The following is a 72,089-nucleotide window of genomic DNA, read 5'->3' as shown; positions in this document are numbered from 1 at the left end:
TTTTACACCGATTTTTCTAAAAACTGGTGTCTATGAGCGCAGATTTTCGCTCATAGACATCGGTTTTTTAGCAGGTGTCTATGAGCGCCTTTTTTTTGTTAATAGATACCGGTTTTAACAACGGTTTTTAAAACCCGGTGTTAATGAACCAAAAAATAATAATTTAATTTTTTCACCGGCCAAAATTTACAAGACTTCACAAAATTCCCTCCAAACCTAAACCAATATCGTGCCCCTTCTCTCAGCATAAACCTAAACCTAAACCTAAACCTAAACCTCAGCCTCATCTCCCTCTTCCCCTTCCGCCGCCTCGCCCTCGGAGATCTCGCCGTCGCCGTCCCCTTCGTCTGCAAGTCCTGGTACCGCGCCTCCCTCGACCCTAGCTGCCATCGCCATCCCCTTTGAACAGTGGGTTCATTTCCTCGTCACATCTCCCTGCCCGATTCCGCCGACCCTTCTCTTCTTTCCATTTTTCCCGAGTCGACAGAGCCACTCGTCGCGCCATTTCGCTGCCTAGCTGAGCTTCGCAGGCGGCGCCACAGCTGACGGGGCACAACACGAGGACGAGTGGAGGCGAGACGAAGAAGAAAGAGGCAAGTGCATCTACCTGTGATAACTCGAAATCCATGAGGTATAGTGGGGTGGAAACCAATAGAAAGTGAGGATTTGGTATAGATTTCGACTGGTTTTCTTCGGGTAAAGGCTTTGATTGTTCTTTCTGGAGATGTTTTGATTTACTTCTTTTGTAGACGCTGTCGATATGTTTTTCTCTTCTGTGGATGTGTTTGATTGGTTTCTCTTTGTATACGATTCGGGTTGGATTCTTCGCGGTGGGATGTGTTCTTGTTGGAGGTTTCGGTTGAAGGTTACTGCTTGGTTTGCGTATGTTACCCAAAATTGTTTGACAGTGATTTCTGATGTGATCACAGTTGGTTTTCTTAGAGATTTTGGCTGGTGTTCGATGATTTGAGGTTGAGGTGTTGTGTTTTCCATGATGAACAAGTTGTAGAGAGTTACACGTTACCTGTTTGTTAGAATGGGTCACAGAGAGGTCAGAAGTGATTCGAGCTTTCCTTGAGGTTTTGGTTCCTAATTGGAGGGTTTCGGAATGATTTAGAGTCGAATTTGTGTCTTCGTGAGAAGTTGATTTGAAATCTTTGGGTAATTTCAACTCAATGAATTTTTCCCCTGCAACATCGTTTACGGATTTCTTTTGATTTGGTTTCTGGTTTAGCTCACTTAGAATGTGATATCAGATCAGGAAAATTAATGATGCATTGTCAGGACTGGTGGGTGGAAGACCTTTCTATGCTAAAAATTGATCTTTATCGACGAGTTATCGCTGCAATGAGGAGAGCTGGTGACTACGTATATTCTTGATGTTTATTTGTTCCCATTCTATAACCTCTGCTGGTTCTTAGGCAGTATTTTGTTACTTTCTCCTATAAACATGATGTCTTGAGTTTGTGAGTCAGTGATTATATGCAGCCTTAGCATTTCTTTATCTATGATCATATTTTTTCTCGGGTTTGTTGATAAGTCTGTGCATATGTTTGATCAACGTAACCTAACTTCTGGTGGTGTTGGTGCACCAGTACACAAACTTGATGGTCACAAGGTTGCTGTTCTCTATGTTCAGGCATGCTATATTACTATATTATTAGCATTGGAATACTTCTGTTAACTGCTGCTATAACTTACTGTCCTTTTAACTTTATTCCAGTGGTTTCTTGACAAAGCATCAATTTTTAGAAGAGCTGCTGAGGATGACTTCCTCAATATATGGGATTATGAAGGTATTTGTTTATCTATAATGAAGGTTTTGGAAAGTCATTTTCCCATATATATTTTTGAAGCGAGTCTTTAAAGACAATAGAGAACCACACTCGTCTTCTGTCCATGTGATGATGCCATTCATGCCCAACACTAAAGGCATTTTTTTTTGGTGAAATAAGCATCACTGCAATCTTCCATCACCTCTATTGTCGGGGTTGTTAATTTTAATATAATTAACCTTTATCATGTTAATCGTGATGTGTTTGTCTTAATTATTTGGGCTTAACTATATGGATCTTATCTTAATGAGTGTAGATCTAATGCTTGATCATTAGATCTAATGAGGTATCTGCAGATCTAATGCTTGATCATTTGTCTGTGAGTTCAAGATGACTTTTTTTTTACGCCGATCAGCAATCTGTAGCAATAGCACATAGTTGTATGCAGATCTAATGCTTAGATCATTCCTCTATGAGTTCAAGATTACTTTTTTTTAACACCGATCAGAAATAAATCTACATATTTCCCAGAAAATAGAGAGGTTTCATCTTTCTAAGTGATATGAACTTGTTATCTCTGATAGTTTTTGTGATCATAACATAGACCAAGGAAGAAATCTTCAAGAAATGAGTTTTTTTTTTATTTAATGGATCAGGCAAATAATTGTTTTGATATCTGAAATTGTTTTCTTCTTGTCCAATTGATTTACATAGATTTTTTCTTCTTTTAATAATTGATAGAAGATTGATTTTTCAAACCTTTGATAATGTGATATTCCATAATGAAACTCATAAAAGAGGAGCACAGAGATTATAGTCTTCATTTCCATGTGTTATTTATGTTTCCTAGTATTGTTATGTTCTTTGGAAATCTCCTTGTAAGAGTTTGCAAAAGTGTTCTGTTTGTCCATCCCTGAAGCCTTGTCCCTTTGAAGCCTAATGTCTAGCAATGGGTTCATCAAGGCCTCATATAATGTCATTGTGCATAAGAGAGATGCAAGTTCTTCTACAGTGTATTTCGATACCTTGCTCAGATACACTAGTTTTGAATAGCATATATAAATTTATGAAGAAATAGTGAAGCAAAATTTGTATAAGCTAAATAGCCTTACCGCGACATCTACATGTGTCAGGATGGGGAACTAATGAGAAGACACTGATCAACATTTTAGCGCATAGAAATGCCACCCAAAGAAAGCAGATTCAGTTGGCTTACGAGGAATTGTACAACGAGAGTCTCACCAAAAAGCTCGAATCAGAACTGAAAGGAAACTTTGAGGTGGTTATTTTTCTCAACCTTTATTGTCCAATGAATGTTTTTATCTGTAGGGGCAACATCATTTGCAGAAGCTAATATTAATTATTTGAAAAATTTATAAATGTGAAGAGATCGACATGAACTTAGATATGACTTGAACCAATACTATGAATGTAAGTACATAATTAATGGTAGATTGATAGGACTTGTGGCTTGTTATGCGTGATATGCTTATGTACACTATCACATTGTAGCGGTGTATCTGATTATGTTTGATTCTTCAGAAAGCTGTATACCGCTGGAAACATCCACACTTCCAATCAAAACTTGACACTCTTAATTTGATAGCAGATAAACGTTTACAAAAAGCATTAGATGTTTTGTTTCACAAGAGTGAAAACTAGTTGCTTCTACTTAATATGTACATGGTTTATGCATATGGCTTAGGTGAAAAGGAGAAAAGAACCCACACAAATTGGGACGAATTTAGCTCTGACATAGCATGTACAGTAGCTTAGGGATGACCTTAAGCAATTCACACAACATAAAACACATGAATTAAACAACCCATATTAATTGACCTACATCCCATTAAAGAAAATTTATATGTTGACTTAAGCAATCCTTATGCAACCATTAATGAGTGTAGCATTCTCTCATTTCATAAGCTTATATGGTTGCTTTATTTGCCTAAAATAAGTTACAAACCGGATGCTATGCTTTTGTTACAAACCGGATGCTATGCTTTTGTTACAAACCAGATACTAGTTGGAGACTAAATGATTGCCTAAGAAGAAAGAAATTAGAGATTAGGAGCTGCAGTGAGTAGAGTGGCTGGATAAGCTATCTTAAATGGTAACCTTAGGATTAAAGTATTGATTACATTTTTTTTAACCTGCTCAACTTCCTCTAAATATCTAACACATTGATACTTGAATTTAACCTAACCTATTAAGATAAATGGGTAATCAAACCTAAAGGGTACCCATTACCATATTTAGCTATACCAATGAATTTCAAGTTCAACTAGAAGTAAGAGTGAGTGTCAATATGCCTGTGGGTACCTCAAGAATAGGGAACTCTTTGTTTTTATGATTTAACCCCTCTTCATTATTTTACTCACCTCTTTTGTTTTTACCTATATTCATGTTTTTCATTAATCAGATAGAGACCCCTAACTACATTATTTAGGCTACAAGCTCGACCTCTACCACATGGCTATAGGGAGGAAATGATCATGTTGATCCCTAATCTTATCCCTAGCCGATCATTAAACATTAAATGTGTGAGAATTTACTAGAATCTACTCCTACATGAAGCAAATGAATAAATACTACAAGTAAAGTTTACCTACCCTGTTATGACTTCAGAAGAACATGCTGAATTTTCCATGTATGCTGGCCTTTAATATAGAGGGCTACAAGAGGATTATATCTTAGGTCAAGACACTCCAAATCCATCATAAACCAAAGGGAAAATAGTTTCTACTTACTAGAGGATTGAATGGACCCAAAAGGAAGCTCTAACTTGCTGTTTTGGGTGCTGAACTAAGGAGGCAGCTGCCTTCTTGTCGCATTCCTTGCTGCTGTGGTTGGTAGCAGAAATCACAGAAAATAGGGGGCTTAGTGCAGGATATTCAGGATATCAAGATGACATCAGAGGTAGTACAATAAATAGTATATCTCTTCATCAGAGGTAGCTTTGTTCTTCTATGCTTCACTAGATTTGTTGTGTAGTCATATTTCTTTGTTCAACCATTATCATGCCTAGTAAGTTGTTGTATGATGCTGTCGGTTCTTATCAATCTGTACACTTGAATTAGAAGGAGCAAATTATCTATGTTATATTCTAAGCAGCATATACTAAGTGTCATATATGAAAATTTTAGATTCTATGTTATATTCGTTATCTTGCACAGCAGCCTTTAAAAACTCAGTATTCTATTTTATTTGATACATGTACACATTTGTTTTAGTTATTTGATATATGGTGGATTTATGTGTTTTTACAGTTTACAAATCTCAAGTACTCCAGAGTTGAAATTGATGAAGTGCGGTTCGAGTGGGCTGAATGCATGCTAGATTACATTTGAAGTGCTGTTCTATCTTGATGTGTTAAAAGAATGTTCTACCTTGATTTTGATATCTATTAGCTAGCTTTTGATGTAAAAAGAATGTTTGGGTATTTTATGGATACTGTTGTAAGAAGATTATTTATATAATTTGTGAATATTTGTGTATTTTATGGATATTATTGAATGAAGAATATTTGTACAATTTGTGAATATTTGTGTATTTTTTTTGTTATTGTCGGTTTTTCATTGTTTCGGAAATCAAATATGTGCTGTTAAAAAATATACATATTACATCGGTTTTCCACCGCTGTAAAACCGGTGTTATTAACTAATATTACATCGGTCATTTGCTGCTGCCAAAACTGGTGTTATTAACATACAATATTACATCGGTTTTACACCGTTGATGAAACGGTGTCGTTAAGTGATATTACACCGGTTAATAACCGATTCGAAGACCGGTGTTGTTAAGTGATACTACACCGGTTTTAAACCGATGTCTAAAATGACAGACTTTTAACATCGGCTTCATAGACATCGGTCGAAAATGAAATAGACACCGGTGGAAAACCGATGTCTATGAAGGTTTTTGTTGTAGTGAGGTTGAGCACCTAGCAAAGATAAGTGAGCAAATGGTCATCAAGTTCATCTGGCAGAACATCCTCTGTCGGTTCGACATCCCTCGCTGGCTCGTCTCAGATAACGGAAGGTAGTTTGCAGGTCGGAAGCTCAGGAAGTGGTGCGAAGACTATGACATCCAGCAAACCTTCACATCAATCGCCTACCCCAAGAGCAATGGCCAGGCGGAGGTCACAAACCGAGAGATCCTTAAAGGCCTACAAACTTAGCTCGACCACGCAGGAGGTAGTTGGGTCGACGAGCTCTCAAGTGTCTTGTGGGCACTTCACATGACTCCAAAGGAGGCGACCGGTGGAACACCATTCTAACTAGTGTACAGAGGAGAAGCGGTGGTTCTTGTAGAGGTTAGAGTAGAATCCAATCGGGTGTGACTTTACGACGAGGGAAATGACGAGCAAAGGTTAATGGAGCTCGACCTGGTGGATGAAGCACGGGATAAAGCAGTCGTTCGGCTAATGGCTTATCGACAGCAAATGAGGAAGAACTACAACAAGAGGGTGATCCTGAGGTCCTTCCAGGTCAGTGATCTGGCATGGAAGAAAATCAAGTCGGTCAGCGATGTCCCCAAACTCGAGGCACCATGGGTGGGACCTTATAAGGTCATACAGAAACTTTGCTCGGGGGCCTATTACTTGGAAGATGAAAATAGGAGACGTGGAGCGTGAATCATTTCAAATCCTACAAGCCTGGGTGAGAGGTACATGAGCAAATATAAATGTACTTGTGTATATGCCTTCTGGATGTAGGACCAACATGAATAAAAACCAAAGCTTTCCAGACTCTTGGGTAGACCAAGCCAAGTTAAAAGTCGAGCGGAGACTATAAACCCCTGTCTTCATCAACGATCGAGCAACGACCTTAAACCCTTATCTTTATCAACGGTTGAGCGACGACCTTAAATCCTTATTTCCATTAATAGTCGAGCGGCGACCTTAAATCCTTGTCTTTATCAATGGTCGAGCGACGACCTTAAACCCTTGTCTTGATAAGCGATCGAGCGTCGATCTTAAACTCAGGCTCGATGAAAAATAGTATCAACTAAAAACGGTCGACTGGGAACATGCGCTACTCAAAAGCTCTAAGTTTTCAAAATACGATGACAGATCAGTAATCAGGAGTGGATAAATCTACTATGACTGCTCATCACCGATCGGAGGGTCATAAAGCCAAACTTAGAAGTATAAATTGTTGGACCGCGACGGCCGGTTAGAAGGAGGGTTGAATAACCTGCAAAAATAAAAAACACAACCCTTCTCGAACTCTTAAACTAACACTTGCATAAATTAGCTAAACAGAAAGTAAATCAGAAAAGACGAGGCACACCGAGATTGACTTGGTTACAACCGGGGAGGTTGCTAATCCAAGAACGATGATCACACTAAAAACTCCTTCAGGCGAAGAAGCCTCGTACAATGATGAAGCACGTAAAAAGAAAGAAGCTAATCTAGAATTTGAGCGTACAAGTGTTGGAATTATAATTTCTGAGTTGGTTGAGAGCTTCTGGACCAAGGTTGTATTTATAGCCTTGGTCGGGGCGTCCGGGGGGGATAAAGCTTTATCCCCCAACGTTCAGATCGCGATTGACGCGATCTGGTCAAAAAGTCAACTCCGGGCGCCTTGGACTGTTCCGGGCGCCCTGGTTGGGAAAGTCAACCCCGTTGACTTTTTCCAGCCCGGTTCTTCTGCTCCGGCTCCGTTCGCCTCAAACTGAGTCTTCCGCTCACTTGGGTGATCTCTGTCATCTGGAATAAGGTTCACCTGAACCCAACTTCCGGTCTTTTCGAGCAGGCTTCCGCTCTGGCTTCTCGTCCCTTGGAATCACCACATGCTTCATTCTCGTCTGCCAGCGTACTCATCCGCAGTCTTTATCCCTCGGTCACACCCCGTGCTAACCTTCTCGCTAGCTGTGTCTCTTGCTCCTCGAGCAGTCTTCCGCTCCGGCTTCTCGTCCCTCGGAACCACCACACGCTTCTTTCTCGTCCTCCGGTGTACTCTTCCGCAGTGCCTCGTCCCTCGGACGCATCGCGTGCCGTTCTTCTCGCTAGCTACGTCTTTCGCTCGACTACTTGTGCTCCTAAGTTCCTGCACACTTAGACACAAGGTTAAAAATACACAGGACTTAACTTAACTTGTTGATCACACCAAAACAACCTTGGGGTTCCAACAATCTCTCCCTTTTTGATGTGAGCAACCCAAGTTAAGGTAGGGTAAAATTAGACATGAAAATAAACTAACTAAATTTGCAATTAAGTACAAAATGATAGAAAAATTTAAAAATTAGTCTACCTCCCCCTAGACTTATACTTTTCCTTCTCCTCATTTGATTATATAAAAAATTGGGGTTTCGAAAAAAATCTAAGGGCAGAAAAAAATTTCTAACTTTCTTAACAAAAATTCTAAGTCAAAGCTTTCACAGTAATTTTCAAAAAAATATTCTAAGTTAAACAAATTCTAAGTAAAACTTTTAGGTAAGAATTTTTCTTAGGAAAAAAAATTCTAAGTAAAGCTTTAAGTAAGAATTTTTTTAAAAAATTCTGACTTAAGAAATTTTGAAAAAAATTTTTTTTTTTGAAAATTTTTCTAAGGAAAGATTTTAAGCATAAATTTCTAATTTCAGATGAACTTTTAACTTAGGCGAATTTAGTTAAAAAAATTCTAAGTAAAAAAAAATTGAAAAAAAAATGTTTAAAAGACTTTTTAAAGCATTACTAAATTTCATCCTTAATGCTTTATCAGAAAGTTAATTAAACATTTTATTTCCATATTTTGGCTTCCAGGTCGTGGCGAGACACTAGACCTTCTTGGTTATTGGAGCAACAACCACTTCCTTAGACAAAATCTCATAAAGAAATTTAACATTTAATTTTCTCGCTGAAAGCACTAAGTCTAAAGTTTTAATTTAGATTAAATTATCTAATTTTTACATTGTAATATTTAAATTTCCACTTTAGTTTATTATAATTTCTCAAATCACAATTTTTCAAATTTGAAGCAAGAAATATTGAGCATGCAAAAGATTATATAATCTACATTTGTTCCTCTAATATGTCATTTTCTATTTTTAGCTTATATAAATCCTTTAATCAACAAGTTGTTGTTGGAGTTTCTTTTATTTCAATATTCTTTGTTTTATTTTGAATTTCTAATTCACAAAAATGTTTCGATAATATATTGATCGAGTTAAGCAGTTGGTCAGGAGGTGAAGGTCATACCTGACTTACCTTTTCGGCTGTAAATTCTCCCCCTGCTGAGCTACTTTCTCCCGACGTTGCTCCCCCTTCATTGATGCTCTCGATGTTTTTTGAGGAAGAGCTTATTGCGTCCTCTGGTAGATACCCGGCGGTGAGTGTTGTTCTGACAATTTCCTCCGTCATAGATTCTTCTGACGGTGGTTCGATGTCCATTGAGGAGTTGGATTCGACTTCAAGTGGTTCTTCGTAGAGTTTCAAGAACTTTTCCCAAAGTTCTTTTGCGCTTTTGTATTTTCCGATTCTGTCGAGATCCTTGGCAGGTAGTACGCTTAAAAAACTAGACTCGACCTTACCATTTGTTATGAATTCGTCGCGCTGCTCATCAGTCCATTGATGCTTCTCAAGTTCTTCTCCTTTTGCGTCCTTTGGAGCTTTATAACCAAATTCCATTATTAATAACATATTAAAATCAGTTTTAAAGTAAACTTGCATTCGTCGCTTCCAAAAAGCAAACTTCCCCTCGAACGTTGGTGGGTAGATGTTCATTCCGACTATCTCGTTGCTTCAGTCGGCGGTTAGTCCTTCTGAGGCGCCTTGGCTCTTATACCACTTATTGGACCGCGGCGGCCGGCTATAAGGGGGGTTGAATAGCCTGCAAAAATAAAAAGCACAACCCTTCTCGAACTCTTAAACTAATACTTGCATAAATTATCTAAAAAGAAAGGAAATCAGAAAAGATGAGGCACACCGGGATTCACTTGGTTACAACCGGGGAGGTTGTTAATCTAAGGAAGATGATCACACTAAAAACTCTTTCAGACGGAGAAGCCTCGTACAATGATGAAGCGCACAAAAAGAAAGAAGCTAATCTAGAATTTGAGTATACAAGTGTTGAAATTACAATTTCTGAGTTGGTTGAAAGCTTCTAGACCAAGGCTGTATTTATAGCCTTGGTCGAGGCGCCCCGAAGGGGCTCCGGGCGCCCTGGGGGGATAAAACTTTATCCCCTAACGTTCAGATCATGATTGATAGGGGTGAGCATTCGGTCAAAACCAAACCGAATAGACCGAAAACCGAATAAACCGAATTTCTTTTCAACCAATTGAATCGATCGAATTTCCCTATGAAATCGAATCGACCGAACCGATAAGATATCGGTTAATTCGATTTTCGACCGAATTGATCGAATTAACCAAATTTTAAAACCCTATTCGATTTTACCTTTAAAAAAAAGATTTTATTTAATTAATTATATTTTAAAATAAAAATTAATTAAAATAATATTCTTATTTGGTTTATTCGGTTTAACCGAATTACAAAATTCAAAACCGAAACCGAACTGAATTAATCTAAAACTGAACCGATTTTTTTTTTAAAAAAATCGAAAACTGAATTTCTAAATTCGGTTGGTTTGGTTCGGTTAATTCGGTTTTTCCGAATTTTTGCTCACCCATAACGATTGACGCGATCTGATCAAAAAGTCAACTCGGGGCCCCCAGAAGGGTTCCGGGCACACCGGAGGGGTCCGGGCGCCCTGGCTAGGGAAGTCAACCCCATTGACTTTTTTCAGCCCGGGTCTTCTGCTCCGGCTCCATTCGCCTCAGATCGAGTCTTCCGCTCGCTTGAGTGATCTCTGCCATCCGGAATAGGGCTCACCCGAACCCAACTTCCAGTCTTCTCGAGCAGGCTTCCACTCCAGCTTCTCATCCCTCGGAATCATCGCATGCTTCCTTCTCGTCCGCCAGCGTGCTCATCCGCAGTCTTCGTCCCTCGGTCGCACCCTGTGTCGACCTTCTCGCTAGCTGCGTCTCTTGCTCCTCGAGTAGTCTTTCGCTCCAGCTTCTCGTCTCTCGGAACCACCGCACGCTTCTTTCTCATCCGCCGGTGTACTCTTCCGCAGCGCCTCATCCCTAGGACGCACCGCATGCCGTCCTTCTCGCTAGCTGCGTCTTTCGCTCGACTACCTGGCTCCTAAGTTCCTGCACACTTAGACATAAGGTTAAAAACACATATGACACAGGACCTAACTTAACTTGTTGATCATACCAAAATAACCTTGGGGTTCCAACATAAACAATCACAGTTTCGCTTGGGTTTGCACGACAACACGTGAACGAAAAAAATACAAGTCAAATCGAAAAGATGTGGAATGGCAATGAGGGGATGAACGAATAAAAAAAGATCATCGGACGAGCGATCATTCATTAACACTTGCATGAGGATTACAAACATGCATGAAGGGCAATACAAAATCATTCGCTTGAGCAAGATCACTTTAGATAATCCAAGGCATCGTTAGGCAGCGATTCAGTTAGCTTGTCTCGACTGATAACCTTGCTTCTCAGAGCAACGGGGAGGTAGCCGCCTTCCTTGAGTTGGCATAGCGTCCCGTCGATCGCAAGGTCGAACAAACGAAGTGCCCGATCGATGGTCTTGTCATTAAAAGCATTCGAGCAGATGTTGGATTGCTTCATGAACTCAAATCTACTTGACTCGACCTCCTGATAAGTCTCTAAGGCCGTTCGGAGGCTTCCAACTCTACCTTCAGTGCCGCTAGCTCCTCATCTTTTGTAGCGAGCTGGGTTTTCATGGCAATCTACTCGACCGACTGTCAGTCCAGCTCTGCCTTCACGGTACCCTCAGCTTTCTTCAAGTTCTAGGCAACACCCTAAATTCTTTATTTTTGATCTCCAGATCTTCAATAGGCCGGAGTTTCCTAATGTTGGCCGAATGGATTTTGGATTCAAAGATGCTGGCTTGTTTATTAAGCCGAGCTAATTGGGTGGCCTGCTCGGCGTTTTTTCCCTTCTCCACCTCTAGCTGCTCGGTGCTCTTAGCTAGATCGACTCTTAGTTGAGCTATCTCAGCATTCTTCTGCTCCAGTTGTGCTTGAGAAGCAGATGATTGACCGCTCGACGCACTCAACTGCTTAACTTCCTGCTCTAAAAAAGCAAGCATTTGACAAATGACCAGACTCTTTACCCAATACTACAAGGAACTAAGACAAATATAAGAGTCGATTAGAGATAAATTAAGAACATACAAAACTTACCCCAGTGGACATCTGGGTATGGCTGTCCGCGAGCGCCCCCGGAAGCATAACCGCTGCACGGGCTTGGGCGTCAGCCTATATCTATGCAAGTGGCCTCTGAATGAGTATCTGGTGCTCGGGGGCTTGGGGTTCAGCGCCATCTGACTCACGCCATTCCTCAGTCGGAAGATGGATAATCGCCGCTATGTGGTGCCGACCGCTCGAGGCTGATTGGGCCGAGGTCGCTTTGCCGGATGACCGAGACATTGACGCCGGCCGGATGTAGACTTTTGAATCTTCGGTGGTGGCAGAATGAAAGCAACTAATGGCGCGTAAATAGTTCTCTGTGGTAGACTGGATAGGGATGATGTCTGATCAGATGATGTAGGGGAAACAGTCGCTGTGGCAGGAGCTGACGTCGAGGTTTCAACTCGCTCAGTGGAAGGAAGGCGCGGGCTAGTTCTAGTGAGGAAGCAGATCGTGATGTAGTCTCGGCCCGGTCCTCTTGCGACTTATCAGTGGTTCCTCAGAAGATGCCAAGTCTGATGCCCCCTCAACCAGAATCACATGCAGTCGTGCAGAGGGAGGATTCGGTGCACAAATCGCTCCACCGCTGGGCGTTCGGCTGGCTATCCCTTCGCTCACTAGGGTTGGCACTCCCTCACTCTCTCCAAGTGGATCTTCTTATGAGGCGATCTGATGCACACGACGGCTCTCCAACTTAGCCACGACTGCAACATTAATCTCTGTGTCTGTGAGTTTGGCTTTGCTGCTAGACGTACCCTTAGCATTATGTGAGCTGCAAAAATGGAGAAACAATCAGTTAGATTCAATGAAAAGGATGACAAAGAGCATACCTAAGCTAGTCGGGAGCTTCGTGTGGATCGGGTTCAAGCCGAACACGTAGAGAACTCCCTCATGCAACAATTTGTGGATATGGTATTTTTGCCAGGCCAATTGTGAAGCTGGGTGGAGGTAGTTTGATTGGCTCTTATACTTCTTGAGTTCCCATGAGTCTGCCACTTCCAGCCGCCAGCAGGTCAGGAAATCGGGATGCTCGAGAAGATGGACGAAAAAATAGTAGTCCCTCTAATGTTTATTGGAGGACGTCATCTTGTCAAAGAAGACTAGGACAATTCAGTCTTGGAAGAGAAAAGTCCCTGGCTCCAACATTTTGGGGTAATAAAAATAGTGGAAGCGTCAAGGAGTAAGGGAAATGTCATGTAGGCGGAACAGAACGACGACTTCGCATAGTAGTTGAAAGGAGTTTTGCGCTAGTTGGTGGAGAGAAATACAGAAATATTTACAAACAGCAAAAAATAAAGGGTGGATCTGGAACCGCAGATCGACGGTAAATTGGTCCCTAAAAAATGTTATGAAACTGGACGGTGGTTTGTTCGGACGGTCAAAGGCAGAGGGAAGACCAATTTGATAGTTAGGTGGAATTTCATATGCAACCCTCAAACTCTTCGCATCGCCTGCGTCAAACTTAGACTCAATGGAGGTATACCAGAATCCAAGGACGACAACGAGAGGTTGAGATGAGCTTGCCATCGAGAGAACGAAAGAACAATATCGAAGATGAAGGATAAACGAATACTAAACTGAATTGATCGAAGAATCTTACAAGGAAGATCACACAGAATCGATCAAAGAAGCTTACAGGGAGACCACTGGTGAAGAAGCGGAATGCCATAGCGGCAAAGCTTGAAGACGAAGACACGAAGTGGAGAAGATGACGACACACGTGAGGCTTATAAACCTCACGATCGGTTGCTCTCAATCATCTGATTCAAGGTTTCAAAAACCTAGAAGAAGATCTGACCGTGGAATTAGAAAAAGCGCTAGTCGCGTAGTAGAGGATATCCGCTTGTCTTGTCAGGTGTGCAGCGGCAGAAAGAGGGGCATGTGGCATACATTTACTGGACAACATTTAATGAACTTAATTAAAAGGGATGGCCGCATGCTCGGCTATAATTGTCAAGGATTTGCACAGGCTTCGAGAAATATGGATGACATCAGTGACGTCTGTGCTCGCTCGAAGAAGCGCATTTGTAGAATTCTCAAAGTATTGCCGCTCATCGTCCCGCTCTGCATAGAGAACGATTTACCGGACCGATCGTCCATTTGCCATGGTTAGACAACGACCGAGTGATGTTGGTTGATGCGCCGATTAGATACTAGGGACTGAACACTCCGATCGGACATAGAAATCACCAAGGAAATCAGTTGTCCAATCAGTCGTACCTGTAGCCTCCTTCGACTAGACTTGAGGGAGGAGACTTGTGATGCGGCGATAAGGGAGAGCCCAGTTGTCACAGGTCAATTGACATAGTATCGGTTAAAGTCAAGGTGGTCAATGTCAGGGCTTATGGAAAGAGCCTCGGCCAAAGGTGGTTGTCTGGTTATCTCGATCGGCAAAGGAGTGGTCGAGCGGATCACCCGGTCGGTCAGACGAATGGACTTCATGGATCAGTCGGACGAATGGATAAACTCGTAGCCTATTGTTTCGATCGACAGGAAAATAAGCCGCTCGGATCGCCCGTCCGGTGCAAGGAATGACATTACACAAGAAGGGACGAGAAAACAAAAGAGAACCCCAGTCTGTCATTAAATATCCTCAGTCTATCATTAAATATGAAGAAACCAAGGCAAAGAAGAACACTCCATCTATCATTAATGCACGAAAGTCAAGACAAAGAAGTCTTCCTCTGGCAATTAATATCATTAAATAAGGGTAGATGAACGATTACAAAGAAAGGTATAAAATGGTACGCCAGGTATGAGGAAAGACAAGATTTATCTATTTTTGAATTACTTATTCTCTTTTCCTGATTCTAACTTAAGCGTCGGAGGGCCAACGGCAGGGATCCATTCCTTGGTTTGGTTTTGTTTTGTAGGATTGAGTGTCTTCATCCCGTCAATAGTCACTCCATTCCCGGCTTTCCAGCTTCCCTTATTTGGACATGATCAATATCCTTCGGTATAAATTCTTATAAAATTCATACATGTATTAGCATAAATAATAGAAAACAACAACTCTGAAAGGAATAACTAGCTAAAAACTCATTCCACCATCTTCACTAAACTAAAAAAAACCAAAATTCTAAAATAATGAATCAAAACCAAATGAAAATAGAACAAAATTCATCAATAAAAATCTCCTTCTCGTCATCAAATGTGATGTACAATGAATTAGAAATAATTTTGGTTCATCAATTTTGAATTTTGACTCTTTTTTTGTTCGATAAAGGCGATGGAATGAGTTTTTGGCTTATTATCGTTTTCAGAGTTATTACTTTTTTGTTGTTTATGTAAGTGCAGGTATAAATTTTACGAAAATTTTTACCAAAAGATATAATGGTTAATTCAATGTATTTTTTTTTCTTTGAGATTATTATAAAAAATAATAGAAAAAATGACATAATTTCTTTTATTCATTTTTATTCATGTCATATTTGACGATAAGAAGGAGATTTTTAATCATGAATTTTATTTTATCTTCATTTGATTTTGGTTCATTAATTAAAATTATGATTTATTTTTCAGTTAGTGAAAATGATAGAATAAGTTTAAAGAATTATAATTTACTATTATTTATATTGGTGCATATATAAATTTCAAAAGAATTTTTATTGAAGAGTATAATGATCAATTAATATATTTTTTTTCTTTAAAATTATTATTGAAAAATAAAACAAATAAAGAGCATAATTATCTTTTGCAAGATGTCTTATATTTAACTTTTGGTCGGAATTAAATTTTACTTTTTAAATAAGGGTAAGGGAGATAAAATACATCCAAAAGTATAGAGGTTAAAGGTATTTTAGTCTTATTTATTATAATTTATTTTCTGAAATCATACTATGTTTTTACGCTGTTAATGCATGTATAATTCAGAGCTATTACGACATAAACATTTTAATTCAGATTAATACAAATAAATTGTGCGGCAGTAAGTACAGCCCATAAACTAATATTTCATCTCTATTCAACAATTATATTATACACTATAATAATATTTTGACTATAATGAACACTAATAATATTTTATTTTAATAATTATAATTCATAATTCCTACAACATAGGTCTTTCAGTCTTTGGGACATGACGTAATGATAAATGATAGGACATATTGTTGAAGATTTGAATTTCACCCATGATATATTATTCTTTTAAATTATTTACAATATTAGATTATTCACTCGGCTGTCTCTCCTATCTATTCATATTATTGACAAAAAAATTAAATGAATAACGAATAGCGAATCATTCCTATTATTACGTTACAAATGCCACTGATGAATAATTTTATAGGAAAAATTTCTTTTAAATCAAATAAAAATTTCTATTTCTCAATTAAAATTTTGCTCATTTACTATCCCATAGATATAATACAAATTATTGAATCATTCTATATATTTTTATATTTAAATTGTATGACATTAATGTTATGCAAACAACAAGTAAAATCGAAATATTAGAATCTATTTAGGCTTTCCGATATATTTAATTTTTTTTTATAGGATCAATTATTTTCAAAATTAATAGGCCGGGATAGTAATAACTACATACCTACAATTTTTTTTTTAAAAAAACGCTTACTTCATCTCTAATATCTATGCATATCAATATCATGTTATAACTAGCCTTTTTAATTTTTATCCATTAAAAAACTTTCTTGACTATAGGGTTCAAACCCAAGTTTTAAATTAGTCTGAATTAGGCCTGGATCGGTACGGTATACCGTATTCAAAATCAAATACCATATACCGTACCGAAAAAATCGGTATTTTAAGAAATGATACCGATACCGTACCGACATTTCGGTATATCGAATTTCGGTATACCGAAATGTCGGTACGGTATCGGTAAAATACCGTCATGCCGAAGTTATATATATATTACATATAATATATAAAAAATAATTCTCTTGTAATGAAGGCAGTGATCATATAAGAACAAGAGTTGGGATTTCGAACCCAAATATGTAAGATTGAAGATTAAACCAGTAGCTAGTGGTCCCAGGGTGGTGGCTCGCCGGAGATTTGTCGAAATCTTGCCAGAAATAACTAAATGCTAGCTGGAAAAATAGGGGAAGCATATAGGCTTCAATCCCTATTAAAAATACCATAAATCCACCAAAAAAACAAAAGCTAAAACTCATCGAAAAATCGGACAAGAACTTGCGCAAGCATAACTCTCAGAACAAAGCTCGGTAATTAGATTTCTTCAGATTCAATGAAGGGAAAAAAATATTAGGGATGGAGAAGAAGTTTCTAAGTTGTTGTGCATCTTCTCCAGCGACTACGTGTGGTGGTCGACTGTGAAAGGAAAGAATCGCGAGTCGCAACGTGTGCACCGATGACGCAAGGAGAGAACATGGTTTGAGGCCGTTTAGGGTTTGGTTTAGGCTTTAGGGGAATCTAAATTAATCATTTAATCTATAATTATTCGGTATTTCGGTATATCGAAATATTTTAAATCGTTACCGTTACCGTTACTGAAAATTTCGGTACGGTATAATATCGTACCGAATTTTTCGGTATACCAAAAATTCGGTATAAACGGTATTTTTTCGGTATGATTTTTCGGTATTTCGATATTTCGATATTTTTTTCCCGCCCTAGTCTGAATCAGATAAACAATTGTCAAATCCTGTCTATTAAATATATTGATTTTATCCTTCTCACTCTACAATTCCATCCTTATCCTCGCCAGCCATTAAAATGAAAGCAATATGGAAAATAAAATAAAATAAAATAATAGATAAATAAAGATTATTCGGTGTTCGCATGGATGTCTCTTCAGCACCATGTACGTTAACCGACACCGTCTGTACTGATCAACCTCAAGCCTCAAGGCTCTTTGCCTCGATCCTTCCACCCACTTTCATTGGTGGAAGTTGGCCTACCAAAACGTCTCGCGACGACATCTTAACCCTCGATTCGGTGAGCTCAAGCGCCACCCTACCTTCACCGCCTCACGGTCTACGGCTTGAGGTCTGCGCCTCGGCGTCGTCGCCTACTCATAAACCTACTTGCTGCCGAAGGCAAGCAACTGCCTTCCTCATCTCCTTCCTCTCCTCTCTGTCCCGTCTCTCATGGCATCGGGTGGATCTTCTGGACGGCCAGCCGCATCGGGCTCTAGATCGTTCGATTTCGGCTCCGATGACATCCTGTGCTCCTACGACGATTTCGCCGCCCAGGACACTTCGATTGGGAAGCGATCGGATCCCCCTGGGAAGGTTAGTGTCGCTCTTCTTTTCATTTTCGTATTTCACTTCTCGACGTGACAGTTTTGATGTCGTGGTTTTGGTTAGTTTGGATGATCCCTAATTTGTCATACCTGCCAATAGAATTAAACGTTTAGAGTCTTGGAATGGATGGAGGATTCTATGTTTACCTGTAATTTGCATCTCGCGTCAAGTTTAATGCGATTGTTTGTTAAGGGAAAGGGAATAGGGTTTCGTTTTTCTTTTCATCATATTCACTATTTTATCGGAATTTGATTGGTCTCCGTTTCATGGTTAGCTGCGGATCACCTTTGGATATACATTATCACCGTGGAATAATTTGGACATTATGATGTCTTTATCTCACCTTTTCCATGTAATTTTAGATGGTAATCTGCTATATATGACTGTGTTTCGATGGATTGTCATGTTAACTCCTTGTGTAGGGCTTATGGTGATAATAGAAGTTATTATATTTCATTTTGTTCTAGTCCTTAATCTTCCAACATACCCCATTTTTTTTTTTTTTTTTAAATTCCATCATCATCGCTGAACAGGATCTCCATGAGAATAGCATGGGAAGACCATTACTCAGTATCTATGAACAAGACGAGTATTCCAGGGAAGGTGTATTATCTTCTGTCGAGAAATGCATGAAAAAGTATGCTGATAATATACTCCGATCTCTTGATGGTGTTAGCGGGCGTTTGTCACAATTGGAGATAGTTTGCTACAAACTTGAACGATCTGTCAGTGAGCTTCGAGCTGATTTTATTCATGATCAGAGTGAAAAAGATGTGAAATTCAAGTCTCTGGAGAAGCATCTTCAAGAAGTAAGTTAGAGCTGAGATCAAATATTGTTCATTACTATGTACCCCTTAGTTTGTTTGTGGGTACATTTATTCCTTTTTCAATTCCCAAAAGAAGTGGTTCAATCATGGCAATCAAATTAACTTTTTTCAATAAAAATAAATGACATGATAAATGCTGTGTTTTTTTTTGAAAAAAAAATTAATCAGGCATGAAAACAAGAAATTTTTTCTTTGTTTTATTTTCTATTCTCTCTTAAATTTTCCACATGGGGTCAACAAAGGGATTTAGGTTGCAGCCTTTGGAATTTAAGAAGGCACATAGAATACTCCTAAACTCCAATAGGTATTTATAATTTAGCCTTATCAGGATCATGTAGTATCTTTCATAAACTCAACTGGATAATGATTTTTCTTGAAAATTTTCTCTTCCTGAAATCTGTAACGAACTGCCCATTATGATACTGTAGAACTTTCAAATTCTTGTTGGATCATATTGATGTATCTTGGCATTATTTGGCATGATAATTTCTTAAGTCAGGATGTCTATCTGCCTCATTGCTGAAATATATTCATGTACAACAATAGGGATCCCCTTGGTCTCTGCCTTCCTCATAATATCTCTTTGGTTGATATAACAGTCCAGCTTATTCAGCTATGATTATTTTTAGGCTTTACTTCCACAATAATTAATGAGCATATGATACATCTTTTATACAAGCCATCGAACTATAGTTGGAAAGCCTCAACTAAGCATTTAATACATTTTTTCAGCTCTACAGTGTGGGAAATCTACTTTCTAGGATAGCTATGTAGCGTCTGCGTTTATTCATAATGCACAAGTTTTTCTATTTGATATATTCTAGATTTCTGTTCTAATCTAAAGCTTTTCATTAATATTGTACTATTCTTTGAGTAATATGAACACATTCTTTGATTCCATTGGGTTTTCTACTACTTCAATTACTAAATTGATTCAAAATGCCCTTCCATTTCAGATTTTTCATCCATAGTTCAATTGGGCTTTTAACATGGTTATATCAGTCAGCTTTGAGCTTATATCAATAACTGATGAGACAGACAAATTATAGAAAAGCTTGATTTGTTACCAATCAATAGTATAATGACTGAATTGATACAAGATAAGAGATTTATAACTAGCTGGACAATGACATCTTGAGTTGAAGGGTGAGCAAACTAATATTTTGTGATTGTCACCATCATCGTCATTACAACAATATTTAGGTTTGCAAACAAATTGTATGTATTTTATTGAGCTCTATGCAAAGCTATGCCATTAGTTTTCAAATTATTTAAATTTTTTAGCACATTCACTAGAGTTTGTTGAATTTTAATCTCTCTATTTCTAAAGGGATTGAGAGAGATGCTTTACATAGATACAAGTATGATGATTGAAATGTGAAGAAGATCGTAAAATACTTCTAAAACTCAAAGGAAAGTTCTACAAAATGACGGTTATACTTGTTATGTTATATAAAGATGAATGTTGGGCTATAACTCAAGTACATGTAAAAGCACTAAAAATAGGAAGAAACTTAGAACTAAACTATATATCTTATTATCTAATGAATTACTAGAACATATATTTATAGCTATATGATTACAAGAGATAAAGATAAGCTAGAGATAAAATAGGAAGATAAGATAAGATATTTTACACTCCCCCTCAAGCTGGATGGTATATGTTATACGTCCCAAGCTTGTATATTAACCGATCAAACATAGGCTTAAAGAGAGCCTTTGTAAGTGTATGCAACTTGTTGTGTGGTAGGTACGTAGGAGACTTTGTTAATGCCTTCATCAATCTTCTCCTTAATGAAATGTTGGCCAATCTCAACATGTTTCGTTCTATCATGATGGACAGGGCTGTGTGAAATTGAGATTACAGCTTTGTTGTCGCACCAAATAATAATGGAACTTTGCTTCGGTATGTGTAGTTCTTCAAGGAGTTGTTTCAGCCAAAGGGCTCCACATATACCAAGAGCAGTGGAACGAAGCTCAGCCTCGGCAATACTTCTTGCTACAACAGACTGTTTCTTACTTCGCCAAGTGAGTAGATTTCCTAACACAAAAGAATAATAAACCGAAGTGGATCTCCGATCATTCAGACACCCTACCCCATCAGCATCAACAAATACTTCAACATTTCTTGTGACATTCTTTTTGAACATCAACCCTTTGCCAGGGGTTCCCTTTAGATTCTTTAAAATTTTGTTTGCAACATTCAAGTGACATTGATATGGTGAGTGCATAAATTTGACTAATACAACTCACCGGAAATGCGATGTTAGGTCTGGCTTGCGCAAGATAAATCAATCTGCTAACAAGTTATTGAAACATGCCTTGGTCTATTGGTGAATCTTCTGGATGAGTTGCAAGTTTTACATTTGGATCTATGGGAGTATCAACATGTTTACATCCTGTTAACCCGATGTCTCTTAGCAAGTCAAGAATATATTTTCGTTGTGAGACAAATATTCCGTCCTTGCTTCAAGAAACTTCCATTCTAAGGAAAAATCGAAGTTTCCCAAGATCCTTCATTTCAAATATTGCTGCAAGATGTTTCTTGATTCTTTCCATTTCTCTTAAGGTTATTACCCGTGATTATAATGTCGTCTATATAAATCATCAGTATGACAATCTTATCCTTTACTCTATGGTGAAATAGAGTATAGTCGGTGTGAGCTTGCTTGTAACCAAGCTGCTGAACTTGGCAAACCTGTCAAACCAAGCCTTAGGAGATTACTTTAGACCGTAGAAAGCCTTCTTTAGACAACAAACTGAGGTTTCTTTATTCTTGTTGAACCAGGTGGCAGATCCATGTACACCTCTTCTGCTAGATCACCATTGAGAAAGACATTCTTGACGTCTAGTTGGTGAAGTGGTCAATCTAAGTTTGCTACAAGAGATAGTAATACTCGAATAGTGTTGATCTTTGCCACATGAGCGAAAGTCTCTTGGTAGACAATTCGTAAGTTTGAGTGTACCCCTTGGGCACGAGACGAGCTTTGTATCTTTCAACCAAACCATCGCTTTTGCACTTAATCGTGAAGACCCACCTGCAGCCAACCGGGTTCTTTCGTCGATTAACTATGCCCCTTGTATCATTGTTTTCCAAGGCTTTGATCTCTTCCTAGACCGTTGTACGCCAATGTTTGTGTTTAAGAGCCTCATCAATATTGGCTGGTACTGCTATTTCTAAGAGATTTGTTACCAAAACACACATATGTCTAGATATATGAGAGTATCTTAAAAAATCTGAGATTGGATGTTGAGTACACAAACGAATACCTTTACGAAGTGTGATTGGCATATCCAATTGTGGCAGCTTAGTATCATCAGGACTAGAACTTGAGCCAGACGAGTGAGGTGCTAGAGATGCAAATCAGACTTGTTTTGTACATGCTTTCTTCTTCTGTAAGTCATTGGAAAAAATTCAATGGGTATAGAAATTTTGGGTATGGAGTGATACGGGGAGATATTTAAGGTAATTGTGGATTTTCCTGACTTGAAATTTCTTGATCTGCAGAAGGAGGGTAATCTTGAATTTTTGAATTTTGAATTTCTGGGTCTTGTGAAAGTAAAATAGATTCCAGATTTTCTGGAGTTAAGATCTCCCCTGTGCTCGATTAGGAGGTGCATTTGTTTCCCAAAAATATTCCCAATTAGTTAGAGAAATATGTGATAGGGCCAAATTTTTAATCAGAGACTCCCCTCATGTCGAAAGCTTCGAATAAAAGGATTGATGTTAAAAAAAGGTGACATCTCTAGAGATAAAATATTTTCTCTTCGAAAGAGAATAACATCTATAACCTTTTTTTTTGGTGAAAGAGTACCCAACAAAAATGCACTTGTGACTTCTAGGATCTAACTTAGACTTAAGATGATTATGAACGAAAACTGAGCATCCAAATATGCGTAAAGGAAGATCAGAAAAGATATAAGATTTTAGAAAATATTCTTGAAGAGTGAAAACATTCTTAAAATATTTAGTTCCATTATCAATTCAAAGAATTTGGATACGAGTTAAATTGTGTGAGAATCATGTTATAAAATTGCTCAAATATATGCGCAACTTAAGATTTTTCATGTAAAAGAAATATCTAACAAACTCGAAAATGGTCATCAATAAAGGAAATAAACCACCTTTTATTTGAAATTGAAGAAATTCGTGAGGGACCCCATAGGTCACTATGAACCAGGGAAAAGTTTCGAAGCATGATATGAAAAAGGAACCCTAGTGTGTTTAGCTAATTGACAGATTTCATACACAAAGTGATCTGAAGAAAGAAATAACGAAGGAAATAAGCGATATATATAAGATACGCTAGGATGGCCAAGACGGTGATGGAGTGGCTTTATTTGGTGGTGGCGGTGAGAAGAGACTGAACTATGAACAACTTACTTCACAACAAGAAGCATGAGAGTTAGCACATAGAGAGTAGTACAATCCAACCACCTCAGCAAGACGCCCAATCGTCCTCCCTGAGTTTCGATCCGGAAAAGACACGAGTTTTGGGAAAAATTAGCCACACAATCTGAATCTCGAGTTAGTTTGCTAATTGAGAGTAAGTTATATGATAACTTTGGAACAAATAAAACTTTTTGCAGCAAAAGTTTGGGACAAGAGTCACAGTTCCAATTCTCACTACGGGTGAAACATATCCATCCGGTAAAGTAACAATACGAGTACTAGAATATGGACTGTATGAAGAAAAATAGTACGAGTACCCTACATATGCTCAGAAGCATCATAATCAATAATCCAAGACTCACCCGATGTGGCTGACTCATTCATAGTAGAGGAGGGAATATCATGAGTCATCAAGGATGTAGAGGACGAGAACATTTGACCAATCTGATCGAGTTGGGCCTGGGTGAAGGTCAAAGATGATGAGGATGCTGCATCGGATTTGGCTGCAACCAGAGGCTTGGATCTGTCTCTCTTGCTTTGGTTGCGTGGGACTTAATCTATGAGTTTACCGTGAAGTTTCCAGCATGTTTCTTTGGTGTGATGGGGACGGTTACAATGATCACACCAAAGAGGTTTGCGAGAGTTGGGGTATTGAGCAACCATGACAGATGCATCGAAATTAATGGACGAAGCAGAGGGCATGGAGGAGCCGCCTAGCATGATGCGGCGGGATTGTTCTTCACGGCGGACCTCTGAAAAAATAGCATCAAGACTCGGGAGCGGTTTAATGCTTAGGACGTGACCACGAATATCATCGAGAATAGGATTGAATCTGGTCAAAAAATCATAGTAATTTACGATAGATCTCGTTGTTGGCAGTGTCAGTCCAGGCCGGCAGTCCAGGCCGACAGTCCAGCCCGACCGAGTAAAGCGATCAAGTTCTTGCTAGAGTTTGGTTAGAGAACTGAAATATTGAGTGACTGTACAATCATCTTGATGCAGATTTATGGAACGATGTCGTAGATCGAACATTTGTGCAGAGTCCTCCCAATCCAAATAGACTAAGTTGATTGCGTCCCATGTTGCTTTCGCCGTCAGATAGAGGAGATAAATTTCAGCAATGGTGTCATCCATCGAGTGTAGGAGTGATGCCATTGCCATGGAGTTCTAGATGTCCCAATTAGCAAAGGAAGGGTCGGTTGAAGATGACTTGAGAATAAAACCATTGAGATAACCGAAACGGCTCTTCTCTCGAATGATAAGTTGGACGGATTTGGACCATTGTAGATAATTCCGGATAGAGAACTTAAAGCTAGTGATTTGGAAGAATAAAGAATTATCAGAAGTAATGAGAGCAATTATGGGGTTTGATTGACCAACGCCCGAAGACACATCAGAATCATTCATCCTGCTCACTCTTATAAAACACGAGTTTCCTCAAAAAATGCTTTTATTGCTTTGATATCATAAAAGCACTAAAAAGAAGAAGAAACTCAGAACTAAATTATATATATTATTATCTAATGAATTACAAGAGCATATATTTATAGTTATATGTTTACAAGAGATAAAGATAAGCCAGAGATAAAATAGGAAGATACGCTAAAGATAAAATAGGAGATGAAATAGGAAGATAAGCTTGAGATAAAACAGGAAGATAAGATAAGATATTCTACAACATGAGAGTTGCAGAGATGAGAATGTTACGGTGGATGTGTGGACATACAAGGATGGACATGATAAGAAATGAGAACATTAGAGAGAAAGTCGGGTTGCATCTATTCAGGGAAAATTCTGACACATTTAAGAAAGTATAGACATGTACTTAGACGATCAATAAACGTTCCAGTTAGGTAATGTGAAACTATGACAAATATGCACATCAAACGAGGAAGAGGAAGGTCAAAAAAGACTTAGTAGAAACAATAAAATAAGATAAAATGTATTTAAATTTAGATGATGATATAAGTAGAGGATAGAGTCCAATGACGTAAAAGGATCCATATAGCCGACCCCATAAAGCTTGATTGTTGTTGTTAATCTCTCTATTTCTTGTACTCTAATCGATGGTTTAACAATAGAATATAATTCTTACATTTAAACATGTACATCATGAGAATCTATTTTTTGCCATTTTATCATAGATTGGAGCTACATGTGATTGCTCCAAGATGTAATACGTTTGCATTCTATCCATTTTGATAAAACCTCAGATATCCATTTTAACATTGTCATATCTATTTCCTTAAAATTTTTTTATATGTATTATTTTATATTAATAACACTCTAATCAGTAGAGCAGGTCTTACAACAATCCTATAAAACTCTCTTTTAACCCTAAATGCTACACGTTGATTACATAAGACTCTAGGAACTCCATTACAAACATACTCTTTATCCTGATTAATGATACATTCATTAATATATCCTTAATAATAAATCAAAAGATATTTGCAACTCTTATAGAACATAATGCTTGTTTATCTTAGTTACTCCCTCAATTTTTTTTTTCCTGTTTATTAACATTTGATTTCATACATTTAATTTCAATTCCACATTACTAAAACCTCTAATTTCTAATTTTTTTCCATAAAGGTTCAAGTTTGGTTTATTTACACTCCCATAAATTAGAAGGGATATTTATGCTAATAAAATACACTAATTATCTTAAATGTTATTAGTGAGATCATCTTGTACATACACAAAAAGATATAAATTTAGAGCTAACCCTTGATGTTCAACCAACAATTACAGAAAGTTATTTTGCAACATTACTAAAAGTTCTAACACGCAAGGAGCCTATTATCATACATATCCTTTATCATATTAATATTATTATAGATATTCTTTTTTTTTTTCCTTTATAAAACCCACCGCAATAATTATCTAGGGAATTGGGACTAACATATTATTTTTCTAGATAAACATTCATTGTATGCAATTTTTTCTTCTTTTCAATATTTTTTCATTAACTGTCTTATTAAAGAGGTAGCATCTGGGCTTATTCATCTGAGTATAAACTAAATTGTTTTCTGAAATGTTTGTTTCCATCTCCTATGCTTCTCTTAATAAATCTTTCCTAAAGTTTGATGGTATAGCTCAACTCCATCCCTTTAGAATTAGAGCAATGTTTATATATGACATTTTTTAATAAATTGATACTAAACTTTTCCTCCATTTCTTTGTCATTTTCTTCACTTAAAATAATAACTTAGTTATCCAATATTTTGTGATAACTCTTCATCCTGGTTGCATGATATTCTTTGCCATTCTGCCCATAAGAATGATATTTTTGTAAAGGAAGAGGGATTCTTGGAAAGCAGTAGAGACCATTTATTTGCTCTTTGATGAGGCTTATTACTATTTGTTGTAATAAAGAGATTTTTAAATCATTCATATTTTAGGAGAAATACATATATTTATATAACCACACAACCCTAAGTATCAACTTATTTACAAAAGATAAAAAGACTTATTTACCCTTGTTTCTCACAACACTCCCCTTCAAGTTGAACATATATATCAAACATGTTTAACTTGCTAAGAGAAGAGTCGAACACAGCTTGGGGTATAGCTTTTGTAAACATATCAGCAAGTTGGTCCTCAGACTTAACATAAGGCAGACATAGCTCTCCAGAATCAAGTCTCTCCCGAATAAAGTGACGATCAATCTCAATGTGTTTAGTCCGGTCATGCTGTACCGGATTATTTGCAATATAGATTGCTGCCTTGTTGTTGCAATATAGCCTGAGAGGTAATTCAACCTTTAATCCTATGTCTGTCAACATAAAACTCAACCACAACATCTCTGCAAGACCATGTGCCATGGCTCGATATTCTGCTTCAGCACTGGACCGTGCACAAACATTTTGTTTCTTACTCCTCCAAGTTACCAAGTTTCCTCCCAAAAAAGTGCAATAGCTAGAAGTTGACTTTCTATCATCTCGAGAACCAGCCCAGTCTGCATCAGAATAGCATTCCACCTTCAGATCACCACCTCCTTTAAACAGCAAGCCTTTTCCAGGACATGATTTCAAGTACCTTAAAATCCTGTCAACGGCCTTCATGTGGATAGTCTTAGGAGCATGCATGTACTGACTTACTACACTAACAGCATAGGTGATGTCAGGCCTAGTCATAGATAAATAGAGTAATTTTCCAACCAGCCTTTGATACGTTCCCTTTTCCAGACTTGTAAGATCTTCCCCACTAGAACTAGTAAGATCATGATTTACTTCTATAGGAGTAGACACTGGCCGAGAACCCAACTTCCCTGTCTCCTTGAGTAAATCCAACACATATTTTCTCTGACATACATAGATCCCTTTTTTTGATCGAGCGACTTCAATGTCCAGGAAGTACTTCAATGATCCAAGATCTTTAATTTCAAATTCTGATGTTAACTTGGACTTAAGAGCCTGGATTTCTACCTCATCATCACCTGTAACTATCATATCATCAACATAAACCAAAAGAATGGTAGTGCTGTCCCCTTTCCTTTTTATAAAGAGTGTATGATCAGCATTCCCTTGTTTAAAGCCAAACAATATCATGACTTTGCAAAACCTATCAAACCATGCTCTGGGAGATTGTTTAAGCCCATACAAAGCTTTTCTTAACTTGCAAACCTTTCCTTTTGTTTCAATTCCAAGAGGTGGCAACATGTATACTTCTTTACAAAGGTCACCATTCAAGAAGGCATTTTTAACATCTAATTGAAATAGAGGCCAATCATATTGAGCAGCAAGAGAAAGAATTACCCTGACCGAGTTCAGCTTTGCAACTGGTGCGAAAGTTTCCAAGTAATCTACCCCATATGTTTGGGTGAATCCTTGGCAACAAGTCTGGCTTTATATCTAATCACTTCACCCTCTGAGTTATACTTGATAGCATAGATCCATTTAGAACCAACCAAGTTCTTCCCCTTTGGGGGATCAACTAATTCCCAAGTACCATTTCTGTTAAGAGCCTCCATTTCTTCGTTCATTGCTTCCTGCCACCTTGAATCCCTTACAGCCTCATAATAGGAAGAAGGTATAGCATGATTTGATAACTGTGAAACAAATGCATGATATGAAGGAGACAAACGAGAATATGAAACGTAGTTGGAGATAGGATGTTGAGTACATGACCTGACACCTTTTCTAACAGCAACCGGAAGGTTCAGCTCGTTCATATTTAGAGGTGCGGTTGACTCAACTGATGAGGATAACTGCTTCACAGGATCAGGAGCCAGAGCATCCGATTCAACTAGCCGATCAATAGTAGGTTCTTGCTTGTGTCTTCGTCGTTTGTAAGTAATAATATCTGGTGAAGGCTGTGCTCCCAGTGATGGAGCATCTTTTCCCAGTGATGGGGCATCTTTTCTATTTTCTATGGCATCCAGTGGAATAGGAGAAGAAATCACTTGAGGAACCACTTGAGGTACAAAGGAAGAGGTAATATTCTCCCCCTGAGGATGAGACTGAGGAGAATAATAGGACTCAGACTCAAAAAAAGTAACATCCTTCAAGATATATCGCGTCCTAGTAATAGGATCAAAGCACTTGTAGCCTTTCTGGCAAGTAGAATACTCTTTAAAAACTCCTCGTATAGAACGAGGATCAAGTTTAGAGGACTTGGGACCAAGAACATGAATAAAACAAAGAGAACCAAAAACCCGAGGTGTAAGGGAGAACAACTCTACACCAGGATGAAGAATAGTGAGAGGACACCGGTTCCCGAGACCTTTAGATGGCAATCGATTGATGAGATAAGCGGCTGCAAGAACAACATCAGCCCAAAAATATTTAGATAAGTGACGTTGAAATAAAAGTGCACGGGCTGTTTCAAGAATATGATGATTCTTTCTCTCGGCCACTTCATTTTGTTGTGGTGTGTAGGGACAGGATGACTCATGAAGAATTCCCGAATCCTCAAGAAAAGTATTTAGAGACTGGGCAAAGTACTCATGGGCATTGTTAGAACGAAGAATCTTCACCTTTGAGTTAAATTGGGTTTCAACCATTCTACAAAAATTTTGAATAAGACGAGGAACTTCGTCCCTGGTTTTCATCAAATAAAGCCATGTACAGTGGGTGTAGTTATCAATAAAGGAGAGAAAATATCGATAGTCATCTAAAGAAGTCACAGGAGAGGGCCCCCACACATCCGAATGAACAAGATCAAATGGAGATAAACTCTTCTTTAAAGATTCAGAAAAATGTGTTCTACAATGTTTGGATAACTGACAGATTTCACATTGAAATGACTGAAGAGAAACAGAAAAGAAAAGACTAGGAAATAAAATTTTCAAAGACTGAAAAGACAAATGTCCCAATCGAGAATGCCACAAAAGAATTTCTTGATGCTTAGTTTCTAAACACTTGGCTGCAGATTTCAGAGCAGATGTTGTTTCAAGCTGATAATAATAACGACCCCCCCTACTTCACGGCTAGTCTCAATCGTCTGCTTGGTCTCGAGATCCTGGAAGACACAATGATCAGGGAAAAAGGTTATGGAGCAGTGTAGTTGTTTAGTAATGCTACTAACAGAAAGTAAATTAATAGAGACGGAAGGAACGTGAAGTGCAGAGGATAGGAAAAAATGATCTGTAAGTTTTATGGAACCTTTGCTAGCAACAGTGGCTTTGGTTCCATTTGCAATGATCACTTTCTCCTGCCCAGAGGATAAAGAGTAAGAAATAAAGGAGTTAGCAGCATTTGTCATGTGATCCGTAGCTCCTGAATCAATGACCCAGGGGCTGTAAAAGTTGGGACCAGTAACACTTAATCCCAGGCCACGGATACCTGTGTGCGCTTGAAAGGGAGTAGAGTCTGTAGGAGTAGAGGCCGAAGATGAAGCCTGAAGCCGAAAGAGAAGATGCTGGAGATTAACAATATCAGTAGAAGACAGTCCAGTGGTAGAAGGCACAGAGGAACCAATAGTCTCTTTATTTTCTATCTTTTGGACAGCAATATTACTACTATTAGGAGCCTTCTTAGCATTGTGCTTAAATTTTTCAGGTTTCTTTTCTGGATATTTTTCCCAACAGAAATCTGAATCATGATTAGTCCTCTTGCAGTGCCGACAAAATCTGTCCCCTTGTCTTTTAGTTCCCCCAGGTCGGAACTTGTTTGCAGAACCAATAAAGACAGAGGTCTCCCCAATCGGAGGGCCTACAGCGGAAATCCCCTTGTTGTTCATGGTCCTTTTTCTACCTTCTTCACTTAGAATTTTGTAGTAAACTTGTTCTAGAGAGGGAGTAGGATCAAGACTAAGGATTTGCCCTTTTAAATTTTCGAACTCTGCAGTAAGGCCATCTAAAAATTTAATAATTCTGTCTTTTTCCAGAAGCTTTAAATATCTCTGATGATCATCCGTGGAACTCCAATTTTCCATTCGGTAGTAGTTAAACTCATCCCACAACCCCTTCAGAGTAGCAAAATAATTGGTGACGGACATAGAACCTTGTTCAAGTTTGAAAATTTGACTGCTGATCTGATAAGTACGCAGCATATCATGTCGACGTCCATACATCTGCTCTAGCATCTTCCACATGTCGTACGCTGTTTTGTTATGAAAAATGACTTGTTTGATGCCAGAATTAACAGAGTTAAGCATCCAAGTCATTAATTGTATATTGTCACGCCACCAAGTGCGAAAGCTAGGATCCTTCTCATCTGGTTTTACTTTAGTGCCATGAAGAATATCAAGTTTATCATGGCCTTCGACATAAAGTTCAACAACAACTGTCCAAGATGCATAATTTGTCTCAGACAATTTTTCTGATACTATCTGAAGACCGGACCCTCCAGTGTCTGCCATTGTGAAAACCGGTTGTACCTGTCCTGAAGAAGACATAGGGTTCGCAGAAATCCCAGAGGTTTCGCTAGCGTTGTCCGTCATTAAGATCACAAAAAAAAAAAAAAGTTTTTCTGGAAGGGCGGCGGCAGCAGACTGGGCTGAAGAGAAGAAGAAAAAAAAAAAATTCAAGAGAAGGAAGGTGAAGTGCCAGAGGCAGAGAACTCTGGAGGGCTCCAGAGGCCGGAGGGACGCCGAAGGCGGCAACACTGCTGATGTATAGGGTTGAAATCGCGGCGCAGGGAGGACTCTCCTTCTTGTGGTTTCTGTTCGGCACTGGAGGCTACTACTGTTGGCTCTGGTTGGTGGCAGGGGTGTCCGCGGCGTTGGGTGGACGGGAGGCGTCCGCGGCGGCGGCGGCGGCGGCGTGCGCGAGCAGAGAGGGTGTCGTTCCCCTCTCTCGCCTTCTCCAGTTCCACCGACAGGCGATCGGCGAAGCAAAGGTAGGACCACCGGCAGGCGATCGGCGAAGCAAAGGTAGGACCACCGGCAGGCGATCGGCGAAGCAAGAGGCGCCTCTTGTGGTCGGCAGCAGGAAACCAGAGGCCAAACGCGGCCAGTGGGCAGCGATGAAGAAGGGAAGAGGAAAGCTTGGTCCGCCTCTTGTGGTCGGCAGCAGGAAACCAGAGGCCAAACGCGTCCAGTGGGCAGCGATGAAGAAGGGAAGAGGAAAGCTTGGTCGGCGCTAGGGCAGAGAGGAAGAAGATGCGCCGGCGGCTAGGGTTAGGGTTAGGGATCAGAACTTTGCTCTGATACCATGTTGTAATAAAGAGATTTTTAAATCATTCATATTTAAGGAGAAATACATATGTTTATATAACCACACAACCCTAAGCATCAACTTATTTACAAAAGATAAGTCTACCCTTGTTTCTCACAACACTATTAATACATCCAAAAGTCATAAGTCCCATGTTATTAGGGATTGACTAGATGGAATTAAGCTGAAAAGTCCATTTATATGGTCTTTGATGAAGTTCACTACAATAAACACAGCCAAAAAACATGAATCTCATATTATTCTGGGTTGACTACATGGATTGCTTAGTCTACCGAGCCATTGACCATCTCATCATTTGTATCAAGGTAATGCAAACTCCTTTCCCCTATCCTTGAACATCTCTGGCCTTGACTATAACTCCTTGCCCAACTAAGCTTGGTTGATAAACTGGGGGAACTGAAGCTTCAGCCTCTTGAACTCCACACTTGACATACTTTCTCTATCGAAGATAATACAACAACAACAACATTGTATGCAGAATTTGCCATATTTTTTTATGTGCCTAAGATGGTCTTAAATTTACTTTCAAGATATTAAGTGATTAACATGCATGTCCTATAAATATCCTTGAAATTCCTTAATTTCTATCTCATTCCATGCAGTGGAGCATAGCATGAAACTTGATTCCTGTAGCTGTTTAATCCATTTTTACAATGCTTTCTACCATGTTCACGGAGAATGCTCTTTAGTTCTTTTAATTCTTTCATCTGTTTCATTTTCTGGAAGTTAGTAGATTTGGTTTCTTTGTACTTTCCTTTTCAGGTGCATAGATCTGTTCAAATTCTGAGAGATAAGCAAGAACTTGTTGAAACTCAAAAGGAATTAGCCAAACTTCAATTAGTTCAGAAAGAATCTACAGAGAAGAATGAGAATGCTAATGCTCGAGCAGCATCAGAGCCAAAAAGCCAGAACGACAAACCTGACACTGGAAACCAACAACTGGCACTTACTTTACCTCGTCAAACTGTTCCAACAGTCCTTCCCGCTGGAAATTCTCAGCCAGTCCAGCAATACAAAGAACTAGCTATGCCCCAGCAAGCACCTGTGCCCCCCAATGTTCAACAAGACCAAATTATGACTAGCCAAGCTGCCAATTACTATGGTCAGCATCTAACAGTTCTTCAAGATCAACGCAATCAACCTGTCCAGCCTGAGCAGCAGTACATGCAGCCGAGATCCCAGCTTCAGGACAGACCCATTCAGGCACCGCCACAGCTACCTGTAAATCAGAACCAACCTCCATCTTTTCCTCAATACTTCCAACAACTGCCTCCACAGACAGATCAGCAGCTGCCACAACAAACTGCTGCACAGGCTCAAATCAGACCACCTCCACCATCATATACCTCTTACCCATCTCAGCCTGTGAATCCCGCGCCTGAAATGTTTCCTAGCAGCATGCCTATGCAGGCTCCTAATCCAGCAATTCCACAGCCTGGAGGGATACGCCCCGAAGCTTTTGCATATGGTTATGGAGGGACAGGCAATTCGGTGTCACAGCCATCTCCACCTTTGCATCATGGCATGCAACAGTCAATGCAGCCTCCGGTCAGCCAGAGCTCCTTTGGGCCACAGCTAGGCAAGGGTGGTGGGTACATGGGCAATGCACCTTATCCACTGCCATCGCACAATATACAAGGCTACAACACAGCCTACAGCTATCCACCAAGCAACCTTCCATCTGCTAGGAACCAGTACGACACCCAGTTCATCCGCAATCACCCCTATGGAGAAATGATTGAGAAAGCTATCAGCATGGGATTCGATAAGATTCAGGTTGTAAGCGTTGTCCAGCGGATGAGTGACAGTGGGCAGCCGATGGATTTTAATGCTCTGCTCGATAGATTGAATGGACAATCTGGTGGGATTTCTGCAAGAGCATGGTGAGAATAAATGGTAGGCGCTTGCTTCTGTTTTTTTTAATCAATGTCTCCTGTACATTAATAATCTCACTGAGTTCATGGCGTTGTAGATACGATTTCTATTCTTAATGTCTGAACCTTTATCAATTTGTCACGTGAAATGTCGAGAGTTAAACATCCTATCGTGTGATTTGCTGGAGCTTGAGTTAAATTTGTAAAGGGCGGGGATAGAGTTTTATTCTGGGCGGACTTGGCTGTCCGAATTGGCATGGAGCAGCAGGAAGTTGTCCATGGCTCCTACAATCCGTCTTCTTACTCGAGTTGAAATCTTTTCCTTCTCATGGGTTGATGATTCTTCTCTTTAAATGCGCTTTTATATATGGGAATGCCTTACCCGCGGCACCTGAGTCCTTTATATTAACTCTGGTAAGAGAGAGTCCACGGTCAATTTAGACATGGCTACGCAAGAATCTTTATATATTTTTCTGATTTAAGTCGGATATAATCCAAAACATAAATTTAAATGGATTTAGTCATTTAGATAAGGAAAATTGGGTTATACTAGTGAAAACATGATTATCCGATCCACTGCAATGTAAAGCTGCTAGCTCTATTGAATGCCAATGGTCTCGTTTCCTTTTCCCGAAAATAAAAAGAAAAAAAAAAGATGTTAGTCCTACTCTCAAAAACCGTCAAAAGTTAGACCTCAACGCGCGACTGGGGTTAATTGTGCACCGTGATCACCGATCAACATCAAGAGAGTTTTTCGAAAACCAGTAGTACAGAAAACAACGAGCTCGCAACACGCGTTGACCTCCCATTTAATGCACCGACATGTAATCAGAGAACCAGGTGCTCCAAGTCTTAAACAAAATCATACATTGTCCGGAAACGCTGCTCGCAATTATATAGCAGCAAAGTATGTTGTTGAAAGCATCGACTGATGGAGAAATGAAATGCATCTGCAGATATTCAGGAGCTATCGTCGAGCAGACTGCATCTGTTCAGATGATAATCTCGCGGGTAGAACAAGTGACTCAGCAATGGTTTTGACTTCCGCGATCATGGCGACCACGTCGTTAAGCCGATTCACAGCAGAACCCACGCCCTAAAATCCATTCAGATAATCAAGAACACAAAAGAATCTGAATGAGTCTATATTTCTTTCACTAGCAGCAGATAATGATTAGATTAGAAAGCAAAAGAACGCATACCACACCAGCTGCTCCTGCTGTTAAAGCCATAGGTGCAGTAACAGCGCTTAATCCAGATGAGCACATAACTGGAATCTGAACTGCTCGGGAAATGGAGTATGCAGCTGCTAGCGTTGGTGTGGCCTACATTTTAAAGAGGAAAAATATCACAATTTTCATCACAAGTGTGCTAAGATTTCTTATTCGTGCTGTTGTTACCTTCTCGATCAAACCAAGGACACCAGGTTTTGATGGGCTTGAGTATTTCCCTCCTTCAGTTTGGATTATATCAGCACCTTCCTGTTCCAGCAACTCTGCTAGCTTCACCTTTTTAAATTGGAAAAAAACAACGAGAGATTGTGTTAGTGACAAATCTCAGTTTACGAGGATATAATTGAGCTACCTGATCAGGGAGACTAAGCATGTGTGGCACGGTTACAGACAGTGTAATGGATGGAAGAATCCTTCTAGTTTCTCTAGTGAGCTTTAGAATCTGACAATGGCACCACAGAATAGTGACGAGATAGAAATAGCTGAAAATACTCGAGGAACTGCAAGGAAAAGTACGATCATGATTCATATACCTGTTCAGGGGAAAACTGAATTCCCATCTCGTAGAAAGAATCATAATTTCCAATTTCCACCTGCATTTAGCAGAAGGATTTTAATGTTTGGTATGGCAGACAATCCGATCGAAACCAGTCAAGTTCATCGCATCCTAACCATTTGGGCACCTGCTTCCACTGCAGAAGGAAATGCCAAAGGGTCCACAGAGGAAACACAAATCTGCAAGAACAAGATCATCATAAGAAAGAAGAGCTGTGGTATCTGCGCTCATTTGTTTGACAAACTGATGCACCAAAAATGCTATAATGAAAACCCTGAAAATAAGATTACGCGCAAGAATTACCGGTAGAGACGTCAAACCCAGAGCAAGCTCTACCAATTCCCGGTCACAAGCTATATCGACATGTGTTGCACCTCCCTGTCATTTACGCAACACAATGAAGCATCTCAATAGCCATTAAAAGGCAAATACTCATGAAAGCGGGCAAACCTTCTCTGCAGCTATGACTACGGAGGCAACCTTATCCTTGTCGAAATTTTGAAGCCCTGATATGATCTGCAAAATGGCATGACCAATGAACGCAAATTGCTAAGCTCAGCGAACTTAACGGAGAACTTAACCTTGAGTGCTCTCCTCTCGCGGAAGTCGCTGAGAACGGATTCCTTGGTGGTCGAAAGCGAGGCTCTCGGGACCGCAGAAGGCCGACGCTTCGGTGGGCGGCGGCAGCGGCCACCGCCAGTCGCCTGCCGAAGGTGGCGGATGGTAGTTTCGGCGCTTCCGTGGGGGAGATGAGAGGCAGCCTTAGGCAAGGATCGAACTGGGAGGACGACTGCCATCGCGGCTGCGTGAGCCATTTCTACCGGCACTTCTCTCCTCTGTTCTGCGTCACTTAGGGTACGTGAAACGAGATAAGATTGAGCCACTGTTTTTTTTAAAATGACTCTAAAACAGAATTAATTGAGCAATATTTGAATGCATTGGGCCAGCATGGGCCAAACTAATTGGGCTTGAAAAGGATAAAAAATACTATTAACGATACTTTACTGAACTAACATGTCAAACTACATACGCAAGTTTAAGGTTTCTCATTTGGAAATGTATCTGACTTTCATAATATTCAAGTCATAAAAGATCAAGGCCGGCCCTGAGGCATGTCACCGGAGGTGACGACCAAGGGCCCTCAATTTTTCGGGGGTCCTAAATTTGACATACATATATAATATATATTATATATAATTAGATTGTTTTAATAAAAACCCTCCAAAAAAATTTATTGGATTAATAGAAAAAAAGAAGGAAGGTAAATGATCATTTTTTCTTTTTCCAAGATTTTATTATTTCTACAACTCTTTCTTTATTAATTTATTTATAGAAATCATAAATTTTTAAAGAGTAAAGTATGAATCATGAACGCTATTTTTCTCCTTTCATCTCCTTTGAATCTCTTTAAATTAAATTAGAAAAATTTATTCTCTAATTGAAATTTTAGTTTCATCAATATTATCATTCATCAATATATAAACTTACAACGTAAGTTTCTTATTGTCAATATTCAATATTAATTTTTAATATTGTATTGGAGCCAATGTTTTATGATTTTTCTTATAGATATGAAAGAGTTAAAATAAATCATCCCAATTTTAATCATCATAGAATATATTATATCAATTGCTTTAAGTATAAACCAAGTTTTATTGTTCTTCAACTATTATTTTCACTACTTGTGTTTATTTCATTGTTAGCTTTGTTGCTGGTTTTATGTGTTTTATTTTTACACTTGAAATTAGTAGTACAAATATGTTTTCAAAGAAATATCAACCTTGGAGTCAGAAAATAAACAAAAAAAAAAGAGTGGAACAAATTATTAAAACTCACAAATGTATTCTTTGTAAGTTTTTTAAAGCTAGCTCTTCAATTGAAGATTCAATTGATGAATTACAAGAAAAAAGTCATGAAGAACTAAATGATCATACAACAAATGAGCAGCAATTGAGTAATTAAGAAGAACTAAATGATAATACAATCAATGAACGAGAAGAATTGAGAGAAAATGATGATCATAATCATGCAACGAATGAGCAGGAAGAATTGAGAGAAGATGATGATAATAATTTGCATATAAATAGCTTGACAATTTTATATATCGAAAATGAGGCGCTAGAAAATTTTGATTTTGAAAATCTTATTGATGATTTTACTTCTCAAAATGCTAGAAGGTATAGATTTTTTTCAATGATTATTTCATATTTATTTATTTTTATTCATAGGTATTACACTTTTTGAAGAAACTTAATAAATATATTTTGTACGGTGTTGTATTTTTTTGAAGAATCTTAAAAAAATATATTTTGTATGGAGTTTATCATATTTTAAATGAAATATATTAATTTTCAAGTTTTCTTATTAAACTTATTCAGATTGTATGTTAGTATTTTTTTTTTTTTCCTATAGAGATCCTTTTTTTCTTTTCGCCCAAGGGCGCCGAAAAATCAGGGCCGGCCCTAGATCCAACTCGAAGCCCCTCTGTATTCACCGTATCATCCTACAACCGGTAACTATAAGGAAGACAACGGACGAGAATTTGTTGCGTGTATTTCTATTCTATACGTATATTAAATGTTGGTTGGCCTACATCAAGCTATATATCTCCTGTACTGTATGTATACTTTCTCTTCACTGGGTGTCCAAACTCCTTAGGTAAAGGGCCGCCGTATTAAGATAAATGATAATTTATTCTCTTTAGAAAACGTGGGGTGTCCTGAATGAGCCGCGAAGATGACGGCTTCCCTTTGCTGAAATATATATGCTTTCTGACACAAACCTTTTTCTGAAGCAGACATGAAAAGGAAATGAGCAGACAAGGAGAGGGGGGCGGGCCTGACATTGTTGACTGGTTACTAAAGGAAACCACAGAAGGGAGTTGGATTTTACGTTTAGTTTCACGGTGTTGTCGACGTCAGAAGTGACTAAGTGAGGCCTAAGCATCGATCGGGTATACGAGACGACGATCGATGGATGCTTGGTAGATGGAGGGCGGTTGGTGTCTTTGACGCCCAAGGCCTAGTTAGTGGCTCTGCTTCACCATTAATGACTGAATTAAGCTGATGATTCAGCATGAGGGAGATGGAGAAATGGCTTAATTCCTAGCTAGTTTCTTCTGCCTCTTGATCGGCCACAGAAAGTGGCATGAAGAATGCATTGCCGCTTGACCGGATGCCAAAAGAAAAAGAATCTAAATTATTTTTATTAATTGGAATAACAACACTTTTCTCTTATCTAAAGGGAGCATCCAACAACATTACCCTACACCTATCTCTTAAATTCATCCTTTGCCAAACCCACTTTGTTACTATAGTCCAAACTAATAGTTGATCAACTAATTGATTGAAAGTGATACTAGCTAGATGTTTATTTGGCATGAATATGAGGGCTTTAGAATCAATAAACACTTTGGGTGGGTTAAAAATATTTAACAATTTTAAGAATGTAATAATATTCATTTGGCATGAAGGTGTTTGACCATGATCAATCGATTGCCAAACATTTTTGGTCAAAGATGCTTGACAACGACCAATATATTAGAATCATATATCATGTATGATTAAAAATCAAGAGAACCAAATATGGACAAATTCAAAGCCCCCTTAGAGTACCATGGTACTACCTTTTGCTACCATCTAAACTTAGAATTTTTCAGAACCCTAATAATTAATGCAACAGTCTAAGCCATTTACAATTATCATAAAATTTTAATTATATATATATATATATATATATATATATATATATATATATATATATATATAATGATGAAAAAAAAGGCTTAAAATTACATTTTAGATAGCTAGTTTGAGTGGTAAACAGTAGTGCAAATTAAGGTCAGTTTGTCTGATTGTGTTTCGTATCTTTCCTTCCAAGTCAAGCGTTCCTCAGCCAGACAGACGATCTATCGATCGATGTCAATCAACAATTTGCCCCATGTGAAAAATTAATATTAAAAAGTGATATGATGGATTCAATTTCTTATGAAGGTACCCATCCAAGTGTTTTCACAAACTGGCACAATACAAGTCAAAGCACGTTAAGGCAAAAACAATAGAAGCGTAGCAGGTGGCTCCTCCATCCCCGTGATAAATGCTTTTGACTTTGCTAAATCTCCTAGCTCCCTCTTATTCTTGTGGTACGAATGTGATCCACAACTAGATTTTCTTTAGATGCGCCAACTCATTTCACATTGAATCCACCGCTCCAATGATTAGAGGAATAATATATATCTAAATCAGGTAACATATTCCCAAAATATGCCTTTGCTCTTCTATTTCTTTCACTAAATACTAAATAATGATGGGATTTCTTTATATTTTTGCTATATCTATTCAAAATTCATTATTCTCCCAAGTATAAATTCATTGAAAAAAAGTGCTTCTAAGAATATATTAATTTTGATTTGAAACGATTTGTAATTTTCTAAGTCTATCAATTAATTTTGGCATTCGAAATTTTAAAAGTTTAATATTTTTCGAAGCAGGAAGTCCGGATAAATTTTGTTAAACATTTGTAATGTATTGCTCTCGATTTACACTATAGAATTCAAATCTAAAGGTATAAATGCATTAAAGAGACTTCCAAAAATATATTAATTTTGATTTAAACTTCTATTCATTCAAAATTCAAAATTTTGATATTTTTCAAATTAAGGAGTCATTGGTGGTGTTTGTTAGTGAGTATTATTGTTCTATGTTTTATAATGAGTTTATGATAAATTTTATTTAGTCTTTGTAAATAAAAAAATTCACTATTTTCACTTTACTCTATTGAATTCAGATCCAAAGGCAATAAATACATCGGGGAGCTATCCAAAGCTAACTAATAAAACTAAAGACATTTTAAATCAAAATCAATGTACTATTTAAAGTCTTCTTAATATATTTATACTCTAACATCTTAATTTTATAAGATAAATAGTAAATTGAGAACTGTAAATTTTAAATGTGTATAATAAAAATATAAATAAATCTTGTGATTATTTTACTGAAGAAAGACAGAACGAACGAAAGAAAAGAATATCTTTTAGAAGGCCGGCCCTGACTTTTCGGGGCCCTTGGGCGAAAAGAAAAAAGGGACCTCTATAGGAAAAAAAAATACTAACATACAATCTGAATAAGTTTAATAAGAAAACTTGAAAATTAATATATTTCATTTAAAGTATGATAAACTCCATACAAAATATATTTTTTAAAATTTTTCAAAAAGTACAACACCGTACAAAATATATTTATTAAGTTTCTTCAAAAAGTGTAATACCTATGAATAAAAATAAATAAATATGAAATAATCATTGAAAAAAAATCTATACCTTCTAGCATTTTGAGAAGTAAAATCATCAATAAGATTTTCAAAATCAAAATTTTCTAGCGCCTCATTTTCGATATATAAAATTGTCAAGCTATTTATATGCAAATTATTATCATCATCTTCTCTCAATTCTTCCTGCTCATTCGTTGCATGATTATGATCATCATTTTCTCTCAATTCTTCTCATTCATTGATTGTATTATCATTTAGTTATTCTTAATTACTCAATTGCTGCTCATTTGTTGTATGATCATTTAGTTCTTCATGACTTTTTTCTTGTAATTCATCAATTGAATCTTCAATTGAAAAGCTAGGTTTAAAAAACTTACAAAGAATACATTTGTGAGTTTTAATAATTTGTTCCACTCTTTTTTTTGTTTATTTTCTGACTCCAAGGTTGATATTTCTTTGAAAACATATTTGTACTACTAATTTCAAGTGTAAAAATAAAACATATAAAACCAACAACAAAGCTAACAATGAAATAAACACAAGTAGTGAAAATAATAGTTGAAGAACAATAAAACTTGGTTTATACTTAAAGCAATTGATATAATATATTCTATGATGATTAAAATTGGGATGATTTATTTTAACTCTTTCAAATCTATAAGAAAAATCATAAAACATTGGCTCCAATACAATATTAAAAATTAATATTGAATATTGACAATAAGAAACTTACGTTGTAAGTTTATATATTGATGAATGATAATATTGATGAAATTAAAATTTCAATTAGAGAATAAACTTTTCTAATTTAATTTAAAGAGATTCAAAGGAGATGAAAGGAGAAAAATAGCGTTCATGATTCATACTTTACTCTTTAAAAATTTATGATTTCTATAAATAAATTAATAAAGAAAGAGTTGTAGAAATAATAAAATCTTGGAAAGAGAAAAAATGATCATTTACCTTCCTTCTTTTTTTCTATTAATCCAATAAATTTTTTTGGAGGGTTTTTATTAAAACAATCTAATTATATATAATATATATTATATATGTATGTCAAATTTGGGGCCCCCGAAAAATTGGGGGCCCTTGGCTGTCGCCCCCGGTGACATGCCTCAGGGCCGGCCCTGGTCGGATCAAAATTTAGAAGGTCAACTGATATAATAATTAAAGTTAAAAAAGAGTCAATACTTAGGATCAGCATAGTTGATCATCTTAATCGAGAGGTTATTTGATCAGACCCTTGGATTGATCGGATTCCGAGTCCCTCGCTACTAATGACATCCAAGTCAGTACCATCTAGATCGAGCTAGGTCCTCTGCATCACTCGTAGATAACACAGTTAACTATTTCGACTGAGTAATTTAGTCGATCGGACCTATGATCCAATCGAACAAACTAAACACTTAGTTCGACCGAACTCTAGGCCAAACGGAGACGCCGAGTAAAGAACGAGTCCTCGATAACATTCCTCAACTCCAACCTGGTTGTGCTTGCAAACAAAAGCTCATTGGGCTATAGAAAGGACTTAGTCAGCTAATCATACTAAGGGTCCCTCAACCCAACGACCTCTTATTCCTTTTTTGACATTTTGTACCACGGATGAATGATAATATTCCATATGCAAGTTGTATACTAGAAGCTTCCACTCTGCCAAATGAAGGGATAGCCGATAGCGGGTCCATTTTGGGAAAGGTTAGAGCATATTTATGGGTTGTCTTTTTTTTTTTAAAAAAAAATATCTTGAGATTTATGAACAAATAAATAGTAACACTTTAAAAGGGAGTCTCCAGAGTGTAGCGCAGACGATGGACGCATGGGATCTCTGGCGTAATGGCCAGGGATCGATTCTCAGGAATTGACGACCTGGAGTTTACCCCACCATGCACCTATGACCTGTGTACTTGCATGTATCTCTCTCCATATCCGTGAGGCCGACACTAGGGGGTCGCTAAGATAGCGGATCTACCTTTTTTTTAAAAGGGGATCTCCATCTACAAGTGAAGATACGCTACACATACATGATGCTATGCAATTTTACACACCCATAGCCACTGTTCATTACCTTCGGTGAGATCACTGACTTGAGTGTCGGAGTGCCTGCGCTGGGACCTCTCCCTAGCCCGATTATTGAAGTTCCTTTTGACACGTAGGATCATGCAGAATCACTTTTTTCAACTACGAGTCTTCCCCCAATCAACATCAGAGGCATTTGCCAGTGCGTCATCTTCCCCACTTTCGAACAAGTTTAAATTTGACGTTGTCTGTAGGAATCTTTGCCTGCATCTTAAACGTGAAATGGACGAGACTAGACGACTCACCATAGTAACTTTGTCGATCGAAAGAAGATTTGGAACTGCTAATAGTCGCTTGAGCTACTAGATTGGTGTAATAATAACAAGCAACATCGAGGTGTCCTCTTCCCAACAACCCAGCTGTATCTGCGACCGACCCTCAGACCGAGCACAGGATCTGAGTAGAAGGCCCGACCAGGTTCCAATTGATCCTAGCTTCCTCCCCCGGTCGCCTTCCCGCAAGTACCAATGCATCTGACTAGCCTCCCGCCTATGCCCCCATCGCCGATTGTATATCACCGGACACTATTTCGCACACCCCTTGATGATATGGGCCGAACGGAAAAGCCACAAGGATTGTCTTCTGAAAATGCACCTACTCATGACCTTCAGAAAGGTAAAGCTCTGATAGCTAGCGGCTCCCCCGAGCATGCAAGCATGTCGTTCTCCCAAGAAATCTTGGAAGATAAACTGCCAAGTCATTTCCTACCCCTGTCGATCGAAGAATATGGAGGAGCGACTGACTCAGAGGACCACTTGCTTAAATTCAAAATTGTAGCTATCCTCCATCAGTACATGGACGAAGTCAAGTGTTGAGTGTTCCTCACTATCCTCTCTAGCTTGACACGGAAATGGTTCAACTGACTCCCGACCAAGTCCATCTACTGCTTCAAGGATTTCCACAAGGAATTCCTTCATCATTTCGCCAGTAGCCACCGCTACTATAATACGACATTGAGCCTATTCTACCTCAAACAAGGGCCCAAAGAGACACTGAGGGCTTACATGAGGTGGTCATGGATGTCCCTTTGGCTATCCTAGAAATTCTAGTGAGCGCCTTCTCCCAAGGGCTCATAGATGGTAACTTCTTCCGATCTCTCATTAAGAAACCTTCGAGGGACTTCGACCATCTGCTTAGGCGGGACACCACGTACATCAATGTGGAATAAGCTCAATCCACTCAGAAGAAGGAGGTTGCCCCCCTTCCACTCCTACCTCTGTTCTTGAGTGCGAGCTCCTCCTCCTACTCTGCCGCCTAAAGGACCCCGATTGGGTCACACGTCATATCACCATGAGTAGAGGCAGAATGCAATCCATCATGTAGAGGTCTAGTAGATGCAATTTCCTAAGTCTTGTCATGGACTCTGATGTTTTGTACATACTATCGGTTGAGAACGCATAACACTGAAGATTGCTATCAGTATAATCAAGAAATACAGTGAGCGACCAATCAGGGGTTTCACCAACAATCACCTTCCCCTAACCGCCAATGTCATTACCGACCGAATGGACCCCCAAGGCGAAGCCTTTGTAAGACCGATAGGTTCGATAGAGGGGGGGGGGGTGAATATCGATTCGAAAATATCGAGTATAAGCGCAGCGGAAAAGTAAAGTAGACACAGTTGTTTTTACTTCGTTCGGAGCCTGTGACGACTCCTACTCGAAGGCCCGTGGTCCTTGACCACTTTCGTTGGGCAATCACTAGCAATTCGAATATAATTACAAAATGAGTACAAGGAATGCTAATGAAAACAAAGTAATACCGACAAGGAAATTAACCAAAAAGACGAAGAAGCACTTTGTCGGAGCTTTGTTAGCGTCGCAGAAACGTGGAGCAGCAGGACCAGCAGTCGAAGAGTTCTCAGTTGATGATTGATTCTGAAGCTCCTGCCTGGGGCTTCTTTTATATGCTGTCCCGAGCGCCTGGATCCCTTCCGGGCGCCTGGAACGTGACGTAGCTGCACAAATCATGATGCTCCACGTGGCGACGACTCGGCTGGATGAAATTTGCCTTCCGGGCGCCCGGATCCCTTCCGGGCGCCCGGACCTCCGGGCACCCGGATCCCTTCCGGGCGCTCGGACCTCCGGGCGCCCGGATCCCCTCCGGGCGCCTGGACCCCTTTTCTCCAGAAAGTCCTTCTCCTGCAAGAAAAGGTTAGTCCGAGGCAAATGTCCCCTGCAGAATGTTATAATAGTATGCTTTAGATGCGTTAGTATGACTTAGATTCCGTCTTTCCGAGACCGGAATCTAGTCACGATCTCGACTCGGATATCCGAAATGGATCTAAGCCGATCGACGCCTAATGTTCCCTACCCGGAACGCGCCTCGCAGCCACTCCCTCCGTGACTTACCTCACTTACCGCCAGACGTCCGGCCCCGTCGGCCGTCGACTTCTCGCCAAGCGTCCGGTCAGCCCGTCGACCCGCTTGGACTTCTCGCCAGCTATCCGGTCAGCCCGTCGACCTAGCTGGACTTCTCGCCCAGCGTCCGGTCAGCCCGTCGACCCGCTTGGACTTCTCGCCAGCTATCCGGTCAGCCCGTCGACCTAGCTGGACTTTTCCTGCACACTTGATAAAAGTGTCAGACAACAACAAACCTAACTTAACCTGATTTGTCATTCATCAAAACCTGAGTTAGACCGTTAGTGCTAACCGCACCAACAATCTCCCCCTTTTTGATGGAATGACAACCTAGTTAAGTTAGTGAAAAAAATATGCAAAAACAAGCATGATTTTTGAGGTTTTTAAGGTTTAAGTTAGTTTTTTGTTTTTTTTTTTGTTTGCATTTAGTTGCTCTAACTTAACCAACCTAACCCTCCCCCTTTGGCATTCATCAAAAAACAAGGGTAAACAATCAATGTGAGAAATACCGAAAACAATAATACCTTGAACAACAACTGAGTTTTTAAATCCAAGAGAAGATCAAATTGACTTGGGGGAGTATAAAGTTTTGAAATTTTGTGTAAAGCATTAGCTTTTAGCTTTTTTAAAAAAAATGCTAAGTTTAGATAGGTTAATTTTCAAACATAAGTGTATAAGGTCTAAAAAAAAATTTTCAAAACAAGTTTCAACTTTGAAATGTCGCTTAAACATAAGTTTTCAAAACCAAAATTCCAAAACTAAGTTTGAAAAGTCTAGTTTTCAAAACTAATTGAAATTTATTTTTCAACACTAAGTGTACAAGATTCAATTTTCAAAATCAAGGAAAATAATTTTGAGAAGCTTAGTTTGTAAAATTTATCTTTCAAATTAAATTGTCAAAATTAAGTAAAATCAAATTTTTAAGAAGTAGACTCAGGACAATTTTTAAAGTAAAACTAAGTTTAAATCTTTACTTTTAGTTTTCAAAGGAGTCTTGTAAGATGAAATTTGTTTCTCAAAATCAAATTTTTCAAAGTTTAAAAGTATTAGATTCAAAACCATGGTTTAAAATACTTGAAAAGTTCAGTTTTCAAAGAATAGGTGAGATTAACAAATTTCACAATTTTAAACAAATTATTTTTAAACTTTGATTTTCAAAATTAAGTTGAAAATTCAATTTGGAAAACTAAAGTAGTTTATTTCTCCCCCTGAATTTGATACCTAACTTTAACCAGCTGTCTAACCAATTAGGTACTAACTAACTATTAGAAAATAGTAGCTTTCACTTGGTTAGTCAGATTAAGTTAATTATAATCAGTCAGTGTTTGATTTGACTGATGAACTTTAATCTGATTAATATTTGAATTGTATTTAACGTCCAGACTGATACTGATGCACTGAAATAAGCATCTTAGGTCTAGACAGTTGGCCTATGCATCTCACCCCTTTCTATGTTTATCAACCACAAGCAAGGTAAATCTAAGGTGTTGGTGAGATGCTCAAGAACTAAACCTATGGGTACATGCTTTCTAAGGATGTAAGACTAGTCTAAGGCCAAAACTGTTTTTGAAAGTCTAAAAATGGAAATTTTGAAATCAAACAAGTTTAGCCTATAAGTTGATAAAATCATTTTTGAAAGGATTTTTGAAATTTCCTAGGCTATTGAGATAGAACATATTCAATGTAAGTTTGAAATGTCACTAGATAACTCCAAAAATATTTTACAAATAGTGTAGCTACAGAAGTAGGTCATCACTAAAGCTACTGAGATGATGAAGAGGGTGGTCCAGACCCCAAGGATCGAAGAAGTGTCATCAGCTCAGTGTGGCGGGTGTCCTCGGCAGCTCGTAACTCGGCAACCTCTCGCCGCATGTCCCGATGAAAATCGGAGTTCTCCTGCTGGAGACTCGCCATGGCTCTCTCTAGTCCGGTCATACGGTCGGCTAGAGTGCGGGGAGCGTGTCGTGGTGCTCGAGCTGGGGGTGGTGGTGGAGCCGGTGCGGCTTCCTCCGGAAATAGTGCGAGCATGAACTCGTCCATCTGTGCGTCTGGATCGGGCTGGTGCTGTGCCCCCCTCCGCCAAGTCATAGTCCCGTCATCTCTATCTACCTGGATGCCGGCTAGGGAAAAGTTCCGAGAGGATATAACATCGAACTCGGTCATATGGGCAACGTCTCCTCTAGTGACATCAATGTGCAGTGAGGACATATAGGCTGTCAGAATGTGACCAAATGGCATATGGACTCGACTGTCAGTCACGTATCTGGCTGCGTAAATGATGGTGGAGAAGATATGTAGGCTAATGTCAATCTCCAACCTATGAATCAGGGCATAAAGTAGGAATGAATGGAATGGGCGCATCACAGCGATGTCCCGAGTGGTCAGTGGTAAAATGCAAAGAACTACAACCCTATAAAGAGCGTAGTCCTGGACTCTAAGTTCGACTGACCTAAACTGTGTCACAGTGGGATCTCTCTCTCCCCCAAAAAAATACGAATACATCGTATCGAGAGTAATATGTGAGTAGGGATCGTCGAATGGTAGATCCCTCGGAGGATAGCACAAAAAGGGGCAAGTAGAAGGACGCAACTCTAAAAACTCTCTAATAGTCGTAGGGGAAAATACGATATCAGTGCCTGCTGCCCTAGTGGTATAGGTGAAGTCATCTACTTTTACTAAGTTATTGCAAAATTCGGCACATAGACTTATGTTTATTGGACTGGTACATTCTACAAGGTTCCTTAAATTGTAGTGGCCTATAACCTCTAAGGCAGAGGGACATGACCTTAGGAAGAACGCTCTATCTATGCAGGTAGTCCTAATGGCCTTATAGATGGTGGACTCAAATTTAATCCTAAGTTCGTCTGTGGGAAACCTAGGGTCTGTACTAGCATTGGAGGGTCCAGCACCAGTATTTGTTCGTTTCTTACTGTATATAAAGAATATATATAAAAAAATTTAGAAGACAACAAAAAGAATATTTTAGAGAGGGGAAGAATATTTTACCGAGGAGCCATCGAAAAAATATAGATATGACGACCTCGGTTGAATCGCAACAGCGTCTTCACCGCACGAAAATTTAATTTAGAGTACTTTCGCACTGAGGTTCAAAGTGAACCATGGCAAAAGTGAGAATGAGTGGGGCAGAGGTTGGGGGCGCCTGCTGCCCCTTATTTATAGGGCGCTCCGGGCGCCCGGACTCTTTCCGGGCGCCCGGGGTCGCTGGGGCGGGGCGCCCGGGACCTCTTCCGGGCGCCCCCGACGAGAATACCAGGGGCGCCCGCCCCTGGTTTTTGACTTTTTTTTTTTTTTTTTTAAGTGATATTTTGAAAAATTAAGTTTCAAATTAAATTTTGAGATTAATTTAAGTTTCTTTAAAATTAATTTTTAAGTTTAAAACTAAAATTTTTGAAATTAATTTTTAAGTTTAAAATTACAATTTTTGAAATTAATTTTTGAGTTTAAAATTAAACTTAATTTTTAAGTTTAAAATTAAAATAATGAAATTAATTTTTAAGTTTAAAATTAAAATTTTTGAAATTAATTTTTAAGTTTAAAATTAAAAATTTTGAAATTAATTTTTAAGTTTAAAATTAAAAATTTTGAAATTAATTTTTAAGTTTAAAATTAAAATTTTTGAAATTAATTTTTAAGTTTAAAATTAAAATTTTGAAATTAATTTTTAAGTTTAAAATTAAAATTTTGAAATTAATTTTTAAGTTTAAAATTAAAAATTTTGAAATTAATTTTTAAGTTTAAAATAAATTTTGAAATTAAGAAATTAATTTTAAGTTTAAAATTAAAATTTTGAAATTAATTTTTAAGTTTAAAATTAAAATTTTGAAATTAATTTTTAAGTTTAAAATTAAAAATTTTGAAATTAATTTTTAAGTTTAAAATTAAAATTTTGAAAATAATTTTTAGGTTTAAAATTTTGAAAATAATTTTTAAGTTTTAAAATTAAAATTTTGAAATTAATTTTTAAGTTTAAAATTAAAATTTTGAAATTAATTTTTAAGTTTAAAATTAAAATTTTGAAAATAATTTTTAAGTTTAAAATTTTGAAAATAATTTTTAAGTTTTAAAATTAAAATTTTGAAATTAATTTTTAAGTTTAAAATTAAAATTTTGAAATTAATTTTTAAGTTTAAAATTAAAATTTTGAAATTAATTTTTAAGTTTAAAATTAAAATTTTGAAATTAATTTTTAAGTTTAAAATTAAAATTTTTGAAATTAATTTTTAAGTTTAAAATTAAAATTTTGAAAATAATTTTTAAGTTTAAAATTTTGAAAATAATTTTTAAGTTTTAAAATTAAAATTTTGAAATTAATTTTTAAGTTTAAAATTAAAATTTTGAAATTAATTTTTAAGTTTAAAATTAAAATTTTGAAATTAATTTTTAAGTTTAAAATTAAAATTTTTGAAATTAATTTTTAAGTTTAAAATTTTGAAAATAAGCCTAATTCATCTCACCCGATCTATATTATCAATCAGGGAATCTTATGATTTTGTGAGATGAAATTGGTTTGATTACAGACTTTTGGTTTAACTTATGTTAGATTCAGATTTAGTTTTGGTTTCCACAAATAGGCATTCTTCGGATAAACTTCTAAGCTTGGTGAGTCACAGGGACATCATTAGAAGTAACCAACCTTTCGAAGTTTTCCGAATAGTCCTATCCACGGAACTTAGTACTAAATCTTGGTCTAACTGGTTAGGATTCGTTTAAGGGTAGCTTCGGTCAGTTCCACTTGGCCAAATGCACCAGATCGAAGCCATATCTTTCTAGACATGCGATGCCCAAGCTTCCCTAACGTACTATCATCCAAAAACTTCACCAGTACCATGAGTCAAGTTAACCTCGGTCTCTTTTTAACTAATCCTAATTACCCTGTCGGGTTAGTTTGTTTTGAGTTACCCTGTCGGGTATGTTAGTTTTGGAGGTGCCAGCTATTCTGGAGCCTCCCCCTGAATTATTGGCCATTAATTTAGATTTTGGGTTTGTGTCGATTCTTTTTATAGTTATAATCAACTTGGTGATAGTCTAAATTTTGTTGAGTTTTGAATTTTGATTTCAAGTTAAATTTATTTTTTAGTTTTTGATCTGATTTATTCAAGTTTATATAATGTATTTTATCTTTAGGTATATAGAATTGATTAGGTCCTACTTGCGTGGTTAAGCACGCTTTCGGGACCCAGGCTTGTTTAGTTACTTTGTGTTGTGTTAATAATGATTTAAAGGTTTTGTTTGATTTTGACTTATATCCAAGTCCGGTTTTATTATAGCATGCCTTTTGGTTATTTAGAATTAAATCTAAATTTTTAGATCTTGTTGTGAATTTTTCCAACAGTTCTTTTAACTTATTAATTTCACTTTTTAATGATAAATTCTCCTCCTCAAGTGTTCGGTCTTGAGTTGGATTCGAATTTTTTAATTGTTCCTTGAGGTTTTGATTTTCTTCAAGAAGCGATTTATTTTCATTTTCCAATTTAACTAATTTTTTATTTAAACACGAGATAATTCTAAAGAATTTACGATTTAAGTTTAGGTATACCTCTTCGGAACCTTCGGAAACGAGTGCGGACTCGTGGCTTGATTCGGGTTCGGACCCGTCTTCCGATTCCTCTGATTCGTCTTCCGTTTCAGCTTCGCGAGCCATCAGTGCGAGGTGACTTTGGTGCTTTTGCCTTTCTCCTCCGATTAGTCCGAGGAGGAATCGTCCCATGTTGCTTTGAGGGCTTTCTTCTTTGTTGACTTTGGTTTGTCAAGTTTCAATCTTGGGCATTCGTTCTTGTAGTGCCCTTTTTTGCATCCGAAACATGTGACATTTCTTGAGTCGGTTGGCGAACTGATCTTCGAAGATCCTGTTTGCTGAAGTTTCTTTTTCCTGGTGAACATTTTCCTTACCAGTTTCACCAGGTGTTCTTCGTCTTGAGTCTTGATCGAATCTTCTTGATTCGGGTTTGTTCTTCTTTTCTTTAGAGGAACTGCGAATAAAGCTACACCTTTCTCGACCCGCGTTAGTTTGCTCATGAGGTTCTAATTCACGAAAGAGTTCATCCAATTTTAATTTAGATAAATTTTTGAAATTTTGTAGGCATCTACAATTGATGCCTACAAATTATTTCATGAAAAGCATTTAACGCGTACCTTATTAAGTCTCGGTTCTCCATTTGGTGTCCTATCGCGTGGAGACCGTTGAGGATATCTTTGACCCTCGCGTGGAGCTGACTTGTCGTTTCTCCTTCATGCATTTTTATATTAAAAATTTTATTTAACAGCAAATCTTTTTTTGTTACCTTCGCGTCGCTTGTTCCTTCGTGCAGCTCGATCAGTTTATCCCAGAGCTCCTTAGCGTTTTCATGCGGTCCGACCCGGTTCAGTTCTTCTCGTGTTAGTCCGCAGTGTAGAGTGTTGATGGCTTTGTTTTCAATTGATGCCTTTTTCTTTAAATCATTTGTCCATTCTTCAGGGTCTATTATTTTCCCGGAGTTGTCTACTGGAATTTTATAAGCCTTTGTGACGCTCATCCATTGGTCGTAGTCTGTCTTCATGTAGACCTCCATTCTTCTCTTCCAATACGAAAAGTCATCCCCGTTGAATAGGGGAGGACGAACTGTGCTGAAGCCTTCTTGTTGAGACATCTTATCCTGCACACACTAAATTAACAAGAAAAGAGGAAAATCCCAAGACTTCGTCTTGTTAGCCATCTTGAGGAAAAAAACTAAAGTGAAAAATCTTCAAAAAGATAATAATATTTGTTTAAAAATATCCCCACGTCTGATTGGTGGTTGCACCAAATCAGAGCGGTACCTGCTCTAATACCACTTGTAAGACCGATAGGTTCGATAGAGGGGGGGGTGAATATCGATTCGAAAATATCGAGTATAAGCGCAGCGGAAAAGTAAAGTAGACACAGTTGTTTTTACTTCGTTCGGAGCCTGTGACGACTCCTACTCGAAGGCCCGTGGTCCTTGACCACTTTCGTTGGGCAATCACTAGCAATTCGAATATAATTACAAAATGAGTACAAGGAATGCTAATGAAACCAAAGTAATACCGACAAGGAAATTAACCAAAAAGACGAAGAAGCACTTTGTCGGAGCTTTGTTAGCGTCGCAGAAACGTGGAGCAGCAGGACCAGCAGTCGAAGAGTTCTCAGTTGATGATTGATTATGAAGCTCCTGCCTGGGGCTTCTTTTATATGCTGTCCCGGGCGCCTGGATCCCTTCCGGGCGCCTGGAACGTGACGTAGCTGCACAAACCATGATGCTCCACGTGGTGACGACTCGGCTGGATGAAATTTGCCGGGCGCCTGACCTCCGGCGCCGGATCCTCCGGCGCCGGACCGGCGCCGGATCCTCGGCGCTGGACCCTTTCTCCGAAAGTCCTTCTCCGCAAGAAAAGGTTAGTCCGAGGCAAATGTACCCTGCAACAAAGAATGTTAGCACGTTTTATAGATGCTAAAGTATGACTTAGATTCCGTCTTTCCGAGACGGAATCTAGTCACGATCTCGACTCGAGATATCCGAAATGGATCTAAGCCGGATCGGCGCTAATGTTCCCTACCCGGAACGCGTCCTCGCCTACCCTCCAGTGACTTACCTCACTTACCTGCCAGACGTCCGGTCAGCCCGTCGACCCGTCGACCCGTCTGGACTTCTCGCCAAGCGTCCGGTCAGCCCGTCGACCCGCTTGGACTTCTCGCCAGCTATCCGGTCAACCCGTCGACCTAGCTGGACTTCTCGCCAAGCGTCTGGTCAGCCCGTCGACCCGCTTGGACTTCTCGCCAGCTATCCGGTCAGCCCGTCGACCTAGCTGGACTTTTCCTGCACACTTGATAAAAGTGTCAGACAACAACAAACCTAACTTAACCTGATTTGTCATTCATCAAAACCTGAGTTAGACCGTTAGTGCTAACCGCACCAACAGCCTTGAGAAGGCCGATCGAAACCAGTAGTGATCCCAGCAAAGAGATAACCAAGGGTCGGATCGGGCCTCTATAGAATAGCCCCGCTAGCTGACTCGAGGAGAAGAAAATTGTAGCAATGTCACTCGGGGCAACATTGGTATGATAACAGGCAGCTCGACCAATAGTGATTCCAATTGGGTCAGGAAGTAGCATGCTCGCCGCCTGGAGATTCATACAGTCAAGTGCAGTCAGGAGAAAGCACAGGGACCAGAGATCAATTTGGTCCCAAGGACCTGGGGGCGTGGAGATACCCCATGATGACACTGTAATTATTAAGGATATTATAGCCAATTATGATATACACCGTACTTTTATTGATACAGGAAGCTCTGTAAATATTATCTTTAAAAAGACATTTGAGTAGCGACAGATAGATAAAAACGATCTATAGTCGATGATGACATCTCTATATGGGTTCACTGGCAATGAAGTACAACCGATTAGATAAATTCTATTGGCTATCTCTCTCGGGGAGGACCCCCCTAATGAGGACCTACCAGTCAAACTTTATTGTGGTAGATGCACCATCAGCTTATAATGTAATTTTGGGTCAATCGACACTGAATGAGTTCCGAGATGTCATCTCCATATTCTACTAGATGATCAAATTCCCAGTTGATGACTCAATCGACCAGGTAAAAAGAGATCAACTGGTGACACGTAAATGCTCGTGGATGTAGTAAAAATCAAAACTCACGTCGCTCGAAAAACTCAGCGAGTGAAAGTTAACGCCAGTTAAGAAGCTCCCTGACTTTGGTTCATGAAGAATAGGAGGAAGTGCAAATTCATGCCAACTGACAGAAGGCCACCACTCAAGTAGTAGTCGATTTGAACTCGGAGCACAAAGCTGAGTTGATCGCATGTTTAACGCGCAGTAATGATGTCTTTGCCTAGATGCCTCAGGAACTCACAGGTATCTCGCCAACAGTAATAGAGAATGTGCTTCACATCCGCCCAGATTCTCGGCCGGTTAAACAGAGGAAGTGAGATTTTGGAGTCGAGCAGAACCAAATCATTCTAGTGGAGGTGGACAAGCTGCTTGAAGTCGGTCATATCTGTGAAGTATAATTCCTGAGCTGGTTAGCAAACGTGGTACTGGTGTTTATGCCCGAGAACAAGTGGCTAGTCTGCGTGGATTTCAAAGATCTAAATGAGGCTTGTCTAAAAAATTATTACACTTTATCACACATTAACCAAGTAGTAGACTTAATTGCTGATTGCGAGTTAATATGCATGTTTGATGCATATCAGGGATGCCATCAAGTTCCTCTGGCTAAAGAAGACCAAGAGAAGATTAGCTTCATCACTGCTAAAGGAACTTATTGTTATAATATTATACCATTCGGACTATAGAATGCAAGAGTAACATATCAATGACTTATGAATAAGATGTTCCTAAGGTAGATTGGCTGAAACATAAAGGTATATGTGAATGATATACTAATCAAGTCCCTCCGAGATGTTGATCTATGTGCAGACATAAAGGAGACGTGGCAAACCCTGAGGAAGTATGTGTAGGACCGTTGGGTCGGCTAGGAGAGGGTTGTTGGATAGTTCTGTAAACACAAAAGCAAACAACAACCTTCCTCGAACTCTTTAAACTAACACTTGCATAAATAAAGCAGAGCAAATAAATAAAGCATTAAAAAGACGAGACGCAAAAGGTTTACTTGGTTACAACCGATGTGGTTGTTAATCCAAGGAAGATTAAGCTCACTTAAAAACTCCTTCAGGCGGAGAAACCTCGTACAGCGTTGAAGTGCAGAAAACAGAAGCTCAACTCTAGACTAAAGCTTACAAGCGTTGGAATTACAATTCAGAGTTCATTAAAAAGTTTCTGGACTAAGGCTATATTTATAGCCTTGGTCGGGGCACCTGGAAGGGTTCCGGGCGCCCTGGGAGGGATAAACTTTATCCCCCAACGATCAGATCGAGTCAAAACTCGATCCTGGTCAAAAGGCTGGTCCGGGCGCCCCGGACCCCGAAAGTCAACTCTAGTTGACTTTCTCATCCGGGACCTCTATTCCGTTTCAGTCCCGCCTCGGTCCGGGTCTTCTGCTCCGGATCCGCTTACTTGGGTGGTCTCTGCCATCCGGAAAAGGGCTCACTCGAACCCAAATTCCGGTCTTCTCGAGCAGCCTTCCGCTCCGGCTTCTCGTCCCTCGGAATCGCTGCGTGTTTCCTTCTCGTCCACCAGCGTACTCATCCGTAGTCTTCGTCCCTCGGTTGCACCCCGTACTGACCTTCTCGCTAGCTGCGTCTCTTGCTCCCCGAGCAATCTTTCGCTCCGGCTTTCGTCCCTCGGAACCACCGCACGCTTCCTTCTCGTCCACCGGGGTACTCTTCCGCAGCACCTCGTCCCTCGGACGCACCGCGTGCCGTCCTTCTCGCTAGCTGCGTCTTCCGCTCGAGTACCTGTGCTCCTAAGCTCCTGCACACTTAGACACAAGGTTAAAACAACATAGGACCTAACTTAACTTGTTGATCACACTAAAATAACCTTGGGGTTCTAACAGTATGGACTCAAATTGAAACCCAATAAATTCTTATTTGGAGACAAGAGTGGATGCTTTCTTGGTTACATCATGACAGAGTGGGGAATTGAAGCAACCCGAGTAAAGTGAAAGAAAGCTCTCCAAGACATGACCCCACTGTTGGTTAGTCCTAAGAAAATCGTACCGGTTCCACTGTACAAAATTTTTTTGTACAAGTGTCGAACCTTTCCTTAAATAACCTATTGTGTTCTTTAAAAATTAAATTAGGAATCGCAGACGGAACTTAACATCATTGATTCCAAATTTAACTTATCTGTTCTTAATGATTTAGATTTGAATCGCAAGCGGAACTTAACACTATTGATTTAAATCTACCTAGGTTATTAATTCCATAAATATTAATTTCCAAAATTGGCTTCCAGGACTGCATGGCGAGGCACATGACCTTCTTGGATATGGGAGCAACCACCACCGCCTAGGCAAAGCCTTTTAAGGAAAGCTAATATTTATTTCCTTAAATAACTCTAGGTTAACCAAAAAGAACAATCGAATCACAAATTCGAAAAAGAAGAAAACACAAACTCAAAAAACTATTTCGAAAACTCTAGAATCATATGCCTCTTGTGTTTGGTATTTCCAAAAATAACAATACAAAGAAAACTAGTATGATGCGGAAAATAATTACTAGTTATACCTTTCTTTGTAAGCAAAAATAACCTCTTGATCTTCTACCGTATTCCTCTTCTAATCTCGGACGTTATGTGGGCAACTATCTTCCAAGATGAGAACCACCAAGCACCTTCTTCTTCCTTCTAGGTTTCGGCCACCAAAAGTTCCTCCAAAGATGAAGAGGTTCGGCCACCACCAAGCTCCAAGGGATGCTAGAAATATCACCTCCTTTTCTCTTCTTCTTCTCCAAGCAAGATCCGGCCATCACAAGGACTCCAAGGAAGAGATGAGGTTCGGCCACAAGATGGAGAAGAGAGAAAGAGGAGGGGCCGACCACACCAAGGAAGAAAAGAGAGGAAGAAAAATAGAATAGAGGTTGTTCCACATGAAGGCTCCTCTACCTCCTCTTTTATAATCCTTGGTCTTGGCAAATAAGGAAATTTTAATAAAAAATTCCTTAATCCTTTTGCCATGAAAATAAAATTTTATTTAATTAAAAAATAATTTTCTTTTTATTATTTCAATGGCCGACCACTTTAAAATCTCCAAGCAAATAAAGTTTTAAACACAAATTAAAACTTCCTTATTTGCTTCCGAAAATTTATAAAAAATTTCTCCAATAATTTTTCCCTTCATGGTGGATTATAAAAAGAAAATTTTATAAATTAAAATCTTTCTTTTAAACATGTGGATAAAAAGAAAGTTATCTCTAAAAAATTAAAATCTTTTTCAATCCACAAATAAGGAAAGATATCAAATCTTTTCTTAATCATTTGTAAAAACTTATAAAAGAGAATATTTAATTTTTAAACTCTCTTTTAAATCATGAACATGGTTAAAGAGGAAAGTTTTCTTAAAATTAAAATCCACCTTTTAATATACAAATAAGGAAAAATTTTAAATCTTTTCTTAATCTATTGTAGAAAACTATAAAATGAAAGATTTAAATTTTAAACTTTCTTTTAAAACCATGATATCCACTGATCTGGCAGTAAGAATGGGGGACCCCATTTAGCAGAGTCAACGCCGCGAGGAGGTCCAAAGGCAAAAGGCCAACCATAAGCTTGGCCAAGCGGATAAGGAGGGCGACGACCGGCTGAAGCTTCCGAGCGGAAGCAATACACCCCGCCGGAGTCGGGGTTCCGACGCTCATGATGAACAGTAGGTAATGCCGAGCGGATGGCCTGCTCGGCCGAAGGAATAAAACATCAACACTGCGAACAGTCCAGAGCACATGACCAGGAAGCTCCCGAGCGGACCAGCACATTCGACCGGCAGGACGCGAGGAAACCGCCGACCGGTCGGACGCTAGACGGGGAGTAAGAAAAGGCAAGGATAGAAACATCTTCTGACAGCAGATGATACGCAGGATCTTAGGACATGGGCTCACTGTCCCATCAAAGACGTGCTCGTACTGTAGCAGTAAAGAGTCAGGCAAGCTCCTCTGACAAGCCCATACTGGGTATGGGCTGAGGACACGTGTGTGTGCCTCGGTGTATGTGCATCAGTCTCCTCGTAAGTCTATATAAGGCCTCCACTTCTTCAACCGGAGGTACGCGAGTCTTCATTCTGCAGCCACCTTCTTCATCTATTCCTCGCCTGATTTGAGCGTCGGAGGGCCGTCGCCGGGACACCCCCCCGGCTCGGTTTTGTTGCAGGTTCACCGGAGCACTCGAGGATCTAGCAAGGAGCGCCACGTCCCCAGCGTTCGTTGACTCTTGGTTCGGACAGGATCAAATTGGCGCCGTCTGTGGGAACGCACCTGCATCCAAACGGGAACAATGGACGAGGCTGGACGACAACACACGGTGGCGCTTTCAACAGAAGAACTCGACGCTCTGGTCGAGATGAGGGCCGCCAAACTTATGGAGAAAAAACAAAAAGCATCAGCCGAGCGGCCGGAGCAACAAGTAACATCTGCGTCGGGTGGTCGAGCGGAAGCACCTCAAGCCACCGTCGCATTCCATCGGGCTTTATTTCGCACCCCTGAAGCCGTACCAGCTCGGAGAGATATAGGATCTTCTTCCGACGAAATGCCTAGGCGAGACGACAGAAAGGGGAAAGCTCCCCGAGCGGACTCATCTCCCGAGCGGATCAATCGCCAATTTTCGGGGGCTATTCTGCGAGACCCCCTGCCCAAGCACTACGTGCCTCCGACGATCGGCGAGTACAATGGAACAACAGACCCAGATGATCATCTGGGTAAGTTCGATAACACAGCTACGCTCCATCAATATACAGATGGAGTAAAGTGCCGAGTCTTTCTTACCACTCTCTCGGGATCGGCTCAACGGTGGTTTCGGAGGTTGCCGGACGGATCCATCACTAGCTTCAAGGACTTCCGAACGACCTTCCTCCACCACTTCGCCAGCAGTCGGCGTTATCAGAAGACAAGTGTCAGCTTGTTCGCCAGCAAGCAAGAGCCGAGAGAATCGCTTCGAGCTTACATCCAGCGATTCAACCAAGTGGCGATGGATATTCCAACGGCCACATCGGAGACGATGATGAATGCCTTCACGCAAGGCCTTGTGGATGGGGACTTCTTCCGGTCGCTCATCCGAAAGCCGCCCCGAGATTATGATCATATGCTACACCGGGCCAATGAATATATCAACGTGGAGGAAGCACAGGCAGCCAGGAAAAAAGAAACACCAACCGAACGGGCTCCTCCAGCCGAGCGGAGACCCTTGGACGCTCATCAACCACCGAGAGGACCAAGGGCCGAAGCAATCCGCTCCCCTCGTGTGAGGTCCCAAGTACAAGAGGTAGCTGCCGCTCGGTCCAAGCCAAAGAAGAGATGGACCCCTATGTTCTGCTCCTTCCACCGGACGGATACGCACAACACGAGGGATTGTTGAAGTCTTCCCTTCGTGGCTAATCCCGTTCCCAGGAATGCCGAACGACGGTCTCCTCCCATCGACAGGAGACAAAGGACCCATGAGGCCGACCGGACCCGCACCGAGAGGCGACATCAACAAACGCCCGATCGGCACCGATCTCCGAGACAGGAGAATCGCCAGGCATCCAGAGAACGGTCCCGACCGTCCTCTCGGGAAGAGGAAAATAGGAGCAATACTTCCCGGGGCGAGATCAATGTTATTGCTGGTGGGCCGACCGGAGGAGACTCCAACCGAGCCAGAAAGGCGGGCGTCCGGCAGCTCCAGATCCACGCAGTCGGTTGCAGCCAAGAGCGGGCAAGTGGACCGGAAATCACTTTCGGGCCTGGGGACTTAGAAGGAGTTGAAGTGCCCCACGATGATGCTCTGCTCATTAAAGCGGTAATAGAAAATTACACTATTCACTGCGTGTTTGTTGACACAGGGAGCTCGGTCAACATCATATTCAAGAAGGCGTTCGATCAGCTGCAAATTGATCGAGCCGAGCTGCTGCCCATGACGACCCCGCTCTATGGGTTTACGGGCAATGAAGTTCAGCCGGTCGGACAGATCCGGCTGGCTGCCTCGCTGGGAGAGGAGCCGCTCAGGAGGACCAGGACAATAAACTTTGTGGTGGTTGACTCTCCCTCATCCTACAACGTCATTTTGGGACGACCGGCGCTCAGCGAATTCCGGGCGGTCGTCTCAACCTTCCACCAGAAGATGAAGTTCCCCGTCGAAGACAAGGTGGGAGAAGTACGGGGAGACCAGTTAGCAGCTCGGCGATGCTACATCGAGATGGTCCGAGCAGAATCCAACTCCGCTCGGAAGGTGCCTCGAATCGAGGTAAATGCCATCACTGAAAAGCCACCCTCTTTGATTTATGAAGAAAAAGAGGAAGTGCAGATTCACCCGACCCGATCGGAGGCTACAACTTTTATTGCCTCTGATCTGGAGGAGAAGCAAAAGGAGGAGCTGATCCAATGCCTCCGACGAAATCATGATGTATTCGTCTGGTCGACACATGAGTTGCCCGGAATTTCGCCGAGCATAGCGCAGCATGAGTTGCATGTCCGACCGGACGCTCGGCCGATAAAGCAGAGAAAAAGAGATTTCAGTGCCGAGCAGAACTCTATCATCCGGGCGGAAGTAGAGAAACTTCTGGAGGTCGGCCATATACGCGAAGTGCAGTTCCCGAGCTGGCTGGCTAATGTAGTATTAGTCTCCAAGCCGGGTGGCAAGTGGAGAGTCTGCATCGACTTTCGGGACTTAAACAAAGCATGCCCCAAAGATTTTTATCCCCTGCCCCGGATAGATCAGCTGGTGGACTCTACGGCCGGCTGCGAATTAATTTGTATGCTCGACGCCTACCAAGGCTATCATCAAGTGCCGCTCGCCCGGGAAGCTTCGTAACGGCCGACGGCACATATTGCTATAATGTGATGCCGTTCGGATTGAAGAATGCCGGGGCCACTTATCAACGCTTGATGAACAAAGTGTTCAGGGAGCAGATTGGGCGGAATCTAGAAGTTTATGTGGACGACATTCTTATCAAATCCGCCCGAGCGGCCGATCTCTTCAAGGACATGGAAGAAACCTTCCGAACGCTGCGCAAATATGGAGTCAAGCTAAATCCCCAGAAGTGCCTATTCGGAGCAAAAGGAGGGCGTTTCTTGGGGTACATAGTGACCGAGCGGGGAATCGAAGCCAATCCCAGCAAGGTGAAAGCTCTGCAAGACATGCCGCCTCCAAGAAATACAAGGGAAGTGCAACGGTTGACCGGTCGGATAACTGCTTTGTCCAGATTCATCTCCAAAACCGCCGACCGGAGCCTACCATTCTTCAAAATTTTACGTAAGGCTACCAAGTTCCAGTGGGATGAAGAATGTGACAGAGCGTTCGGAGAGTTGAAGACATATCTTAATTCTCTGCCTGTACTAGCCAAGTCGATCGGGGGTGAGTCACTTTATATTTACCTGTCTTCAACCGAGCATGCTGTAGGCTCGGCACTTGTAAGGTCCAGCGGCGAGGAACAGCCGGTGTATTTTCTGAGCCACATTTTAAAAGATGCCGAATCTCGTTACACTGGGCTGGAGAAGTTAGCCTTTGCTTTGGTTCTAGCCGCTCGGCGCCTCCGACCATATTTTTTGGCTCACACCATCATTGTCCGGACGAACAGTCCACTAGGAAGAGTACTGTTGAATCCAGAAGCGTCCGGATGGCTCATCAAGTGGACGACAGAACTAAGTGAATTCGACATCCAATACCAGCCCCGCTCGGCGATCAAAGCGCAGTCCTTGGCTGATTTTGTGACCGAAGTGCAAAGGCCAGAGCCGGAAGCTATGTGGAGAATATATGTGGATGGGTCTTCCACTCGACTCGGAAGTGGGATTGGCTCTCACCTCAAGAAGAAAAGATGCACCTATCCGTCCTACGGACTACAAAGCCACCAACAATGAAGCAGTATGAGGCCCTCATAGCCGGGCTGCACCGCATGTGGGAGCCGGTCGGGTGACTCTCTATTCGGATTCACAGCTGGCAGCTCTCTCGCACCTTTGAAATCAACAGCGTTCGACTTAAACTCTACGTTGAGGCCTTTGAAAAACTTAAAGCTACTTTCCGAGAGGTTCTTATTCAGAAGATTCCCCGAACAGAGAACCAGGCAGCCGATGAGTTGGCCAAACTAGCAAGTTCTATAACGCCAGTCGCCATTCAGCAACCAATTGAAAAAGTACTGCTGGTGGCGCACGTCGACCGGATGGAAGGCCTCACATTTCCAAGCGACTGGAGGGCACCCATCATAGAGTTCCTCCGCTCGGGAGCCACACCGGCCGATCGGGATGAAGCCCAGCTACTCAAGAGGAGGGACGGTCGGTTCACACTCATCGGCGATCAGCTCTACAAGAAGGCTTTCTCTCGCCCGTTGTTGAAATGCGTGAGCTCGGAAGACTCGGCTTACATCCTCCAAGAGGTACATCAAGGATCGTGCGGAGGACATCCGGACGGACGATCACTAGCTAAGAAGATCCTGCTAGCTGGATACTTTTGGCCGACCTTACAAATAGACGTCGCTCGGACAGTATCTACGTGCCTTTCGTGCCAGAAGTATCACAACTTCTCCCACCGACCGGCAGAGGAGATGAAGGCATCAACCGTCTCATGTCCGTTCGATCAATGGGGAATGGATATTGTGGGTCCATTTCTGATGGCGACCGGGCAGAGGAAATTTTTGCTGGTAGCGGTCGATTATTTTTCCAAGTGGGTGGAGGCCGAGCCACTAGCCAGAATCACCGAACAGATGGTCAAAAAATTCATCTGGCAACACATCATCTTTAGATTCGGTATCCCTCGCCGATTGGTTTCCGACAATGGGCGGCAATTCACAGGGAAGGTGCTAGAGGATTGGTGCAAAAGCTACGGCATCGAGCAACACTTCACATCCGTGGCTTACCCCCAAAGCAACGGTCAAGCCGAAGTAGCCAATCGGGAAATTCTTCGTATCCTGCGCGCTCGGCTCGACCACTTGGGAGGAAGTTGGCCGGATGAAGTGCCGGGCGTTTTATGGGCCATCCGAACGACTCCTAAGGAAGGAACGGGCGTCACACCGTTTCATCTGGTGTACGGCGGCGAAGCGGTCATTCCGGTTGAAGTCGACGTCGAGTCCGTCCGTGTCCAAGGTTACGATGAAGGCAACGCCGAGCGGAGGAACATGGAGCTGGATTTGATTGACGAAGAGCGAGCCAAGGCATCCGTTCGGCTGATGGCGTACCGTCAACGGATGAAGCAAAACTACAACAAAGCGTCATTCCCGATTCATTCGGTAGGCGATCTTGTCTCGAAGAAAGTCAAGCCGGTTGGGGACGTCAACAAGCTTGAGGCTCAATGGGGAGGTCCATCATAAAATGCTCAGGCGCGTATTATTTGGAGGACGAGGACGGTCGGCAGCTAGATAGGCCGTGGAGCGCGAACCACCTCCAGCCTTACCGGGCGGGGTGAAAGGTGTGCCAATGTAAATCATCCTGTGTACTTTTTTCGACTGAATGCTTGAAATGCAGAAATGAAAAATCAAGAGAACAAATATAAGGCATCGTCAAGAAGGATCGAAGGGCCCGCGCCGTTCGGCCGGAGGTAAATTGGTTAAGACAAGCGCTCGAGAAACGAAGGCCCCGTACCGTTCGGACGGAGGTAAATTATCCGAGCCAAAATGCTCAATGCTGAAGACCCCGCGCCGTTCGGCCGGGCGTACGATACCCGAGCATCGACACAAAAACCGAAGGCCACGTGCGGGAAGCAAAGTGGTGTAATATGGCGCTAATGCTTGGTATATTTTATGTCACCCTATATCCTCATAATGCAGGAAGCGAAAGTGATAAAAAGGATGGCAAAAAGCTACGCCGAACGGAAGCGTTAAAATTAGCCTTAACGGCCGTCTAGCCCAGACGTTAAACCGTAGAGCCGCGCCGACCGGCTATAAAAACCGAGCAGAAAATCGACGAGCTCCGTCGTTAAAGATTGAGAGCCGCGCCGACCGGCTATAAAAACCGAGCGGAAAACCGACGAGCTCCGTCGTTAAAGATCGAGAGCCGCGCCGACCGACTATAAAAACCGAGCAGAAAATCGACGAGCTCCATCGTTAAAGATCGAGAGCCGCGCCGACCGTCTATAAAAACCGAGTGGAAAATCGACGAGCTCTGTCGTTAAAGATCGAAAGCCGCGCCGACCGGCTATAAAAATCGAGCAGAAAATCGACGAGCTCCGTCGTTAAAGATCGAGAGCCGCGCCGACCGGCTATAAAAACCGAGCGGAAAACCGACGAGCTCCATCGTTAAAGATTGAGAGCCGCGTCGACCGGCTATAAAAATCGAGCAGAAAATCGACGAGCTCCGTCGTTAAAGATCGAGAGCCGCGCCGACCGGCTATAAAAACCGAGCAGAAAATCGACGAGCTCCGTCGTTAAAGATCGAGAGTCGCGCCGACCGGCTATAAAAACCGAGCGGAAAACCGACGAGCTCCGTCGTTAAAGATCGAGAGCCGCGCCGACCGGCTATAAAAACCGAGCAGAAAATCGACGAGCTCCGTCGTTAAAGATCGAGAGCCGCGCCGACCGGCTATAAAAACCGAGCGGAAAACCGATGAGCTCCGTCGTTAAAGATCGAGAGCCGCACCGACCGGCTATAAAAACCGAGCGGAAAATCGACGAGCTCCATCGTTAAAGATCGAAAGCTGCGCCGACCGGCTATAAAAACCGAGCGGAAAACCGACGAGCTCCGTCGTTAAAGATCGAGAGCCGCGCCGACCGGCTATAAAAACCGAGCGGAAAACCGACGAGCTCCGTCGTTAAAGATCGAGAGCCGCGCCGACCGGCTACAAATATCCGCGCCGACGATCGTTCGCAAGTACCAGATTGATTAAGGCTGATCGGTCGTCGGTTTGCCAATACTTCGCATTCACTGAATGCAAACAGTATAGCCAAGCGCTAAACGATTTCGAGGAAAACGAGTCAATTGATTAACCTGATCGGTTGTCTAGTGGGAAACACGTATAGCTTAACTGACTCTACAAATGAGCACCAAACAGACAGAAGAGGGCAATGAAGGACAAACAAAAATAGAAGCAAAGGAATACAATTATGCCGAACGGCACGTACAAAAATTTTACATCCGCCGAGCGGATGAAATACAGGAAGTACTTGGAAGAACTCGCCTCACTCCGGGTCCTCAAAATTGAAAAAGGCGTCCGGGATATCGTCAATCATGGCCGCCAGGTCGGAGGCGGGAATGTGCATTCCCGCAGGAAGGTGGCCACCCTTCTTCAAGTACGCCATGGTGACCTTGATCGCCTCGGCGAAAGTTGATGAGACGTTGCCGCCGAATTTTGCGTCGAACCGTTCCGAGCGGAGGTATTCTTGGCGCACTGTTGCTAGGCGGCTCGGCTCTCCCTCCTTATATTTTTTGAGTACCGCGGAAGCGGTTAAGGAATCTTGGACCGCCTTCAAGTCCATTTCACCTTTATGCTCGCCGAACGGTCTTCCCCCGGCGCTCACCGACCTCCGATCCTTGGATCACGATCTAGCGCACGGACATCTACTTTCATCTTGTCCAGATCAGCTATCGCCGCTTCTTCCGGCAAGAGCTGCTTGGCATCCGCTCCGCTTCTTGACTTGGCCCTCAGCCGAGCCACCTGTAGCTGTGTCGGCGGCCTTCTGCTCGCCTCGAGGGTTTGTTTCTCCCGCTCGGCCGATGGACCCCCGACACTTGGAGTTTTTCCAGAAGATCCTCTCGGCTAGCCAATGGCTAGTGGCGATTTGCTCACCCCAATGCTGTAAGGGAAATAATAAAATCAAGAACCCAACAAAGAGCAGGCAGAAGAAAATGAATTTACCGGTGGCTCGCGATGTTGTTATCGCCGATCCGCTAGCGCCATGAGGGCCACCGAATCTGCGCCCTCGAAAAGCTTGGCGAGTGGACCCGTCAGGGTTATTTCATGAACGGGGCTTGATGGCCGATCGCGGACAATAAATATTCCTCCGATGGAAATCGAAGGGTAGTCTTGATGGTCGGGTGGCCGGCCGGCACTGCCTGGCCCGAGGACTCCCTATGGTAGAGGTTTCGCCAACCGTCGTAAGCGACGACGAGTTCGTGGAGGAGAGCCGAGGGCTGTGCGGTGGGCGAGGCCACGGGTCCCGATCTGCGACGGCGCGGTGCGCGGCTACCCCGATCGGCGCTGTGGTTCCCCTCTGGTCGGCGGAAGGTGGAGTCTCTTCGACGTTTTCTCCGAACTTCCAGGTGGATCCCGACTGGGACTCCACTGACCGGGCAGGAAGCAGGATCCGCCTCAACTTCCGCTAGCGGATGGGGCAACTGCTTTGGGCGGACTGCGCCCCCCCCTCTCCTGCATCTGCCGGGCGGCTGGGGATGAGACCCCGCTCGGCGAGCTCTTTTTTGGTAGCCGCTTCAATTTCCACGGCCTTCAACTTCAGATGAGCGGTAGCTTTGGAGCGCCAATTGACTTCAGCTGCAGTGGAAGAAATTAAAATCAGTTAGACAAAAAAGGCTAAGGGAGTAAAGAGTCCTTACCCATGCGGTAGGGGAGATTGGCCCGAACGGGAGATAATCCAAAAATATACAACACCCCCTTGAGAAGCAACTGGTCGATCTTGTACCGCTGACCGGACAACCAGTGTTGGTCCCTTTGGAGGCCGGCAAGAGGGGAGGGGTGAATTGCCCTTCAAAATAAAACCAAAAAAAAAAATCTTTCTCGGATATTCAACTAACTTAAAAGAACTTGTAATTAAAAAGGCAGAGACTAATTAAAACAGAAAATAGACACAGAGGAATTACTTGGTTTGCAATCAGAGGATTGCTAATCCAAGGCAAAGAAGGCGCACTAATTGATTCTCCTCTGGGCGGAGTAGCCTCTTACAGTGTTGAAAGCACAGAAGGAAATAACACAAATGAAAGCACTAAATTACAAGTAGTTGCATTTAATGTACGGGTCAGTACTTTATTTATAGTACTGGTCCGGGCGCCTGAAAGTGGTTCCGGGCGCCCCCGGGGGGATAAACTTTATCCCCCAATGGTCAGATTGCGAAAATCGCGATTCTGGTCAAAATCATGCTCCAGGCGCCCCGGAGCAAAAAGTCAACTACGGTTGACTTTTTGTCCGGGATCACTTCTCCGTTAAGTCCCAGTCTCAGTCCGGGTCTGTTCGCTCCGTCTCCGCTAGCTAGGGTGATTTCGGCCTTCCGGAATAGGGCTCACCCGAACCCATGTTCCCGGTTTCTCGTCCCTCGAGCGCCGCGCACGCTCTTCTCGTCCACCGGTGTACTCTTCCGCGGACACCTCGTCCCTCAGACGCACCGAGCCCGTCGACTCTCTCCCGTGCCGTCCTTCTCGCTAGCCGCGTCTTCCGCTCGACTTCCTGTGTTCCTAAGCTCCTGCACACTTAGACACAAGGGTTAAACAAACGCAGGACCTAACTTAGCTTGTTTGATCACATCAAAATACCTTGGGGAGGCAAGTGATCCGGCAGTAAGAATGGGGGACCCCATTTAGCAGAGTCAACGCCGCGAGGAGGTCCAAAGGTAAAAGGCCAACCATAAGCTTGGCCGAGCGGATAAGGAGGGCGACGACCGGTTGAAGCTTCCGAGCGGAAGCAATACACCCCGCCGGAGTCGGGGTTCCGACTCTCATGATGAACAGTAGGTAATGCCGAGCAGATGGCCTGCTCGGCCGAAGGAATAAAATATCAACACTGCGAACAGTCCAGAGCACATGACAAGGAAGCTCCCGAGCGGACCAGCACATTCGACCGGCAGGACGCGAAGAAACCGCCGACCGGTCGGACGCTCGACGAGGAGTAAGAAAAGGCAAGGATAGAAACATCTTCTGACAGCAGATGATACGCAGGATCTTAGGACATGGGCTCATTGTCCCATCAAAGACGTTCTCGTACTGTAGCAGTAAGGAGTCAGGCAAGCTCCTCTGACAAGCCCATACTGGGTATGGGCTGAGGACACGTGTGTGTGCCTCGGTGTATGTGCATCAGCCTCCTCAGAAGTCTATATAAGGCCTCCACTTCTTCAACTGGAGGTACGCGAGTCTTCATTCTGCAACCACCTTCTTCATCTATTCCTCGCCTGACTTGAGCGTCGGAGGGCCGTCGCCGGGACCCCCCCCCCCCCCCCCCCGACTCGGTTTTGTTGCAGGTTCACCGGAGCACTCAAGGATCTAGCAGGGAGCGCCACGTCCCCAGCGTTCGTTGACTCCTGGTTCGGACAGGATCATCCACATAAGAAATAATTTTAATAAAAATCACTTTTTAATATGATGTGGTCGGCCACCTAAGCTTAGGCTCCAAGCTATTGGCCGACCACCTTAAGGCTTATCCTTTAGGCTTGGCCGACCCTAAGCTTGAGCTTCAAGCTTAGCTTGGTTGGCCCCTATAGGTTGGGTAAGAAGGTGGGTATGTGGTGGGTATAAATCTATATAAACAAGAGGCTACGATAGGGACCGAGAGGAGGAATTGGTTTTGGTCTCCCGATGAAATTAAGCTTCCCGTGTTCGCCCCGAACACACAAATTAATTCCATCAATAATAATTCATTCCACTAAAGAACTATTATTGAATTACCGCACCAATCCCAAATTACATTTTTGGCTCCTTCTTATTATGAGTGTGTTAGTCTCCATGTGTTTAAGATGTCGAATGCCCACTAATTAAATGAGTTACTGACAACTCACTTAATTAATATCTTAGTCCAAGAGTAGTACCACTCAACCTTATCGTCATGTCGGACTAAGTCTACCTGCAGGGTTTAACATGACAATCCTTATGAGCTCCTCTTGGGGACATTATAAACCTAGATCACTAGGACATAGTTTCCTTCTATAATCAACAACACACACTATATGTGATATTATTTCCCAACTTATCGGGCTTATTGATTTATCGAACTAAATCTTACCCATTGATAAATTAAAGAAATAAATATTAAATATATGTGCTTGTTATTATATTAGGATTAAGAGCACACACTTCCATAATAACTGAGGTCTTTGTTTCTTTATAAAGTCAGTATAAAAGAAACGACCTCTAATGGTCCTACTCAATACACTCTAAGTGTACTAGTGTAATTATATAGTTAAGATAAACTAATACCTAATTACACTACGACCTTCCAATGGTTTGTTCCTTTCCATCTTGGTCGTGAACTACTGTTTATAATTTATAAGATACTAATAACATGATCCTCTGTGTGTGACACCACACACCATATTATCTACAATATAAATTAATTGAACAACTACATTTATCATAAATGTAGACATTTGACCAATGTGATTCTTATTTCTAGATAAATGTTTATACCAAAAGCTAGGCTTTTAGTATACATCCTAACACCCACCACTCAATTTGAAGGAGGCATAACACCTGACCGGATGAATCATGACTTTATCCCAATTCACCTCAAAGTTGTCCGATTGGAGTCTATCATTCTTCAAAATACTCAGTCGAGCCACCAAGTTCCAGTGGGATAGCGAGTGTGATAAGGCGTTGGAGGAGCTTAAAAAATATTTGTCTGCTTTACTTGTACTCGTAAAACCCATAGCCGATGAGCCACTCTGGGTGTACCTATCTGCCACTAAAAATGTCGTCGGGTTAGTGTTGGTGTGTCAGGATGGCAAGGAGCAATAACTCGTATATTTTTTTAAGTCATTTACTAAAAAACACTGAATGCTGCTACACTACTCTCGAAAAATTGGCACATGAGCTTTTCTTAGCCGCTTGGAGGTTACACCCTTAGTTTTTTTCTCATCCCATAATTGTATTGACTAATACAGTCTTGAGCCGAGTGCTCATCAACCTAGAGGCTTTTGGAAGATTGATCAAGTGAATAACAGAGCTAAGTGAATATAACATGTAGTATTAACCCTGAGCGGCTATCAAAGCTTAAACCTTGGCTGATTTTGTCATGGGTATATAAAGCCCCGAGCCAGAAGGAACTTGGAGAATTTATGTGGACGGATCGTCCACTCGGCAAGGAAATGGAGTCAAGATCCTTATGATATTCTCGCGCGAAGATAGAATGCAATTGCCCATTTAGCTAGAGTATCGAGCCACCAACAATGAAGTGGAATATGAGGCAATAATAACCGGTCTGCAAACAACAAAGCATTTGGGGGCTTCTTGAGTCTTGATCTATTCAGACTCTCAGTTAGTAGCTCAACAATTATCAGACAATTTGAAATAAACAATGATCGGTTAAGATTATATGCAGAAATGTTCGAGAAGTTAAAAGTAGGGTTTCAAGAGATAGTGCTACAAAAAATCCCCCGATCGAAAAATCAGTATACGAATGAGTTAGCTAAGTTGCTAGCTCTCTGAGCCCATAAACTTTGGTTAAGTCAGTCAAGCAAACATTATTGATAGCTCACATTGAGTGACAAGTTGAAGTAGAGATAAAAAGTGATTGGCGAGCGTTTATAATTTCATTTCTTTAACAAGGAATTTTACCGACTAATCGGGAACAAGCGCATATGATAAAAAAGAGGACAGATTAGTTCACATTGATTGGTGATCATTTATATAAGAGGGTTTTTTCTCGTCCTCTGGTCAAGTTCGTCGGATCGGATCATATACAATATATTTTACAAGAAGTGCATCAAGTTTCATGTGGAAGCAATCCGTACAATCGGTCACTCGCTAGAAGGGTTCCACTAGCCAGGTATTTCTGGCCCACTTTGCAGGCAAACTTGGCTCGACTAGTACCAACTTGTCTATCATGTCAAAAACATCAAATTATTCCACAGTGACCCATGGAACTATTAAAGACCTCAGTTGTCTCCTGCCCGTTCGACTAATGGAGTATGGACATTGTAAGACTCTTTCCAATGGTGGCCAGTCAGAGAAAAGTCCTCTTAGTAGCTGTGAATTATTTTCCAAATGGGTGGAAGCCGAGGGGCTAGCCAAGATAATCGAGCAGATGATCATCAAGTTTCTATGAAAAAACATCGTGTGCCAGTTTGGTATTCATTATACGCTTGTCTCAGATAATGAAAGACAATTCCAAGGATGAAAGATTCAGGATTGATGCTCAAGTTATGGTGTTCCACAAGCTTTTACTTCTATAGTTTATCCTCAAAGCAATGGCCAAGCGGAAGTCACCAATAGAAAAATCATTAGAAGATCTAAAATCAAACTCGATCATCTTAGAGGGAGTTGGGTCGATGAGTTGCTCATTGTGTTGTGGACTTACTGCACTACACCCCGAGAGGCCATGGGTGTAACCTCTTTTCATCTGGCGTATGGTGGAGAAGCGGTTGTACTAGGGGAAGTTGAAATAGAGTCCAATTAGAGGCAATTATACGATGAGGATAATTCTAATCGACACCTTATGGAGCTCAATCTTATAGACAAAATCAGAGATAAAGTTCCTAGGGATGTTATCTAAAATCTTCTAGCGACGTACAAAGTTCCTAGGGAGGTGGGCCGTCAGATTGCCACTCTCTTTTAGCTGCTTAATGACCCCTTCTGCTCCATAGTCGAAAATCTTAGTAGTTTGATCGGCGAACATTTGATTAAAAGCTTGGGAGTGAAGATATTCTACCCTAAAAGTTTCTAGCCACTTGGGCTCTCCCACCTTATAATTTGCCATCTCTACCTTTGAAGTTTCTAACTCGACCTTTAGGTCCTCCAGCTCGATGTCCTTGGAGGTGAGTGTCTGTTGCTTTTCTTCAAACTAAAGGTCCTTGATAATTTGTTAAGGTCGTTCAGCTAGTCTGCTATGAGATAAGCGTAATCCCTGCTTCTTCATGTTTCTGGGAAAGAGCTCGAGCTTCCTTGTTCTTCAGATCAAGGTCTTCTATAGCCCTGATTTTCCTAGTGTTCTCTGAGTGGAGGCAGGTATCGGAAGTGTTCAATTACTTCTTAAGCCTCTCAATCTTGACCTCACGGTCGTGGCCCTTATCCTTCTCAACTATAAGAGCCCACTCGGCTGTTAGTAGTGTTGGTGCAATTTGTACTAATGATTTAACTCAGACTTTGATGAATGATAAGTGGATTAAAGTTAGAGTGTTTGTGATCTAATTGCTTTACCAAGTGTGCAGGAGTTGACGAGTTTAGAGGATCTGACACCA

At 40.8% G+C, this 72,089-nt stretch overlaps 2 protein-coding genes across 2 annotated transcripts; one reads left to right on the top strand and one right to left on the bottom strand.

The window, feature by feature from the left end:
* The first annotated feature begins 17,907 nt into the window (after nucleotides 1-17,907).
* Nucleotides 17,908-34,080, top strand: LOC121981944 (altered inheritance of mitochondria protein 3-like). The gene is made up of 3 exons (XM_042534744.1): nucleotides 17,908-18,216; nucleotides 18,762-19,037; nucleotides 32,834-34,080. The coding sequence occupies exons 1-3, from the start codon at nucleotides 18,073-18,075 to the stop codon at nucleotides 33,956-33,958; spliced, it is 1,545 nt and encodes a 514-aa protein (XP_042390678.1). The 5' UTR covers nucleotides 17,908-18,072; the 3' UTR covers nucleotides 33,959-34,080.
* A 690-nt stretch (nucleotides 34,081-34,770) lies between these two features.
* LOC121983277 (uncharacterized protein ycf23-like) lies at nucleotides 34,771-36,623 on the bottom strand. Its single transcript, XM_042536220.1, has 9 exons — nucleotides 36,315-36,623; nucleotides 36,184-36,249; nucleotides 36,037-36,111; nucleotides 35,850-35,912; nucleotides 35,711-35,770; nucleotides 35,530-35,619; nucleotides 35,346-35,453; nucleotides 35,148-35,270; nucleotides 34,771-35,041 (listed from the first exon to the last, which is right to left on the bottom strand). The coding sequence occupies exons 1-9, from the start codon at nucleotides 36,546-36,548 to the stop codon at nucleotides 34,913-34,915; spliced, it is 948 nt and encodes a 315-aa protein (XP_042392154.1). The 5' UTR covers nucleotides 36,549-36,623; the 3' UTR covers nucleotides 34,771-34,912.
* Between the last annotated feature and the right edge of the window lie 35,466 nt (nucleotides 36,624-72,089).

The sequence above is a fragment of the Zingiber officinale genome, chromosome 5A (assembly GCF_018446385.1).
Source record: "Zingiber officinale cultivar Zhangliang chromosome 5A, Zo_v1.1, whole genome shotgun sequence".
In the NCBI taxonomy this organism is placed as follows: Eukaryota; Viridiplantae; Streptophyta; class Magnoliopsida; order Zingiberales; family Zingiberaceae; genus Zingiber; species Zingiber officinale.
The sequence above is the reverse complement of the archived record's forward strand: the minus strand, read 5'-3'. Positions and strand labels throughout refer to the sequence as shown.

What these genes read in the sequence shown, in the direction of transcription:
- LOC121981944 (XM_042534744.1), top strand. Translation starts at nt 18,073, where the DNA reads ATGGCATCGGGTGGATCTTCTGGACGGCCAGCCGCATCGGGCTCTAGA. An exon ending in GATCGGATCCCCCTGGGAAG is followed by an intron (nt 18,217 to 18,761) that starts GTTAGTGTCGCT and finishes ATCGCTGAACAG; the next exon opens with GATCTCCATGAGAATAGCAT. An exon ending in TGGAGAAGCATCTTCAAGAA is followed by an intron (nt 19,038 to 32,833) that starts GTAAGTTAGAGC and finishes TTTCCTTTTCAG; the next exon opens with GTGCATAGATCTGTTCAAAT.
- LOC121983277 (XM_042536220.1), bottom strand. Translation starts at nt 36,548, where the DNA reads ATGGCTCACGCAGCCGCGATGGCAGTCGTCCTCCCAGTTCGATCCTTG. An exon ending in TAGTCATAGCTGCAGAGAAG is followed by an intron (nt 36,112 to 36,183) that starts GTTTGCCCGCTT and finishes CGTAAATGACAG; the next exon opens with GGAGGTGCAACACATGTCGA. An exon ending in TTCAGTTTTCCCCTGAACAG is followed by an intron (nt 35,620 to 35,710) that starts GTATATGAATCA and finishes TGCCATTGTCAG; the next exon opens with ATTCTAAAGCTCACTAGAGA.